Source organism: Labrus bergylta, chromosome 5 (assembly GCF_963930695.1).
Source record: "Labrus bergylta chromosome 5, fLabBer1.1, whole genome shotgun sequence".
NCBI classification, from domain to species: Eukaryota; Metazoa; Chordata; class Actinopteri; order Labriformes; family Labridae; genus Labrus; species Labrus bergylta.
Window position 1 is genome coordinate 6,852,341 of NC_089199.1, and position 60,948 is coordinate 6,913,288.

A 60,948-nucleotide genomic window follows, 5' to 3' on the forward strand; every position below is an offset into this window, starting at 1 on the left:
ATAACTGTGTAAGCAGAAGACTCGCATCTCTGGCTTTTGTGAACTGATGCGGCACTTTGAGCAACATAACCAACATCTTTTCCAAAATGACCTTTCTTTTGTTAATTATCATGTAATTGCCTTTGCGACATAATAAAAATAAAATTAAGCAATTTACTTGTGATGTTCTGCACTGCTAAGTGTGACTTCAACCTGCAAAATCCAATGAGAAGGTAATTGATTGGGGGGGGGGGTATATGAACTGCTGGAGTGGAGTTAGTTAAAGTTCCTCGACGTTCAGCTATAAACTTCACAGCATCTAAGACAGAGTAGCATCACTGCAAGGGCAGACATTGCCTGCTGCTTCCTCCTGAGACAGTGATGGACACAGACTGAAAGCCACATGACACTTAGATTTTCTTCTATACCTATTTCTTGGAAAACTCAGCCTGATATAAAGAGACTTAGTACGCCAACGTTTGTTCTAAATCAAAGTTTAATTTGAAAGCAGTGCCTATAGAAAACCCAATTAACAAGGTGAAAACGTTTCAGTCAGATTCAAGTTGTTCACAGTTTCTTTTTTTTTTCTCCAATGTTCTTATCACACAGTCCTTTTCTATTTCTTTGAGACTGAGTAAGACCTGCAAGTAAAGCTTTCCCTGTCGTCTTTCAAATACATTTTGTTTGGAATATAATTATGCATTCATTATTTTATTAAAGTAAGCTTATAAAGTATTAATTTAAATCTTCAGCTGTTTTCACACATACGCTCTACAAATTTTCTGGGAAATGGAAGCACAGTCTGACCCTTGAATCTCTTAAGAGTTTCTTATTTACATATCCCCAACAGAGGGAAATTGTCAGCTGTGTTTCATGAACTGGCGGATCGTAAGTGACAGGTCCTATAAATGTCATCACCCAGGCAAACTTGCAGTGAATTTTCCTGAATATTTCCTGCTGCATGCACACATGTGCTCACTCCAACGTCACGCAGAAATTTTACCAGGGGTCTGGCAGGAATAAATCGGGTTGTCGATGGAAAAGTTGTCCTGTTTATATTTACATGCGGCTCAATTTACAGACATTTTCAGGAATATTGTGCTTGAGTGAAAACACAAAAATCAAATAGGACTTAACTGAAAATAATTTATTTTGTTCTTTCAGCTATGACTCTAGACTATTAAGGCATAGCAGCTATCTCCCTGGGTTTATTTGTTCGTGTCCTTTGATTTGGATTCAGAGAAGGAAGCAAAAGGCCTGCCAGCTTATTTGTTGTAACAGGTAACTGAAGGGGAATCGCAAAATACTTTGCTATCCATATTACTCAAGGTAAACAGTAAGCACACACATTCAATGTTTGCCATTGTTCGCACCTTTTGTTCTAATATTAAAAGTGCAATGCTAAAAGAGCGCTTTGTAGCATTAGCTAGGGCCGTATTATTACAGAACTACCATCAATTTTTGATTGGTTTATGGAATTAAATGGGAAATGTTTTTAATAAATATCCAACCATCATCCAAATTCATATCTGACATCGGAAAAGTTTACAAAAATGTAAATGAGAAAGTGTAAAATGTATGCTATTTATTTCTATAACTTTTGAGTTGCTTACAAAGTTAGTTTACATTAGGCTCTATAAATTATATCATTATACTGTTGTACTGGATTTAGGTTTCAGGGGCTTCAAGATTAACACTGGACCAGTGTCTGAATTGGCAAAAAGTTAGGGGACATCTCCCCCTCAAGGCCAAATGGAACAAGAGGGGGCAAGAAGCAGGGAGAAAGATGAGAGAGTGTTAATCAGCAAGACAACTCTGTAGCCTAACAAACAGCCCTAATTACACAGGGATAAAGACTTGTTCATCACAGAGCTTACGAGACGCAAGTTAATTGCCTCTGCTTGCGGTTCCCTCCCTCCATCTGAAATCAGCTTGTTCCAAAGTCACTTGGAGCAAGTGCCGCTACTTTCATTTTCTGGTTTCCTCTAAGTCTTTGCCCTTATTGTTTTTCAGGGGTGGCTCCCACTTCTTACAGGAATTCTTTCTGAAGCTGTGCTATGATATGAAAAAGAGGGGGAAAAGCTTTGAATGTGTTGAATGTTTACCATTACATCTTGAGAGTTCAAACACAAGAGAAACAAATGCACATAGGACGTATGCACACTGCTTGAAATCTATACCCTACATAGCACTAGAGCTGCAGCCTCAAGCAGTAGAGTCTATTGCTCTCCTTTTGTAAGGTTATCACCGGTGATATGGATGCATACATACAGTAGAGGTCACAGAGCAATGATATTCAGTATGAAAGCAGAGAATTGAATTCATGTCCTTCTAGCATGTACAGCCAAAGTACTCCTTGACTGTGCCTTTGGCCGCTGAGCTGCATGGATCAATATGCTAAATATACTTGTGACTAATGTGTTCAAGATGGTACTTTAGATGTGTTTGTATGTAGTAGATCTGCAGTGAACTGTGCCTGTGTTTGTGTGGGTGATTACGGTGCCAAGGAGCGTTATCCTCAGCGCTATGGTAAACGTGATCAGAATAAAATGGGCAGCCAAGAAAAAGTAAAGAAATTTAAAGTCAAAAGTTTCAACAGTGAGCTTGTCATGCCTGCCGAAAGTCTAAAATGATCAAAGCACAGCAGAAAGCAACAAGTGTAAAGGGAGGAAACCACAGTTGTGAACCACACAAGCATCCCTTGACAGTTTTCCAACATTGAGTTTAAAAAAATCTACTCATCTACTTATGCGGAGATATTCATATCACATGAACTGTAAAATGATGAGGCAGAAAATTGCACCAGGGGCATTTACTCCATCATTTTATATTAACCACTTAGAAACAGCCCATCCATTATCTGTTACCTGGAAGGTGGATTCATATGATCCGAGATAAAACGTGCTCCTTCTCTGTGTCAACACGTTTCAAAAGATTGATGTTAAAGGTATATTTCATGTGGTCGTGTACGGTTTCATAAATACCGTGTCTTATGTGAAGTGTGGATTTCAGCTGACATGAACAGTAATGTCACTTCATTATTAAATAATAAACTGAATAAAAAACAGCTCTCTCTTTACTCCTTTTTTTCTAAATAACCTAAGGCGGAGGTCAGCAGGGTCAAATACACAGAGAGCCATAAAAAGGTTTTGCATGCTTTGGCCATGTCGTTTATCACGTCCCAGCGGCCTTACAGCAACAACCAGAGGGACAGGCGTTAAAACATTGCTTTGCACTTCCAAGTGACCTATATGACCCCCCCCCCGACATTTTAGACATTAAAACAGAAATCAAGGCCACTACAACCACAATGATATTTCATAGACGTTAAAGTCCTTAAGAACGGCGTAAATTTTAACTGTGAGGCCTAACAAGTAGAGTATTATCTCTACTTTCCCTTTGAGAATATTTAAAGGACGTTGGTGACTTTAGTCTGTTGTTTCAGGGATGAAGTGATTTACTGGCTCTTCATTAATTTTATTGGAAAAGTTAATTGTTCAATTTCCTGATAACTGCAGCAGAATGTGTACCCGCATTAAAAATGTACCGTTTCAGCCAAATGTTTAAATCTTCTGACTGTTATCTCCTGTTGTGCAGTGGACAGAATCAATTCCAGAATAAACAACTACTAAATCCTCACAGATGGGTCTCCCTGAGGCAAAACCTTATCATTCAGAGTGTGTGTGCGTTGAATAATCGTTTGGTTTATGCCAAAGAATAGAAAAAAAAAAACTCAGTTAAAAGTTAGGTGGAAATCTAAAATCAGTAAATGTCTCCTATAAAACCCCTGGGCATGCTTGCCTCTGGCCAACAGGTATAGACTTTAAAGCACAGGTAAAGTAAGTGGGAATCACACAAACACACACCTGCCGTTGAGCAGGGCAAGGAGCTCCCCAGCGTGGTACAGGTCGTTGCGTGTCACCCGGCTGAAGCGGAAGGAGTTGAGGTTGCAGAAGGTGACTGAGGGGAACACCATCTCAGGGGCCGCCACCTCGTCCAGCTTGGTGACATGCGGGTACTGGAAGTAGAGCTGCACCCTGTCCACACACACCATCATCAGCACACCCAGGGAACCTAGGAAGAACAAAATCCACAGGCTGCGCTTGATACACATTCGCTCATAAGTGAACATGTGCGAGATGCCGTGCAGCGTGGACCTGCTGGCAAAAACTTCAATGGGTGCCGGCTGCTTGTAGTCTATGTCCTCCGAGTCCGCTTTCAGATCCATTATGTCTCCGTGATGAGTTAAGCTGAATGAAGTGTATCAGGTTCAAAATCTGCCTTTATATACAAGATGGTTTTTTTTTTTTTTAATTGTAAGGAGGTTGCTGCCTGCAAGTTCACGCCCTTCTACGCATACATTCCTCATGCAGTCTGTGGGAGATGTTGCGTCACTGACAGCCGGCTAAACAACCCGATATACACCGCATTTTAACCAAGATATCCTCAAAATACCACCGTCCTTAACATGTGAAACAGTGAAGAAAGTAAAGATGTTGAAAGCACAAGTTGTACTTCTGCTGGGGGTCACAGTTCCATAATAATAAACAGCCCGGCGTGGATGCGCGCATGGAGCGATGCCAACGCTGTCCTCTCCTCGCACACTTCTTCTGTATTAATGACCGAGTTGACGCTTGGCTTTTCTCGTTCAAAACAAAACGCACTTAGCAGAGGGAAAGGGCAATGTGAGAATCCCAGTTCAGAGGAAGAAGAGGACAAATCACATCAACGCGGAAAGCAGCGAAATCAAGACAGAGAAAATCAAAGCGGTGTTGTATCCTCTCTGTGTGTGCACGGCAGGCAGAGTGCACTGCCTGTATGGCTCTCCATGCTCATCATATGCAATCCCAGCACGTGCAGAATAACAAATCGCAGCTGATTTGTCGCTCGTTAGCGTTTTAAAAAAGCAGTCCTCGGTGTGTCCGTGGGTTTTCTCAGCCGTATAGTAAACCGCTGCATCACAGAGGAGCTGGCTCTGTCAGGTATAGCTGCCTCGGTGCGCCTCTGCTCGCTCGCTCGCTTGTATCCATCCCCTCCTCCGGGCTGCCCCCACACAACAATGCAGGGATAATTACTCCGGCTTCATTTAGATTACAGCTGGTTTATCCTTCAATAAGAGAGTTATGAGAAAATATAATGAGTGCCCGGGCTAAAGAGGTATATACCACGCGAGGTGCTCAGCGTTGTGGATTCAGGGATTCCACCTCAGAGGCGGTCGCGCTTTGCCCGGATCAATTAAATTCGCCCCAAACAGGAGAGAGCAACGATAGGACGGTGTGTTTTACACCGGGTGACGAAGTCCAACGTAGGGGATACTTCGGCAAAGCCTGGGCGTTATCCAGAGGTGATCCAGTTTAAGTGTATTCAGCCGACAATTTCAGTTATTGCAATATGACATGATGACTCAAAACCTTCACCGCCGTCCAAACACCTTACACCTGAGTGAGACTGGCAGTCCTCCAGAACTTTCTTCGGCTAGGAGTTTTTAAGTTTTCATTTTAAAGGGCAACATTATGACATAATGTCAACTCATTATCAAAAGGGAAGTTGAATTGAGTTAACATACCTGGTTTATCTGCTAACAAAGCAGGCTAAAGTCAATGCCAAATCAATTACAATAGTTAAGGTGTCACCAAAACGAGGCGTTCGCTGACGGTCAGGATAAGTGTGAATCAGGCTTCAGCTACCGGGTGGTATGGTGGCCCTGAAGGGCAAAACAATATAACTTTCCTTCGAGAAACAAAAGTCAATTTAACAACTTTTCACAAAACAAACTTCAAGTGTTCACAGAGGGAAGTTCAACAAACAACATTTACTTATCTTTACACAGTTGCCATTTAATGCATGTATCACTAGGCTACATGTACAGTACAAAATATGTGCCCCAAAAAAATAATGACGGTGTTGTAGCTGCAGGTGTTCACACTTTGAGCTATAATACCATAAAACATTCAGATGAGGGACATGTTTACACATTACAGATTGACATAATACCTCCTAAACTTTCATCTAGAATACCGACTGTGTTTCATGTACAGTGTTTTTATTTATTGTAATTTCTGCTTCTGTTTAATTAGCATGTAGCCAAGGAAGGTTAGATGAGGTTTTAAAATTTTCTAATATAGCAGTTATCAAAAATGTGTCTGCCTACATGCGACATGGAGCATTTAAATGAATTTTATTCACTGCTGGTGGTGAACTTTTTAAAAATTGGCTTCTGACTGTTTATGTGTAATTTTCAAATGCGAAAAGTTTAAAAAGCTAGCATCTCAGCAACATACAGGCTTTCTTTTTTGTAAATTCAAAGAAATAACCACTGTGTCAGTGAAATTGCACTTAATCCAGTGAAAATGAAAAGATTGGAGAAGAGTTACAGTTAACTTTTTCCCTAATAGCTTACCAAAAAAGGATACCAACCAAAGAGACCATTGGCTCGCTTGAAGTGGAAGATTCCCATTAGTGTACAGACGAGATAATTAAATAAAGGCCTCCCAGAAGGCTACTTTAGCACTCAAAATTAAGAGGGGTAGAGGTCCTCATGAAGAACTAACAGCTTCCAGGCAGTGTAACTGAAAGACAGCATTACTTTGGTGTTAGATGTCAAAAACATCCGATATTTTATATCATATTTAGTTAAAGAAATTAGAAGAGAAGCAAAGTTTTTAAAGTTCACAAAGAAATAATGTTGCAGTATTCGGTTCATAACTTATCAGATGTCTAGTCATCGGTACTGCCGACAAACATTTGTATGAATAAATATTTTTAATGACACACCCGTTTATACTGCGGGCAGAAACCAAACACACACTGTAAATCTGTGGGATGAGTTGTACATTTCCTCTGTAAAGCAGTGATATGTTAAACAAATACAAACAAACATGCATATGAGCAAGCATCAGTTCGCAGGCAGTGCACACACATGCAGTACCGCACATACACATTCACCCATGTTTATACATGCGTGCACACACACAAAGTTGTATGTGGTGTCACACAAATCCTCGAACAAATCCATTTTCTCCCTTGACCAATTCTCTATAGTTGACTGAATGTAACATCCAAATATGTCAGAGTGAGTGAGCGAGCCAAACACAGGCGATAAGGCAGATGTGTCGCAAGACTGCTGGTGCCAAATCTATCATAGGCACCGTATTGCCAAGAGGCGAGGGGAGCTCACCCATGAAATTGTTCATAATTCGTCCATAATTGCCATTTGCCATAGTATTGACTGTGACAATGTGGCATCTCATATTGATCAGCAGTGCTGAGAAGATGAGCCATGCCTCTGTTACAGTGAGATGATGTGAATTCTGGGTAGTCATTGCACACCAGTGACACACATGGGTTTGATATTACAGTGGATATTAAATTACTGAAGAACACGTTGAAAGCAGATGCTGGGATTGAAGTAAACCCATATTTAGCTTTTACCATGGTCATCTGTTGTTACAGTGATGCAGTAGTATCTTACCCAGAGGATACTTTGAACCATTTACATGATACTTACTGGAGAATATGAAAGAGTAATTCTCCTCCAAGGTACCTTGGTTAATAGAACTCTCTGACAAAGTTGTTTTTTAAGGCAACTTTCTTAGGGAGCTCTTTGGTTCAGCTCTGCCGAAATTTCCTGCAGTCTCAGGCCTGCTGATGAATACATTCTCATTTATTTCCAACAAGAGACAGACACTTTATTTTATAAAGAAAATCTTGAAAGCTAAGAAGTTGAAAAGATAATCTCATTTATTAGCAGCAATTCTGTTAAAAAAAAGTACAGAAGTGGAACTAGCCACCATTGCCAAACTGGTTATAAGGTCTAACATTACCCCAACAAAGTCGGCTTTAGTGGAGTTGAAATTATGCCATAAAAGGGTTGTTTAAATAAGAAGTTTGTTTTAAAGCAGGACTAATGCAGGCCCTTTTTAATGCACTTGGACATAGAATTTAAAATAAAAAAGTAGTCACTGGGCCTTTTAATGCAAGTGAAGTGTTGTGAGGTAAAGGAGGGGGGAGGTTCACCAAGCAGAAAGCACTAAGAAGGGTTGGAAACAAAGGAAAACAAAATGCATTAACGACAGCCAGCCCTCAGTGTAGACCTCGACACAAATATAAAAGCATATATAAAAATGCTAAGGCAGTGTGTTCCATATGGTAGGTTTTTTTTTAAGCAATGACGTCAGCAATGGTGCAACAGCTTTTGTAAGGACTGCATTCCTTTAAAGGGCTTTTGTCAATGACTGCTCTTCATTTCTGAAAAATGAGTGGATTTTGAGAGTGAAAACTAAAATGACAAGATAAACAAGACAGCCCCCTTTTTTAGCATTGGTCTAAACTTTTACTCCTAATGGTTGTCCCTTAACAGTATAACTCAGCAACTGTACCCCGAGCACATCTTTTTTTAACTCTCCAAAGTCACAGGCCAAAAACCAAGAATGTAAGAAATTCACGTTTTAATTGCCTCTACTGTAAGCTGCAAATATTAGCCCACCTGGCTAATTAGCTTACTATATATAGAGTATGAATTATAACTAATACAACTAAAGATAGTGAAATAATAAAGCAACAATCTAATCCATGTATTATTTTTCTCCTTATTCCTTATGTTGCTTTTCAACTCAGCTAATGGCCTAATTGACAAGCAATATGTTTCAGCAAACAAAATAGTTGTTGCCAGCAAAATAATTGGGATAAATAAGATATGTGTGATTCCTAATAAAAAAGCTGAGCAGTTTTAAAAATCGTACCTCCTTTAAATAACCTTTGGACTAGCCATCTGGGTTTAGACTGGTTTGAAAAATACTTCCATTAATTGGAAAGAGCAAGCGATCAAACAAAAAACAAGGTTCTTACATATTTGAGGGCATAGTAATAGGCCTCTTTTATAGACCCAGCCCACACCTTCCCACAGATGCCACCTATTAGTCATCAGTGAGCTGCTCCTTGAATACATGACACAAACACACATGTAAGCAATAAGCCTACAATACCAAAACACAGAATAACTGCAACTATCATTTACATGACATAACAGAACTGGTTCATGTAAGACCATTCAGGAGAGGTTTGTCAACAAAACAGTTTGTGTGGTTGGATTTAATTTAATATTTAAAATCTTTGACACTGTTAGTGAAAGCAGTCTTTCACACAGATTATTCAACCCCTCCTCATTCATTTTCTTTCATCCCCCCTCTGTCTCTTGTGTCCTCCTTTCCTTTCAGCTCCCTCCATGCTGATTGGCTTTTAAGGCTACGTGCTGTGCCAACCAACTCAGTGGGAGCTGGCAGTGAATATGAATACACTCTGGGGTCCCATTGATAAGTCTCTTTACTTATCATTGGCACACGCAGGACACAAAGGGAGCAAGAGGCTCTTGACCCTGATGATTTGAGTCTGTTTCCAGCCCACACCTAGAACCTTCCTCCAAGCAACTGTTGCCTTGGCGCCGGTCCAGAGAGTGACATCTTCAGAAGGTGACGGACAAGGTCTTCATAGACAGATGGCCGTTAGATCTAATAATGAGTATCTGCAGATTCAAACCCAGATAAATGTGTACTACCCTAGAGAGCAATGATCATTATCACTCAAGGGCGCCTTTATAGGCAGCAGGGGAATCCATCACCGGGAAAGCTTCGATACCCACAATTGCAACACCTCTTTGGGATGCAGTTCACCAAGAAACCTTCTCTTTCAAGTAATCTTACACTGAATCATGTGTGACTGTAAAAGGGTAATGTCTCTCTTTCTCCCTAGCCTTCCCCTGTTATTATGTTCCTTCTAATAATAGCAAACCATACAAAGCTGTTGCTTCTGCAAAATGTTAACATGCCTCAATATACCAGTGTTTCATTTAAGCAATCAACCATTTTTCTTTTACAACATCCCTCTCTCTCTCGGGCAGACTCAAATACTTTAAAAAAGTTTTACATTTGTGTTCCAGGTTAAAGGTTTTATGAATAATGTACATCTGACCATTTTTTCATTCACTGCTTCGAGAATGAATGAGAAAGTGAAAAGACAGACGATAATTAGGGACATTGGACCTGTCTTCAATTTAAAACAGCTAATATTAGCATTCAAAACTTCCTAGCTAGCATTAGAATAGCAAAGATATGAATTTAACCCTGTCAGTATGTTAGGGATTTTTACTATTCCTTTTGTGTTGTGTAATAGCCTACTAAACAGTATAATAAGCTTTCAGACTCTGTAGGCCTAACTGAATGCTAACATTAGCTGTCGTTTGACTGTTCCTGGGTGAATACATTTATTTTATTTACTTTCTGGAATTCTTTCGGGATATGTAGGCTTTTATACTACTATTTATACTATATATCTTTTTTTAGTCGTGAATCAATCTAGAAGTGGTACAAATTTTAACAATTGTCACCCTAAATATATGAGTAACAATCAGGAACACAGCATAGGCTAATGCTCCTCTCCTTACTGTACCGTACATTTCATGATGTCTGTGCTCAGTAGGAAGCATGCTATGCTGATGCTAAGCACTAATATTTGCTCTTGTCTGATTTTTCCTGCGTTAACAATTATGTTGTTTTAACTCAAGACCTCCGTCTTATTTCAGTCGCTAATCTAAATGATCTGTAAGCAGTGAAAATATGAGGAAAGTCAGATAGATGTGTAGGATTCAAAATCTTCAGTTGGCTCTCCTCTCTTCCTTTGATGTTTGACATGGGCTTTAGTAGGAATTTGAAGCTATTGCTTAAAGGTCTAGCCATTATAGCCAAATAGCAGTGTCTGGCTGGTGCAGATGGAGCAATGTAATGTGTGGTTGAGGAGGTAGTGTCACCTTACCACTGCTGCTTCTTTCTCTCTTAGATCTGTGTCTCTGACTCAATACAGCATCAGGCCTCACTGCTGCAAGACTGATGATCCATCCATGGAACAAAAGTTTAAGAATCACCATCCACTAACCCTGTGCACTTACAGCCTGGGGCTTAATCCAAGGTGAGTGTTGTGAGTCATTTGGAGAGCTTGTAATGCCAGACCTTTACACTAATTTTACATTTACTGTTTTGACATTTTAACAAATGGAGACACCAGGCAAAACCAGTCAATGTACTTCTATTTTGGCCCGCAGGCAGATCCACTGTTACTGCTGACGTCTGGAACAGCACAACTAAATTGACATCTTGTGTTTTTGTATAGGTAGGCTAATGATCATGCTACTTCTTGATATCTTTGTGAGCAAAACATGGTGCTTAAAAGAGCTAATTTCTGCAGTAGAGTTTTGAATGATTGGCTATTGTCCACAGCTGAAGCCTCATTATGGGACAAGACGGTAGCTCCACCTCAGTCTTCCAGTCTCATAAGAAGTGCAAAAGAAAATTTGAATTAGCCTTAAGGAGGATTTAATCCCAATGACTTCTTTTCATTCACAACTAATTAAATATTCACATGCAGGCTTTCACTCTAGCCCCCCACACCCGGCATTTGTCTTGGTCTCTTATTTCTTTGGTGGTCTGCTGCACAGTATTTGCCTGTTCTTGAATTGTATTGTGCCAGTGCATGTATGAGATATGGGCTTAGCAAAAATGGGCACCTAGTCCATAATATGACATGAAAGGAATTAGTTTTCATTGAAGAGATAATTGAAAATTAAATCGCCCGCAATTACTTTTAATAACTGACCATGAAGACTGCTTATAGGCTTGTGAACTGTGAGCAAGTTCTCAATGACTTAAAAGTGCAAATGTTAAGAACCTTTTTCAATAAAAATCATTTTTTTTAATTTGGTTTTTGCTCTGGCAATTTCAGAGAGACATATGGAATGTTCTTGATATAGACATCCTGTGATTTCCTTTTTTATGATTTACCAAGAAGCTGGCTGGCCACATGGGGCCCAATCAATAGCTTTAACTCATACTGTTAGCTCTGTAGTGCAGAGTGAAATACAGAGGCAAGAGCTGAGTAAAGCCCCTTTCCTCTCCTAAGAATGGTTAGCCACCTTTTTTTTTCTGAAATCAAATGAAATATCTGAGTGTACTAGCCAAAGAGACCGGTATAAGAAATAATTTGCATCCTGCACCAACATGGAAATGTGACAGTGCAGGAACATACAATAGAGATGAACATACAATAAGTTAACAGAACGGGAGGCCATCTACGTGCACAATTCTGACTTAATTTCAAAATTACTAAGCTCAAAGTTAATTTTCTCCTCTCTAACTTCCGTTAACAGTCATGCATGAAAGTATTATTTCACAGACCAATGGAGCTCTAAGATTGCTCTCTCTGTCTCTGTATTTCCAATTGTCAGAGGTACGAGGTGATTGACAGACTACACAAAAGGTTTGGAAATCAAGGGTTTTCTAACTGTGTTGTTAAATTCACATTGTCTTCAGACATGAATTCTTCACTGTATCATATCTGACTTTTCTGTTACCCTCAAGGGTTTATCATATGGCAGAAAAGATCATTAATAAGGTGAAATAACTGAACATTTCATGCTGCAACAAATTCCACTTCAAATGAACAAGTTGCTGTAATCACAGCTCGCACACTCAAACTGTAGTGCTGTCTCTGTTTTACTGTGCTAATTGACATATAGTTATTTTCCCTTTTTTCCTCAGGGAATATTTATGATGACAACTAGCGACAAGTATAAATGTGTGGTGCTATAAAACCTGCTACACAAAACAGCTGCACAAGCTCTCCGTATGTGCTTTCTTTTAAATTAGATTATTGTGTAAAACTGATGTTACTGATGCTATTTACTGGCTGTAAGGGGGTTTTGTTAGGGGGTGGGGGCAACATTTGTCCTGTTCTTTACTGACTGAATCACTTCCTAAATGTAATATCAACAATTAAAGCTAATTTAATCTGTTTATGTCTCATTGGTTTGATAAGTGTTTGTTTTTTGGAGCATTTTGGTTTTAATTGGAAAGCTTGAAAATGAAGGTGCACACTGGAAATGAGTGGAAAGAGGGGTAAGACGCACACAAAGTCAATGGTTTAAAGTGAACGGGCTATGTTGCAGTAATTTGGCATGAGCTGTAACCAATATTAAGGCCCTCCAGTTGGGAATATTAATGAGCATTTCCAGTTAAAGTGTGAATATCTGCTCCCAAAGGCCCTCTAATGGCCCAACCACTATCCCACACCGTGTGACGAGGATGAAGCATCATGGTGTGCCAGTTTTTAATCACCTTCCTCTTCCCTCTATCACACAGCGAGTAAAGCTTGGAGCAGCAGACTTCTTTTCCACTCCAGTAGACCCCATCACTGCTGCAGCTGAGGGGCCAGGACCCAGCAGCAAGGCTGCAGCAGTGATGGAGTCTATAGCGGACCTGCCAGCACGGCTGCAGCTGAGACCAGGGCAGAGGGGGAACAGCGTCGAGGGAACAGGCGAGCAGATAGAGGTGAAAGAAGAAGCAGCAGCAGCCGCCGCAGGAGGACGGAGATGGATGAACAGTCCTCCACAGGATCAATCGGGTACTCGTAGCCACAGCAGATCATCTTTCTCCAGCAGCACGTAAGTTATCGTGCTGCAACACTGCCTCGTCCCTTCCCCCTCTAAACCACATCACCCCCACACTCTATAAGGAACCTCATTGGCACGTATAGAAAGAAAAGTGAAAAAGGAAACATGAGAGTGAAAGTGAGAGTGAGCTGGAGAGGAGGGCTACACGCAGAGGGTGAGTGGGGGTGTGGAAGCATGTATTGATTGTTTTCACTGTGGTATAATTGCAATTAAATGTTGCAAACAGGCCAGTGGATCAGTTTCTCTGCTGTCACCCAGCAGGACGGATGGCAGCACTGATACATCTACATACACATTTTCCTCAGCCAGCAGGGAAAAGTGCTAATACGCTGCCAGCCCCAGTAGACTATGGGGATCTGTGCCATGTTGTGCAGTAGTTCAGCACTGCAATTCTCTTCCACATAATGTATAAAAAGTTATTGAGTGGAAAATAAAACTACTGCCACAAACAGATGCAAGGTGATTTGTGTTAACCGTGGTAACTAATAGTCACACAGTGAAGTCAGGGAGCGATCAGGAAAGTGCATTGCAATGACTCTGCTTTTCCTTTTCACCTCCTAATGTCCTTTTTATCCTTATTTGGGTGTCCTTTTGTATTGATGTTGTATTTGTTGAAGGCTGCAACCTCCTCTCATATTGTCCGTGTGGTTTTGTTTGGTGAACCTCACAAATGATGATCAGGAAAAAGAAAGAGCTGTGAACAAAGAGACTTTTGTTAGATCTTTGAGTCTCTGTGGTTTTCTTAGAAAATCCAGAACTCTTTGGCAGTTGCAGCCCAAAGAGAAAGACAGCAACAAAACAGATTTATTTTCTTTAGGTTGGAACGAATAATATCAAAAGCCTTATGAGAAACAGCTGGCTCCATGAAAATGTCCATTGTCCAATTGCACTTAGGCCACTGTTTGAAGAAGCAAAGTTTATATTGAATCCGATATAAAAATTTCAAAAACTCTCTGAAGATGAAAGCTGCATTCATAAAGGTCTTTGTCTGCTCAGTTGTTCAAATGACTGCTTGCAACTAGATCGGGGTGTTTCTAAGAGATGAAACCACAGATATTTACCACCGGACACTGACGCTCAACTCTTCATCCTCAGTTCATTGTTTTGATCCTGACTCTACAGTTTTTCACCAACTAGTTGCTGACTAGCCTAGTAGAGCTAGCCTCAGCACTGAGGAGTTGATGACATGACACCAAAATCCATGTGATTGTCGGAACAGTTTTTCCACAAGTTTGCCATTCTGTATTTATAAAAAAAAGTTACTAATATATATTGCTGGTTGGACAAAGCCTTGTGAAGATTTGGGACCGTCTTACTATTTGTGCCATAAAAGAAAGTTTTAAACTCAGCAAACACTGGAGGCATGTAAACATATCGTAGCCCTCTTTTATTTTTTATGGAGAGATAGGACAGTGAATAGAGTTGTAAATCAGAGAGAGAGAGAGAGTGGGGAATGACATGCAGGAAGGAGCCACAGGTGGGACTCGAACATGGGCCGCCCACCTGGAAGACCTTAGCCTCCACACATGGGGCGAGCGCACTAACCGCTGCGCCACCAGCTCTTAATGATTAGCTGAAGCACCACTTCACTGATATTAAAAGTTTTAGTCAGATTTGAGAAATGAAAGTCAGAGAAGTAAACCTTTGTTTAGATTTAAGACTACAGTTAATTGAAACTATTTGTGATATTTTACAGTATAAATTTAACATTTTGTCATGTAGTTTTGATATTAAATAATTTTGCTGGCACAAAAAATTACTCAACCGTACTTCCTGGAGTAGTTGTATAAGAGCTTATGTGTGCCAATGTTTTTTTAACAACATGGTTAACCATTCAATAGTTCATTGTTATGATCTAATGCTTCAGAGACTTACAGTCCTCAAATTAGGTGATTACTTTAATTATTTTATTACTTGGTAATAGCTGGAACTGTTATATTGTGATCCTTCTTTCATGCTTCTTGCTTAGTATTGTAGTTATTTTCCTACTTACCTGTTTCACAAGCATGCTGATAACTCATTTTAGTTGTTTTACTCTCTTAACTGCTAAACTAAATGGAGCGCGCTCAAAGGGCTTGTGGCGTTTGAAGCTAAATCAGTCACATGAATTTCTATATTTCTAGTTCAGCTCTGACTCCTTGCATTGAACCAGTGCACTTCACCAGGGTGAAACATGCTTTCGGAGCGTCAGCCCCCCTTTATTAATATGTGAGACATTTGTAAACAGCTTGTTCTGCTGCCCCCAAGTGGCCAAAAAAATCTGTTAACGTTGATTAAAATGAGACTCCTCGCAGCAAGTCTGCAGTTGTCATGATTAAAGCGCAATATAGCAGCAGATGACAGGATATGCTTAAATTAATGTCTGGTAATTCACAGCAATGTTGTTTTCTGACTCTAATGGGAATTTAAATCGTTTAGCTCCACACTCTGACAACAGTTTGAGCTTAACAAATAGTGTCACATTGACATAATCAACAGTTACTCTATGATAACCCCGCCCGACTTTTCTATCAAGAACCCAATCAGTGCATCCCATTAATTTTTTTTCGGAACCTCAATTTCCTCCCCTCATTCGTGAGACATCTTTATGGGAACCAAATCGACTATTCATTAACGAGGGGAAGCTGTATCAAGAGCAAACATCTTTAATTAACACATCCCGAACACTTCCTGTCTTTGATCTCCCCATTTGATTTATGCCTCTGTGAGAAAACGTTGGTGTGGTGTAGGGGTGCACGAGGAGTTTGGAGGGGACTAGGACGTCTGTGAGAAAACACAAAAACGAGGGGCCCCTGTTGATCAACGAGTCTTACAGCATTAGGACCTTTTCCATGTGTGTCATGGGGCAAGCTCAATTACCAGCCAGCGTGGTTATCTTTTTAATAGCCTGATAAGCAATAATCCTAAATCCACAGTTTTAATGACTTTCTGTCTAATTAAAGCCAGTTTAATAAAAGACAGGCACATCAGAGGCCTTACTATTGTTTGGAAATCTATTGTTGGAAATATCAGCGTGACCAGCTAAGAACAAGAAAATGGCCTTTTTAAAGTATTAATGAATATATTTTACTAAGAGACTTATTATGCAGTAATCATCAAGCAGTGCATCTGTGATGTAGCTGTTCAATGTCAGAGAGGTCAGAGAGACACAGAGGAGAGAAAGCCTCCTTAGCTCAGTTCTCACACCGGATTGAAGTATTTTAGTTGGGAACGCTGATTTTGACTTTGCCTTGAAATGTTTTTTTTTTTTAAAAGCTTAATTTATAGACCAAAATCCAAATTTAAAATTGAACTAAATGTTTGGGCCTCGCAAAGAAAACCCCATGCTGAATGTCTTCTGTTTTCTGTGAAATACAGCTGAAATGCCTTTTCAATGTGCGTGTCCCTACATGGCACAAGTCTGTGTGATTTTTAGTCTTTAGCCCCATCTAGTGTTGGACTGTGATCTTGTGGTAAGTGCAGTCAAAAGTACTCTGTCTTTTCTCGTAATTAAACTGTACTTTAATGCTACAAAGAATGAATGAAATCAACTCAATGTTTAGCTTCTTGAAATAAAAAAAGAGCTGCATAAAGAGTCTCACTGATTTGATATAATTTCATACTTTCTTGGACAACAATTTGAGCCCAACGTTTTCTTTACATTTATCAACTTAAAATACAAACAGAATAACTGGTGTTTATGACTGTAAATTATGAATGTATTTAAGTTTGCATAATGTGCAAATCTTCATGGTCAGATTAAAAATTAATTATGTTTTCTTTATTACTTGTTGAGAGCAGCATTTTAATTTAAAAGTTTAAATATAAAAAAGTTTTAGTCTATTTATTGAAGTTTATTTTGAGTGAAGATGCGACATTAACCAAAAGAAACATGTACTGCACAGTTAAAAAGGCTATTTATATAAATATATATTTAAGTGCTTTTTCTTTGTTGTCTCTACGACAAATTGTAGTAAGATATATTGTAAATGTGTTAATTCTACATTGTCAATTTGCTTGAAATGTGGACTTCTTTGTCTCTATTTGGTTTTAGGAAACCACTTGGATTAAAGAGACCAAGAAACCTATTTTCCCAAACTTACTCCATAATTTATGCTGCTTCAAATGGAAACACAATGTTTATGTGATGTTAATATTCACAAGAACTTGCACTTTATTGCATGAGACAATTTATTTTGAGGTTGTTTTTTGGGGAGGAGGAACAGCAAAAATGCATTTTTTTTATTTTAAATACATTGGAAAACCATTTCTGAAGCCTTGGTTTAGAATAAAGGTAGAAATCCTTCTCTTTAAAGACTAAATGGTGAGAGTTCTCTTGCTACTAAATGGTTAATGCAGTCAGAAAGTCAACATTACACTCATCTCCCCAAGCCACATTTCGGTCAAGTATTTTTTTCAATCAGTGCGCTCCCAAAAGAGATGTGATGGGCTTTATAAAACCTGATATAAATGTAATTACCACTCCAGTCCATTGAATCTCTGTGACTCATGACACCCAGTGATCTCTCAGTCTACTGTACGTGTCTTTTCTACTGGTCAAAGCAGGAGGTGTGTGCCTAGAGACTGATAACATTGTGTGAGACAGACCGCAGGTGCATACTTGGCTTCTGTCACATTAGAATAACAGAAAACATCCCATTTTTTCATGCCAGCAAAGGTCGCGTTGAGGTATAAATGATGGAGGGAAGTTTTGGTTCCTTTGCAAAAACGTTCCAACACAGTGCAGACATGCTGAGGTTTCTTCTGTTGACAAGTCTAGCAGCCTTGGGTAAGAAAATAACCAAAAACAATTAATTATTGAACTCATTCTGTCTTTTTCTCTCTCTCCTACTTTTCATAAGTCAGTTGCTCTGTTATCCAGTCTGTCACTCAGTTTTTAGTTCAGTCAACACACTGGAGTTCCAGGGTGATATTCTGCTCTGCCAGTAAACTCTTGCACTCTGGCTGCACACTTTTCTTGTTTCCTTTTTTTTTTTTTTTTTTTTTTTTTTTTTTTTACAGGATGAGAGCAAATCACATTATGAGACTCCTGGGAGAGCATGATTCTAAGTTGAGCCCCTTGTTTCTTGTTTTTAACCAGTGCTGGCTGAGCTGGGGCCCCAGCCCAGGTACCTGGAGGACAACCTTGAAAGGGTTGTTGGAGGTGAGGTGGCCAGACCCAACTCCTGGCCCTGGCAGGTAACTCAACATTAAAGGATACAAACACAGTTTTGACAAAGTGACCTATCAATTCAAACCCCCCCTTATCTGAATCAGAAATAAACTAAACTATAGGCTCTTTTTCCACCCATTAGATCTCTCTTCAGTACAGATCTGGCAGCAGGTTCTACCACACATGCGGAGGAACCCTGATTCAGAGAGGCTGGGTTATGACTGCTGCTCACTGTGTGGACAGGTAATTATCTCAAGCACAGGCTCTGTTCCTTTTACCTATGTGAGTCATTTTTGATTATATGGCTTCAGTATCTGCAGCTCTGATTATGATATCCAGATATTTCAGTGTTTCAAAATGTCACGGGCATGAGGAAAGTTCTCACAGTATTATTTGTAACATACCAAGAGAGTTTATTTATGTGAATAGAGGTAAGAAAAGACTCAAAATGAAGGATTAAATAATAGCAGGGTATTGGTGCCTTTGGGTCTTAACTTGTTGCATCAGATTGCTCAATAAAAAAACATTAGTATGAGTTGCATCTATATCATGAATTATTACCATTTTTTGTTTTTCATTGCTTTTTTTAAATTGTATATTGCAGTAACAGGGAATGGCGCGTTGTTATCGGCGAACATGACCTCAACAGCAACAGTGGCATGGAGCAGATCAAGACTGTCAGCAGAGTTTATATCCATCAGGGATGGGACTCCAGCAACGTGGCTAATGGGTGAACATTCTCATTTTTATTTCCACATTCAAGACTTTTCAAGAATATTAAACGCACATGTGTCTGTTGAATGCAAGGTATCTGTTATAAAGAAAATGACTACTGTGCTGGCAAGCTAAGGTAGAGTCAGTGTATCACATTCTGCGGGGTTGATTTGGGGTTAATATCTGAATCTGGAACTCAAACAAACAACAAATTGTACAAAAAAAAAACTCTATCTCTGATTGGTATAGAGAGGAGGACGGGTCCAGAGGGGTGGCATGGGCACCTATTCAAATCTGATTGGCCAGTCCTGGCTGCTGCCAACCCAAAATCCCTAGCGATGATTTGGTTATTTTATCAGAAGCGAGACATATGCTGCATTCATGTGGTGTCGGACACATCGGAAAAACAAATTTCCGAGTTGTAAAATGCACATCAACACCTGCTCAAATCGGAAAAAAAACTTTGTTGTTGTTAAGGTTAAGATGTTATAAAAAGGAATATGACTTCTGTATGATACTTACATGTTAGTTTTTAATAAAGGTATAATTAGTGGTGTGGAGACAAAAGGGTAAACAGACACTGGTCATTCACGTGTGTGCGCACAAATACTTTGCGGTTGCGGTTGCAATTTTGCAATTGAGAATATTTAAAAGCTTTATTGTTCATACTTTTATTGTTTATATTTAGTTATTGGTCTGCTTGTATTTCATATAAATGTTGGAAATAAAGAAAGAAATCAAAAGAAAACGTTGTGTGATATAATATTTCTATGGTCACTCATTTCTCTCATTTGGCATTCATGTTAATCTATGGATCTCCTCCTCAGATTCGACATCGCCCTGCTGCGTTTGTCCTCTGACGCCACCCTGAACTCCAATGTCCAGCTGGGCTCTCTGCCTCCTTCTGGCCAGATTCTTCCCCACAACAACTTATGCTACATCACCGGATGGGGACGCACTTCCAGTGAGTTGGTTGAATGATCCCCTTAGGCTAACTGTGGGCTTTCACAGTGCCATGGTTTTTAGTCTTTTCTGCAATACATTTTACCTGTCTGATTTCCCCTTGTGCAGCTGGTGGCAGCCTCTCCTCTCAGCTGAAGCAAGCCTTCCTGCCTCTGGTCGGCCATGAGACCTGCAGCAGCGGCGACTGGTGGGGCAGTACTGTCCTGCCCATTATGGTGTGCGGTGGTGGTGGTGCTGAGGCTGGATGCAATGTGAGTCTTCTCTTATACATGAAAAAGTTTAATGCTCAATAGATAACAATTGCACTTAGTTTTAGAATCATTTTTTTAATTGTATGCCTTTGTGTTATCTGTGAGTTATTTGAATTTCATATCAACCACTAATCCTTGTTGCACGTTCCTTAAGTTGCTCTCATTTCTTGCAGGGTGACTCTGGTGGCCCCCTGAACTGCCTTGTTAATGGAAATTACTACGTCCATGGCATTGCCAGCTTTGTGTCTGGTTATGGATGTGACTATCCCAAGAAGCCCACCGTCTTCACCCGTGTCTCCGCCTACATCGGCTGGATGGATGCTGTCAGTATTTCAGATATGTATTATTAACATATGTAATAGAATGTAGCTAAATAAAACTATCATAATCAGCAAAGAAATGTGAGTTATGGTTTTGTAGATTATCATAACTCCTGTGAGTTTTTGTGGTTATCTGATGTTTAATCCCTTATTTGTGTTATTCCTGTTTTCCAGATCATGAACTAAACAGAGGAGTCATCCATCATGCAGCAAACAAAGACAGAGACCACATTTCCCCACCAATATTTCTGCTGTGCTTATTCCCTTGGCTGGTCTCACCCTTCAGAAAATAAACTTCATTAAACATTGACTGGTGACTCATGTCTTATCGAGGAGTTTATGCAACCACAGTTATTTTTGTCATTATGAAGGTTACAAGGTTCCTTCTGTCTAACAGTAGGCATTAAATTATCCTCCTACTCTGAGAAAGACGTGTTTAAAATACACTTAAGCATAACAAGAAATGGATCATTAAAAGTATTAAAACAGGCTGTGAAAATTATTGTTCTTGTTGGAAAGTAAATTCAGTGTTATGTGGCAACACGCTGTCACACACTATCACAAACTCTGATAATGTCTGAGAAGGACCACAGGTGCCACTCTGCCATGCTCAGCAGTGATCACATCAAATGAAGGTCAGCACAGAGAACAAGCAGAAAGAAACGTATTAAGCAATGTTAAGTTGCTGCAGACATGTTCATGTTTCTGCTTGTTCACTGTGCTCACAGCTGTGGGTAAGACATTTCAAGGCTGTAATTTAAATAGTCTACTGCTGTCCTGTCCAACATTTACATTCAATAAGCAGAATTGGGAATCCATGTTTAAATTGTCTTTTGATTAGTTACCTCTGTGCTCCAGTGCTGGCCGAGCCAGAGCTGCAGCCCAGCTACACAGAGGAGCAGCATTGTAGGAAGTGTTGCGGGAGGGGAAGAGATGATTTCACATAGCTTCAGGTAGTTGCCTTGGTAGGTGCAGTATTGCAAAGCAACATACCCAAAAAGAACTTGTTAAGTCAGTGGATAGAGTCAGAAACCAGGGAGAGATAGAGAGTGGGGAATGACTTGTGGGAAAGAAGCCACATGTCGGATTCAAACCTGGGCCGCCCGCTCTTGATGACCTTAGCCTCTGTTAAGGGGGCTCATGCACTAACTGCTAGGACACCAGGGCCCCTGATCACCTTTTTAACAAGCAAAATATACAAGCACCTCTTTTATATTTACAAAGTCAGTTGCACTTGTTTGTGTTACGCCTTGAACCCTGTAGGTTATTTCCCAATATCCTCTTGTTGAGCCTATTACTCTTTACATCAAAACTAACCCTGAAACTCTGATGAACAGCAAACAAAGTACTTTTTATGAGGCCTACTGCTTTTATAAATCCAAAAATGTCCTGTTTAGTGTGGCATATGAGCGTTGTCAGCACTCAGCAAGTTACCTCAATGACAGAAATGGGACAAATTCAGAGACGAATAGAGGGTACACAGAGGGGCCATAGCCTACCAGGGACAATTTAGTTATCTTGTTCTGAGTCCTGACATCAAACAATCCTGAGTGAATGCTGAATCATTTTCCAGCCTTCCTTCCCTTTTTGTTAATCTGCCTTTCTTTTTCTTTCTTAAATTCATCATTTGTTTTTCCCCCATCCCATGAAAAAAAGAAGAAGAGAAAAGGCCTGAATGGTGTTTCATAAACAGAATGCTTCTGTTACCCTTTCTGCTGCCTCTCTGGTGGATTTGTGACATTCTAAAGGAAAAACGGCTACAAGCACTGTGGGACTAATGGAGGGTACATAAGATGCATGATAAGGTGCGCTATATATAGTGGGAAGGGTCCATACATTGCTCAAGAATCACAATGGAAACATCTCAGGCAGATATAGTTATAACTGTCTGTATTTTAAGACAAAAAGCAGCACACTCTGTTGTATATCCCTTTCACTGGTTCTCCAGACTTCTCCTTCCCACATTGTTTTTTGTAAAATCTGCTAGATGTCAGTAAATGTTACAAATACATTTAAGAAACGTTTTTTTTTTTTTTTTTTTTAAGATTTATTTTTGGGCTTTTTTTGCCTTTAATTGAGAGATAGGACAGTGGATAGAGTCAGAAATCAGGGAGAGAGAGAGAGAGAGAAGGGGGAACGACATGCAGGAAAGGAGCCACAGGCTGGATTCGAACCTGGGCTGCCCGCTTGGAAGACTACAGCCTCCATACATGGGGCGTGACCAGCACCCCATAAACTTTTTACCTTAGAACACTGGAGTATCTTCCATAAATATGTTTAAATAACTCCCTTTGAGGAGTCTGTAACAATGATCCATGTGAATGTCTAAGTTAGATGCTCCCAGCTATAGTTTTATCAGGAATGCTGTTTGTGGATGTTTCCAGCAAGACTCTCAACATTGTCACAACACCACAGGTAAGTGAACCCAAAAGCACGACTCACGACGCAGTCTTTGATGGGGGAAAAAAACAGTCTTTACTTTTGAAGAAGATACAATCCAAAAAAGTGATCACAGGGGAAACAAAAGGCTTGAACGCTTCTCACAGGGGTCGAAGACGAACTGGCACAGAAGGAAGGGAAGCTACAGACTAAATAGTAGGGTGAGGGGGAAGAGAACGAGATGCAGCTGGGAACAATCAGGGCGGGGCAGACAATCACACAGGTGGGAAACACATGAGGGCGGGAAGTGACGGCTCTGAAACGAGAGGAGAAATTAGTGACCCAAAACAGAAAATAAAACAAGATAGAAATAAACACAACCTAAGACCCTGAGCTGGACATGACAAACATAAAGAGAATTTATTTTTCAATTAGTTGGTTTTGCTGATTGAATAAATGAAATATATCGTGTTAAGTATTGAGCTTAAGAGGTGCAGGTAGGTGGATTTTTCTACATTTTGACTATACACTTCACTGTATAAAATATGGATATCTTTAACCTTTTTTTGTCATACAACAGAGCTAATAGAAAATTGTGAATAAAAACAGATGTTATTTTAATACTTTGTGTTAAGTGCTTAAATTGAGATGAAGCCTGTGTTGATGCTGACATGCATGTTTATCTTTATAGGGGTGGTATGACCTGTCTGTAGGTCAGGTTTTGGTAAAAGGCGGATTTTGGGCTCATCCAGAAGACCATCCGTCGACAAGAGCATCCACCATAGAACTGTGAGCAGCTAACTGGATAGTGAGCTGAACCTTCGAGACCTCGAGAGGGATTAAGAAGACTGTTTCTTCTAAGGAAGAACTTTCTTCTCTGCTTCATAGAGCAGAAGCACAGATGAAACAGAAACACACACCTGGATTGAGCCCCAACGAAAAAGACTGGGCTTAGACACTTCAAATGTTTGTTTTATTTTATGTGCACACTAATTAATTTAGTTGTTAATTGCATTAGGAAATTGTGATCTTGACCTGCAATATTTGTGTTCCTAACATACAAGTTTGCTAATGTATTCCTGTGTACGTCTCTTGACTGGTATTCAGACTTTGGGCTCCAGGTGTCCTAGTCTTCTGATGTTTGTCCACCTTCAGCACTTTATTTACAGTAACATGGGTTAAAAACAACTATGCCTTTTCCCTGAATTTGATCAGATATGTTGGTAGCTATGACACACCAAATGTTTTCATAATTTAGTTTACAGTTAACGTTAAAGATAATACTTGTGTTTGTAGTAGCATATTTTTTCAAAAACTGTTTGAGTGGAAGTTTAATAGACCTCCTTTTTGTTTCTGTGTTTACTTGAAAGTTGGACCCTGTTCCCACTGAGCTGTTAATAAGTGCATAATAAAGTATTTATTAATCTTTATAAGAAATATTCCCACTTTTGATCCAATACATGCAGAGGAGCTTTATTAACTGTTAATATGTGCATAATAAAGTATTGATTCATCTTTATAAGCAGTGTTCCCACTTTAGATCCAGTACCTGCAGAGGAGCTTTATTAACTCTTAATAAGTGATAATAAAGTATTTATTAACCTTTATAAGTAGTGTTCCCACTTTAGATCCAGTACATACAGAGGAGCTTTATTAACTGTTAATACGTGCATAATAAAGTATTTATTCATCTTTATAAGACATTAATATGAACCTAATAGAGTCTTATCAATGTTAATAAACATCTTATGAATGTTGATAAGTGGTCTATAACAAGTTTCTTTGTGTTAATTAATATCTCACAAGCTAATTATAAATTAATTTATAGTTTAATTAACACACATGAAATCTTATTAATGTTAATAAACATCTTATGAATGTTTATGACAGTATATAAAGTGTTAATACGTTTTTAATAAAAGCCTATAAGTGTCTTATAAGACATAATAAATATGTTAATTATGCATATATTAACACTTATATAGTCTTTTTTGTGTTAATAAGAATCTAATAAGGTCTTATAAGTGACTTAAAACCTGTTATTAATGCTTGTTACAAGCACCTTAATATAAAGTGTTACCGCTGAAAGAGGAATATTGTAATGTAGCCTCAAGTTGTTACTGTGAATTTAACTTCTGATCTTAATCTGATATAAGAAACAACTTTCAACTTGTAGAACACATTATAATCTTTGAGCATCACCTCCTCTCTTCTTATTCCTCTCTACTCTTTGCAAAAATGCATTTCGTTTTAAAACATGGTTGTAGAAACAGACAATTATTGAGTTCAACTGACATATGGTTTATGTAACCAAACAAGCTTGAATCACATTATGCTGTGAGTGGTGTACTGTGCTGTGTAAACAATTTTTTTTTTTGACAAATCCCAGTATGTGGTCACCTTCAGTTGAATCTCCGGAAAAAAAAAAAACGAGTCGTGAAAGTTTAAAGTCTGAATTTTGCGAGATTGAAATGACTCTCAAGAGGGTTGTTAACTGCAGTCATGCAATTGAGAAATATTTCACAGTTAGAAGAAACATTTCCTTTGCTTACAAGTATAAACAGTCAAAAATGTCTGAAAGTGAAGGCCAATACAAGTGGGAAAATGAATTCAGACGCTGAGTCAGCTACTCCGTATATGAATCCCCTCTCCGTCCCCACTGTACTGATAACTGTGAGACAGAAACAGGTGGACATGTGCTGGTATTGAACAGGTTTCACACACACAGACACACTCAGGAGTGGTGGCCTGAGGGTATAAAAGAGTGGTGGGAGGTTAAGTCCACGCAGAAAGTTTCAGTAGACTGCAAACATGCTCAGGTTTCTTTTGTTGACCTCTCTCGCAGCCCTCGGTAAGAACTACCTGAGTCTTCCTCTCCTTTGACACTCAGCACACACACACACAACGACTCCTTACAAACTCATTCTCTTAATCGATTACTGACTGTGATACTTCCTGTGTCTCAGTGCTGGCCGAGCTGGAGCCCCAGCCCAGGTTCCTGGAGGATGACAGTGCTGAGGAGAGAGTTGTGGGAGGTGAAGTGGCCAGACCCAACTCCTGGCCCTGGCAGGTACAGTACATTATACACTAATAAAACCTCTACATGCAGCCTTACTGTCCCTGGTCTTGTGCATGCTGCAGATTCTGATTATCTAAGTAGATGAGGTCTACTTTTGAATCTTTTTTCTCCTGCAGCACAAGGTCTCTGAAAGAAAGATCTTTGCCCATGATTTGTGTTAAAGCCTAACATGACTTTAGCTGAGGATTAATTAAAAAAATCTGATTCTCAATACAAGGCTTGTGTTATCTTAACCTATGACCTTCAGGTAACAAGTCATGTCATCATGACAGATAAACTCACTTTGAGATCTATGCTTTTAATTTTTTACAACAGAAATATAGGCTACATTTTTCTGGATTTACATAAATAGTTTTACTGGAGCAAATAATTATTCGCCAATGTAACAATTTATTGTTTTATAAATGTATTGTTTGCCTCACACAAATGTCATGGGTGACCCATCCAAGTTGGTAGAACTTTTGTCCAAACTTAAAACTCTTAGTAAGATCAACAAGTGCATTCTGATGTTAAGAAAAGTTGTAAAAAACTTTTGCATAACTTTGCCTTGAGAACTTGAATTTCTCAACATGTTCATTTGTGTAGTACTTTGCTTGCCTCGAGCAATTACTTTATGAAGAAGTGTTTATTTTGTTTGTTGTTTAAGCAGCCAAACCTTAATGGGAGAAATCTTACAATCAAAATTCCACTTCAACCAAATAACACAAGAATACAAGCAAAATGTTTCAAGTATCAGATTACTCTTTATGCAGAATAGAGTCTGTACTCAAGGCCCATCTTGGGACAGATATTACAAATGAACTAAGGCTTTAAGTGTTGCGGTGTGTTGCAACAGTTTACTTGCTTCATTCTTGTCGCTACACAAATAAACATTTGATAAATAAATACTGTAACGTGTCAAATTATGTAGCCGTGAAGGTCCTTTAAGATATCTGGATTCTGCAGTTTAATTTTTACCATGTCCATCACATAGGTTTTTCTGCTAGTCTTGTTGCCAAAAAAGTTACTACTTCACCAACCTTATTGGCTCTTTCATTACTTATCATTATTACTGCATGTCTTAAGTCCTGCAGTACTCTTGTAAGTGCCTTACTGGACACTATTGTGGGTACACAAGGCCTAGAATCTACAGTATAATAATGCATCATATTTTATATCCTGGTTAAATGTTTTCAAGGAATAAATTGATAAGAGAGCAACTATATCTTAAAAATAAATTTAACAGCATACAAGACCAAAGACACTACCTCGGGAAATGGAGAGAAAAAAATTTAGCTGAATTGTGAATATTTAATTAAAGATTTGATCATTAAGAGGGAAGGTAAAATAACACTTGATCGACTTCTTTCCTCTAAAATGTAAATCAGGCCCCTGCAACATAAACTTCTCTGTAAACAAACATAAAGTTCATCAGTAGAACTCATGAGTGGGCTCTTGTCTGTCAAGATTAATTTTATGCTGGGAATGCTGCCAAAGACCCCTTAGCTAGAATATGCATATGTCAGTTTCTGATATTTGCAATGCTTTCTGTTCTCGTTTCATTAGATCTCTCTTCAGTACAAATCTGGCAGCAACTTCTACCACACCTGTGGAGGCACCCTGATCAGGAGGGGATGGGTCATGACCGCCGCTCACTGTGTCGACAGGTACGAGTTTCACGCTTCACAGAATAGCTGCTGAGCCTAACAGTAATAAGAGATATAGATGACAGAGCATGCAAGAGCTTGATATTAACATACCTGCATTTCATCACTTATGTCCTGGAGTTTCACAAGATAATCCATGTCAATTCAAGGTTGAAATCAGACTGCAGCGTTATTGTATTCCAGCCTGTTTTTAGTAAAAGCAACAACATAGTTTCCATGTTCAGTATTGATTTTCAGCAGCGATCCTAATCTTTCACAAGAGCATCAACTGAGGCTACGAGTGGAAAATGAATATTATCATTTATTGTTCATCCACAGTTCCAGGACTTGGCGTGTTGTTCTTGGAGATCACAACATCAACTCCCAAGAGGGCACTGAGCAGTACATGAGCGTGAGCCGCGTCTACATCCACCCCAACTGGAACTCCAACAACGTCGCCGGGGGGTGAGTGGTTCGTTGTCGGTCAAGGTTTTGACCCACTTCTGCATATATATATATATATATATATATATATATATATATATATATACATATACATCATATGATCCAAATGTGGAACGCATGTAGACATTTGTTGTAAGAAATGTGATGAAAAACGTCTGCAAGATTTCTGCAGTCATTTCATTTGTGATGCATCCTATGGTTGATCATACCCATTCATACATACTAACATAAGTACAGATAAAAACTAAGATATAAATCAATAACCAGCTTCTCCATAATCATCATTCTTAATGTAGAAGTTTGTAGCTTTCCTCTGTTTCAAAATACTACAAATTTAATCATCAGTTTCTTTATTGTTAGTTATTTTTGGAATCACTCTGTGCTTCGGGAAACTAACAATGCAACTAAAACATCCATCAAAGGAATATCATGCAGATGAATCAGTTATTTTTAGCAGCTCTGTACATAAAAGTTTAAAAACCACATAGAAAACAGCGGTCCACCTTTACACACAACCCTTAGGGTAAAGATGAATAACTCTGTGACTTTGGTGTATATTTTCCCAACCTTCAGATGGGATATTGCTCTCCTGCGTCTGTCCACTGATGCTTCTCTCAACAACAAAGTCCAGCTCGGTGCTCTGCCCCCCTCCGGTCAGGTCCTGCCCAACAATAACCTTTGCTACATCACCGGCTGGGGACGCACTCAGAGTGAGTCAACCCACAGAGTCCAACAGTTATATTACTTTTTATTTATTTCAATATTTATCTGCAATAAAACTACTCAATGGTAAATACATCTGAGCTTGCATCAGCACTGTTCTAGTTATTTTACACTGCAGGTCACACTGACCCATTCACTCCCATTCACACACTTCACAGAGGCTGCTATGTAAAGTGTCCATCAGGATTCATTTATCCCAACACAAACCACAAACCACCACCAAAGCAGCAAGTTTCACTGTCTTGCCAAAGGGCACATGGACATGTGGCTGCTATTGTCCTGCTCTAAACGTTGTATTCTAACACATGAATGATGATGTTTCTCCTGTTTTCCTCAGCTGGTGGTCAGCTGTCCGCTCAGCTGAAGCAGGCCTACCTCCCTGTTGTTGACCACAAAACCTGCACCAGCTACGGATGGTGGGGCAGCACAGTGAAGGACTCCATGGTTTGTGGTGGAGGCGGCAGCGAATCTGGTTGCCAGGTAAGATAGGCAGGAAAATAATGGCCCTTACATTGAGTATTTCTTTTAGAAAGAACAAAAGACTTTTCTTCTGATTTCATGTATTGTCAACATCATTTCTGATAAACCTGCAGTTTTCGGCTCTTATCTGAGGCATCTGATAAAGACTCAAGTGATGTCACTTGAGTCTTTATCAGATGGTTTTTCTTACACATACAGAGAGACTACAGACAGACTATCGTGCAAAATTAGTGGCGTTCACCTTTCATTGATCCCACAAATACAGAAAATGGCATACCTGGAGCTTTACCCACCGCACGAGGAAAATCTTGTCTAAATAAAGGGTGACAAATGAAGTGATTAATGATGATTTAAATGAAGCATAATAAATGAGTTATAAGCAATTAATCCGAAAAAAAACGTTGGGTTGCCAGGTTGTGAGTTCCCGTTGAGTAATTTGACTTTTCTGACATCTTTAGTGGGAATAAAAATACTAACACAATCTAGAGGTTCATTTATAAACAGCTCATTAAGCCTTTAGAATGGATAAGTAAATTTGACATTGTGATTTTACAGTGCAGTTCCTGGAGATTAAAAACAGCTTGTCATATTTTTTTTCCAACCTCCGGCCAAACGTGTGTTTGCAAAAGGCTCACGATGGATCTACAAAGCATTACAAACTGATGGATTTTGAAGCTATTAGTTACAACTATTAAAATCTTATTTAAAGGATGTCTGTTGTGGCATTGAAAATTCTTCTCAGCTCACATTTTTGTGACCCAGTTTCTGCACTTCTCTCCCAAACTTCAGTGTCACCCTGTGTTAAGAACAGCAGGACTGATGTTTAAGCACAAGCAGAGAGGGAGAAACACTGTAAAGTCAGAATTCAGTCCCACTCCACCATGACAAAGTGAAATTGAATGCCCCCCCACTCCCCACCCACCCATCTCCCTCTGAGCTGAGGTCTGACCCCGTCCTGTCAAGAAAAGATATTTTGGGGGACACATGTGGGATTACTTGCTGCATCAGCAGGGGCGTAAGTCAGTTACAATGAACCAGGCTTGTGCTTAAACTGCACAAAGTGTCAAAGTTTTAGAAGTTCCCATTGTGTCCAAACTTTCTTGAGGCTGTAATGGATCGGACAGCGATACGGAAAGCAAGTAGGAACAAATTAATTGCATTGGAAAATTAGGTATGTGTCCTAACTCTTCTAAAAGGTCATGATTGGTTGATACTGAGTATTTGTTTTGTGTTTTCTGTGAATTCAGGGTGACTCCGGCGGCCCTCTGAACTGCAGCGTCAACGGTCAGTGGGTGGTCCACGGTGTGACCAGCTTTGTGTCCTCCTCCGGCTGCAACGCCTACAGGAAGCCCACTGTCTTCACCCGTGTCTCCGCCTACATCAGCTGGATGAATGGAGTCAGTAAAACCAAAAATGCCTAAATGTTTAAGAAAAATCTTTAAAACATTAATGTTGGTTAGGCTATGCATGATTTGAGTCACATATTTTAGGCAGTAACTGAAGGATTGAATAATCTTGTTCATAAACTCCTTCACCCTTTACAAAAACACGTCTACTGTATTTGAGCAGCAATTAGACAGGATTTTTGAGGATAATCACATAATGACTCATGTGTCCTTGCTTTGACAGATCATGGGTTGAGAAGAAGGACGATCGCCATGGAGACGAGCGAAAACACTCATCTCAGTTTTCTGCCAAACTCCATCAGAATAAAATCCTCTTAAAATTTGCATTTGGACTCTTGCTCCTTTGTTTGAATGTTCTTACGTGTGGGAGACAGCAGACCTTCAGCTTCAGCTTCAGATATGTAAAAGCTTCAGATATGTAAAAGCACAAGTCACTTAATGCTTTATATGCAATTTTTTGATCCAGCAGATGTCGCCCTTGAGCACCAGCATGAAACAAAACTTCTCGCGGTGCATTCTTGTGTTAGCATGCCAATGCTAGCGATCTTTATTATGCTTGTATCTTCACACTGCATGTAAATTTACACGAAATGAGCGTGAACTAGAAACGCAGTTAAGCAGTGAGTACAGTATGTTATTCTTCTTTTCTCTAGTCCCTCAATTAAACAACTTTTATTTGCGAGGGGAGGAGTCAGCCACCGTCCCGGCGATGTAAACAAAGTGAAAATATGACTCAGATAACTCGGTAAACATCACAGACAGTGGGACTCGGGTGTTACACCCATTGTAGACAGTCATGACTCACAGAGATATTTTCAGAGGAGATACTTGATTTTCTATTATATTTAAGTGTGAAGAATCGCATATAAAGCCTTTAAGGTGAAAAGTGGTTTAGGCACTGGACGGCTTGCCAGAACAACCCCCTCCCCACCGGCTTGTTGATGGACGGCTTGCCAGAACAACCCCCTCCCTACCGGCTTGTTGATGGACGGCTTGCCTCCCCCAACCCCCTTGCTCCCTATCCCTCTTCCTGCATCTTATCCCATCTCTCCCCCTATCCCTTTCCAAGCCGGGGATCCGGCCGAAGATTTCTGCCTTTTAATTAGGCAGTTTTTTCTTACCACTGTGCTCATGATGGATAGGCCGGATCTTTGTAATATAGCAATAAGTAAGGTCTTTTACCTGCTTTTTGTAACATAACAATGAGTAAGGTCTTTTTACCTGCTCTTTTGTAATGTTAACAGACAAAGAGTAAGGTATTTTACCTGCTTTTTGTAAAGTGTCTCAAGATAGCACTTGTTATGAGTTGACGCTATACAAATAAAAATTGATTGATTGATTGATTGATTAAGTGTTTCTGCGAAAATAGAGCAAAGTATTCTCCTATTACGGTAAAAGGTCGTTTTTTTAAACCAGGTGTCAGTGTGAGGTGACCTTTAGAGCTTCAGTTGATTCAAACTAATGGTAACACTGTCTCAAACATGGATAACTCAGCTTTTCTTTCAGCGAAGTAGTGTACAATTTGTAAAACAGCTTTTTTTTTGCAAAAGGAGGAACAAAAAGAAGTGATTAGACTGCGATAAATCATTAAGAACTCAAAATGTGATGGAAATAGGCTCTACAGCTTCATCACTTCAAAACGCAACTGTCTAGACTCATTCGGATGTCACTCGTTACTGTAGAAATTCAGATGTCACCGCTCAGATGGATGACTTATTCTAAAAGGTATGACACAAATGTGTGACACAGTCTGTGAAATCACCTCCAAATCAGAGCGTCAGAAATCCCTCCAGGCTGTGTAAGAAAGTGCTTTTAAATCCATCTGAAGTCACAAAATGTGTCAACCCTCACCAGCCTCAGAGGGAGGGCATATCTGTCAAAACAAATAAACTGCACATCAGATGAAAAACAAAAAAAAATGTAAAAAGCATAAAAGACAGCACAAGTGTAAAAAGACATCATCATAAACCTTCACATGAGGAAACAGAAATATTAGAATCAATAAAATGTTTCAAACGGTATTTATAAACACTTTTTTTTTCATCTATTTGCCCTTTTTAGTCCAGATTTATTAAAGCTGTGTGTGTGTGTCTCTGCAGCAGTGTGGCCATATGGTGGCAATGATGGCTCTACATCCTGCAGTAATGGCTGTCATATCGTCTTGCTGTAACACAGACATCTGCTGTAAGTGGAACACAAACTGCATGTTAACAAGAGAGAGGAACATCAGAGCTTGTTTGAAACTCTTGTGTGTCAAACTTTAAACGCGAAAACACAACATAACAACACTGCCTTGTTATCATTAGTGTCCAAAAAAAAACAGCTTATAAGAAATATTTAAACATGTCAGCTTCTTCAGTAGCTTCAGGGGCACAGATTTTAAAGGGAACTCCACATGTTGAGACACTTTGACCTCCTTGGATTAACACTGGTATCTTTTACATGTATGTCAAACAAAAACCCTAAATAGCTACGTCTAAACTTGATCCAAAAGCAACTGGACTGGTTTTACATCTGGAAGAAGAACCCTGTGAGCCTCTTGAAGACGTTTCACCACTTAAACTCAAAAGCTCCTTCTGTGAGCGACTAGTGATGCCTTGCTGTTCTACTGAACGACTCAGAAGGTCCTTTTTTTGTTCCAGCGGCAGTCAGACGTTTTAATGAATATTTTGTGCTGTGGCTCTGATTCATGGCTGTAAATTATTATTACTTGTTGTGTATGGTGATTGTAATGTCTGTTTTGTGTATGAATTGACTGAGTGGAAAATTAGTTTCCCCTTTAGAAATAGTTTTCTAATCTAATCTAATTTTTTATTCATTATTGATTTTTTAGAGATATTCACAGAGATTCCATTCTGCTGTGTAGTCCTTGAGTCAGTAATAATAAATTCAGTTTAATATCAGGTCATCACTTCAGCACCTCCAGCTCTCTGTGCTTTGGGTCTTTATCAAGGTGTGTTATCATTACTTCATGTTTTAAAGGCTATAGAAGTTGGGAAAGTGTGTATCCATGTTGGAGACACATAGGAGATTCAGTGATCTGGCCAGGTGTGAACAGATGTGCTTAGAAATATAGGTATGATCAGACAGGACACATCTGTAATACCACATATTCACCGTCCCTATCTCTCTCTTGGGGAGGCCGTGGCTCAGTGGTAGAGTTGGTCGTCTCTCAACCTGAAGGTCGGGTTGATCCCCAGCTCCTGCAGCCACATGTCCGATGTGTCTTTGGGCAAGAAATTTAACCCCTAGTTGCTCATGCTGCTTCAATGGTATGGACATGTATGTATGGATTAGGTAATACCAATTGACACTTTACATAGCAGCCTCTTCCATCAGCGTGTGAATGAGTCTGAATGGGTAGGTCTGACCTGCCTTTGAGCGCGTTAAGTGGTCAGAAGACAAGAAAATCACTATGCAAGCTCAAGTCCATTTCTTGGTAGCATTGACGAGCTGTTGTCATACAGACACCATTAGCTCCAAAAAGTCTTAAAGTCTTAAAACACAACGCTCATGTAGGGTAACAGTATGGGGGGGGGGAATTGATGCAACCATGCTTTGAGTGCTTTGCAGTGTAGGCCTATAGGCTACGACAGTGGCAGCTTATATGAGAATTTAATTCTCCAAATTTAGAAATCTAGCACAGTATGTTTTTTTATACAACACACAAATTATAGATAAAGTACAGCCTTATCCAATCAGGTTGACATGTCTGAATATGTGGGGTTCCCTTTAAACAAAACAGAAAAGTCCACTTCATATACTGTCGACAGCTTAAAAGGGTTGGTGGTGAAGTCTGAAATGGATGAACAGTAGAGGAAGTTTGAACTGGAACAGAGCAGCACAATGTCTTTCTAAATATTTAATAACCACAGCACATAATGTTGAGATATCCAGCAGAGATTGCAAAACTAATCACTGATTGTTCCACGAGTTAATCAGCACAAAATTAATGACTAACAACATTTTTCACAACTTTCTGAGCTGATGAAACTAAATCAAGATGTTAATGCATCTGTAATATCTTTGTGAGGACGTGAGTGTCTTGACTTTAATGAGAAACTGTTCACTTGTAGGACTAATTGCAACTCATGTATCATGTTTCTGCCTGATTAATTATATTCCAGTTGTGATGAAAAGTGTTCATCTTTTATCGTAGCACCCTGTCAGCACTGAGAGTATAAATTCCAGTGGTGCTATTGTCATACTGTTACTGCACCTTTGAGTGTTTTCTGTTTGAATTTTCAGGTTTGTCTTTTTTTGGTACCAACTTCCACTCCTTCGACAGTCGGGCTCACGGCCAACTGACCTCAACCTGTACCACGAGACCCTTCTCTGAATCACTACACACCTCCAGTTTGCTAAATAAAACACACCATTGTCAGGAAGAGAAAACAGCTGGAACCACCACAAAGCTCCTTTATAACATTTGGGCGATGTCTTAAAGTCTTCAAATTTCTCTGAAGAAAAAAACATGCTTTAGATTGTCTTCATGTGTATTATTGTCAATATTAGCAGGAATGTCTACACCAAGTCCAGCTGAGGATGAAAGGAAAGTCACAGTTGTATCAGGTACTTGATGATTAACAGAGATTGGGCAGATTCTTTTGACATGATTATGTTTTCAGAGGAAATAGCTTGGGTGAATTATTGAACTTACAAGAGGTCAAACTTTTGGAGGACATGACTGTATCTTCATTATTTCATGGTAAGCCACAATTTGCAATGTTAAGACGACTGAAAGAAACTATATTTCACTTTCTTTCAAAGTGCTCTGGTCTGCTAAGCAGCAGAAGGAGCACCTGACTGTGGAGGAGTGTGTAGGATGTGTCAGGACCACCTGGCTCTGTGCAGGTGGCAGCAGCCTCTCTCTCTCTCTCTGGATGTCAGGTCAGTCTTACATAAGCTCTTATCTACTCCATGATGTTCTTTCTTTCCTGGAGAAAAAAAACCGAGCTGCTCTGTTGTGTCCACACATACCGATTCTGTGCATCCACTAGGTGAGATTACAGAAAATGTGTTCAGAATGAGAGGCCACTGCCATCTGCTGGATGCAAAGAACTGCAGCACACGTGGACTGAGGCTGCAGCAGCAACATAAAGCATGTCAGTAATGGGACGGTCTGTCATTTCTGATTAAGTCTACATCTATTAATAAAGATGAGTCCCTTAAAATGAGCAGGCAATAATTCAGCGTACATTATTCATCATTTAAAGCCACAGCTGAAAGTCTCTCTCTCTCTTACATTATGATGCTCTCTTTTGTATTTCAAAGATATAACATGCAAATTCTTATAATTACATTTAAAACACTTCAGCTATCTCAACTCTCCCCTGCTGCTTCTTCATCATGTATCACTACAGTCAACTGATTGAGAACAAGCTGCTTATTATTTAATGACTAAAAGCTGACAGCATGAAACATTGACTAGCATTGGGAAACCAAAACAAATAAAACCATGGGTTGCAGATATATAAAACATGTTTAATAGATGCCTTTCAAGTCAAAATATTTTAAAAAAATACATCCCTTGTTTTCGTGACATAGCGTATAATCATATTTATCCGTTATTGGGAATCAAAGGTCCTTATTTACAGCTAAAGAACATCATATATACAACATACCAAACATTTTGTTTCATGGCTGTATATAACGTTATTTCCATTTTTTTTACATTCAAAATGATCTGGGATATGGTATGCAAACATTTCAGTTAATTTAACATCTTCAAAAATGTTTCAACAAGGCACGATAGAGTGATAATAACAGACAGAGGTAAATATATACTGTTCATAACACACCTCTTTTTACCAGAGGAGTTTTTTTCAAATCCCTTTAAAAAAATATGCTGAGAGCCTTTGCTACATAAGAACCTGCCTTAATCTTGAAAAGGGAACATTTTGTCCAGAGTAATGATGTTCTCCAGCAGATCTTCTTTAAATTGTTTCTTGTTTCATTTTTTTTTTAGCTTTTTTTTTTGTTGCCTTCATTAAAAGGACAGCTGAAGAGAGACAGGAAATGCTGCCAAGACAGAGTGGGGGATGACATGCAGTAAAGAGCCCAGGTCAGATTTGAACCCATGGATGCTGCAACAAGGTCTACACCCTCTGCACATGCGGCACACAACATAACTGCTAGGCTATCTGGCGCCCCCATGTGTCTGATTATTTAAGCAGCAGATTTTATAACAGAATCTCTTGGTTTGGTTTGGTTTGATGTATTGACATTTTGTAAGTTACTGCTGTCTTAACATCGTATTTAAATATAATACTGAATTCACAGATGAATGGTATCCATTACTGCAGTTTGCATACTTATTTAATGCTTTACAAGTCATATTCTGCTCTGTTACGTGCTACAAATGGACCCTCACATTTCAAACATGACAGATTGCACAAATGCCCTGAAGTGTTACAGTTTGAGGACTCTATTCTATTCTATTAAAAAAAAAAAAAAAGACATCACACCATTCCCTCGATGGTGTCCAGCTTCGGGGTATGCTCAGCCTCAGTGCGCTGTATTTCCTGCTGACTGAAGGTCTGCTGGTAGTCTTTCAGCACCTTCACCACCTCGTCATGACCAAACTGCAGGGCGTCATCGATGGGAAGGTTCCCCCACCTGCTCAACAAGGAATGAAACAAAAAGAGCAGAGAAAAGAGATTATGGAAGGTAATTGTCAGAAGGTTTAAGGTGTCAGTCAAGGGTTTACAATATGAGGATTTTTAAACTTTGACCCTGAGAAAGCCAGCAAGTTTTCTGAATCAAGAGGTAAATGACGATACAATAGGGTTTGACTAGAGTCACAAAAAGTCTCATTAATAGGAAATATTTTTAAAACCTTTAAAACAGTTCACAACAAGTGCTGTGACAAACAAGGCAAAAGCAGTATGATCATACATGCACAAGATTAAGTATACAAGGTTTTTTTAAGATACTTATTCTGTGTTCGGTGTTACTTAGAAGAAGAAAAATGTTCCAACTACTGTATGGGCTGCTTTCAGCAAGAAGATAGTTCAATTATTTCATTTTGATAAAAGGCTCAACAGTCAGAGCATGGAAGAAATTCAAGGTCATAGAATAAAAAAAAGCCTTTTTGTAAATTAAAGGAACCAATGATCTCACCTGTCTTTAACAAACGGATCAACTTTGCAGGTTTCAGTAAGAAACTTCATCACATCCACGTGACCTGAGGATAAACAGAAGATGACAGTTTATAGTTTTCCAACTAAGAAGCACACTTTGGGGTGAAAAGGTTAGCCATGATATAAAATACATACTGTGGTTGGAGATAAAAAGCTCCTACAAATATAATCAGCACAGAAAAAGTCAGCTGACGTTTTATTATTCCCTCCTCCTTTGTCTATTTCAACCAACAGAATATTCCCCTCCTGTTTTTTAGTCTTTTAAATAAATGGCTTGCTCACTGGCCCCTTCTTGAAAAATGTAACAGTTAAATAAGCTGCAGCAGAGCGTTAAATCTGTGCCGGGAATCAACATAGATAACAACAGAGGACAAATAATGGACCATATGGTTCTCTGTGAGGGTTTGTCGGGAGCTGATTCATTAGTGGTTCAGTGGAAAGTGAGCCAAAAGGTAGCGCGCCTGCCTCTACAGTTAATCATGAAAACAAATGAAGTGAGTGTTAAGTTGGCACTCATTACAGCTGTGAGTGTCAAAACAAATCATTTAACAAGTGTAAGAGTTTTTGTGCCTGGGTTATGGATAAACACAAAATCTTTTATCGCTGTCACAGACGACAGATAAACATTTAGCCAGAAGACAAAAAAACTGTGTTTGGCACAGAACTGTTTGATTTAAAGAACAGTCAAATATGCAAGTGTAAACAAAAAAAAGAAAAGCATCACACATGGGTAAGAGTCATTTTCTGTGATTGTCTTATGGTTTAATGGAGGTCATATTTTCTCCTTTTTTATGCCTTCTTTGACCTTTAAGAGCTGAAGATTTTGTGCTAGATTGATGATCTTTCCTTGGTGGTCATACACATATATCAGCTGACTGCTTTATAGTGTGCCTGATTCAGGGACTGACGAAGTGAGTTGCCTGTACAACAAATATTACAACGGATTGTGACGACCCTGCTGGTTGTTTTTGTTTGCTTGTTTGTCTGGTTGTGCTGTCTCTGTGTGTCAGGTGCCAGGATGTGTGGCTGGGTCATCATGGATTAAGAACACCAGGAGCCTAAACAACGAAGCGAGTTCAACATACCCAGGGTATCTTTGGGTTATCTTCCTTCACTAACCTCAACAAAAGTGACCGTGCTTAACAGTCATACGAAGCTGGTTATCAACCTGACGCCTACTAGAAAGCAGGATTTAAGGTTAGCGAGGTAACTTCAGGGTTAACCCTGGGTTTTCAGTCCTACGAAGGTTGTTCTTGTTACCTGGCTATATCGCCACGGTAACTTGTGAATCACACCTAACCTGATTTGAAGCAGGTTATGGTCGAGATATGACATCAAGCAGTGAAAATCTCCGCCCACTGACCAATCAGATCTTTTGATCGTGGAGCTCCCGGAGCTGATCGAGAGGACACTTCATGAAGACTGAAAACCCAGGGTTAACCCTGAAGTTACCTCGCTAACTCCAAATCCTGTTTCGTAGTACAGACCCCTGTGTTACCAATCCATAAGAGCAGGCCCCACTTCCTCATTGTGGGGGGCGGTGGGCTAGCCACTCTTAAGTGTTGTTTGATTTTCCACACAACACATAACTCATCATATCTTCATTCAGGCATAATTACCACTACCTACACAACTGATTCACTGATTTCCACATCTCATAATGTTTGTTAAATTGACTTATGAACTGAAGTGTAAATAAGTGCACCATATTTTTGAGATTTCCATTATTTGTCTCTGGCTTTGAGCCGGCCATGACAGGACAAACACATGGTGTGGAGCTCACCCTCTGCTGCAGCGATATGCAGCGCTGTTCGAGAATCATAGTCTTTCAGGTCCATGTCCATGGATGAGAGAGCAAACCTGAAGGAATAAATCAAAGTTCACCATTTATTACCTCTTCAAAAATATGAAATCAAAAAGATGGTCCGCTGCTAATGTACCTTCTCAGAGCAGACACGTCTCCACTGTAGGCTGCAAACATCAAATTGACAACAGACTTGTTCTGCAAATACAGAGAAGCAACATAAAAACAGTGGCAGGAAACATCCCAAACTTTACAAAACACAAAGGACAACAAAAACAAACGTATTAAGCAATAAACAAACCCTCTCCTCTCCATCCTGTTTGCGAGGGTCCTGCTTCTTCACAAAGTGCCTCAAGTTGTCGTAGTTGTGGAAATTGAAGAGCGATACAAGCTCCTGAGGATGATAATATAAAGTATAATTCATAATGAAAGAGAGCAATGGTATATGTCTACATCTGTTTCAAGAGAAGAAAAACTAACATGAGAAAAACCATGTCTTCTTTCAGATCAAGAAGAAAAGGGGCTAATACAAATGCTAAACTTTTAAGTCACTTGGATGTCAAATCTAAAGCAGATTAAAAAAAACTCAGCTCAAGTGATTTTTGTCAACATTTTTTAAATCATATTTTTGCCTAATGACCCAATTTTTTTAAGTTTCTGCTTTTGTTAGGAAGACATTTTCCAACAAGCTTCAATTGATTTGAATAGATTTGAACTAAGCAGGTCACCATTGTAGCTTCATTGCTTCCCTCAGCAACTAATGCTAATATGTTTAAATATGTCAAACAGGTTTGGCGCTATCTGGTAGCAACATAAAAAATGTACCCTTTATCCAAAAGAGTCAAAAATCTTAGGTACCAAAGTAAATATATGCGGCCCTTTGGTCTTGCCTGACAGAAATGTATTCCTCTGACACTGTTTCCGACTCTGTCCAGCGGAGGAGACCAACACATCACTCCCATGACGTTGGGGATCACCAGCAGTATTGCACCGGACACCCCGGATTTAGCCGGCAAGCCCACCTGAGAAAAGATGTGGGATTTGTTTCAGGCCAAAAATGTACAATATTTCTCTCACAGAGAAATCAAACTGAAGACAGTAGACCATAGATCATCCTTTAGAAAATGAGGTTTCTGTTGTGTCAGTGGGGTATTTTTCCTTTCTAGGGTTACTCACATGAAAAGCCATCTGTCCAGAGAAGTCATACATGCCACATGAGTGCATCAGACTCAAGGTATTTCGCACTGCCTCAGCGCTCAGCACACGCTCGCCTGTGATTGGACAGATCCCTCCGTTGGCCAGAGTGGCAGCCATGATGCTCCCTGACTCGCAGGTCACCTCGATGGAGCAAAGCTGAGACAGAAAAGGGATCATCAGCTCATGGTCAAAGCTACTGTAAGGGAACTATTTGTACTTCAGATAAATCAATACCAGTCCACAAGAGAAACACGACAAAAATATGTTAAATGATCCTTCATTCATGGCAGAGCTGTTTACCTGGAAGTAGAAGTCCAGGGCATCGATCATTTCAACACCCGGGGGGAAACACTGAGGATCGAAACATGATCATCAGGACTGATTTGAACACACACTGATTTGCTCAACACATTTGAACACTAAACTCTCAGTTGGAGTCAAATGTGTAAAAATTCAGCTTTACCTCAAGCAGCTTTCCAGCATTTTTCTACTGACCTTCTTCTCTTTCATGTAGTATCCGATGGCAAAGTTTCTGTTGCCGGTTTCTTTTTCTGACTGAAACCTGAGACACAGAGGGAGGAGGGCTCAATATTGGGACATCATCAATAATGCAACATGGCAGTGGACATGCAAGCCAATCGGTCTTATACTGTCTTTCAACTTAGAGGTATTCCAAACAAAGATTTATTATCACAAAAAAACACCTGAAATGTATTGAACAGGACACTCACATGGCATTGCTGAATCCCACAAACTCCTGACCCGCCATCTTTTTCACAAAGTCCATAACCTTAGGAGGAATAAGACAAGATATGTAAATGTGCGCGGTTACTGCAGCAAAGCGCTGATCACTGAGATATGAGTTTAATATGTATGGTCTTACAAAAAGAAGAGGAACTATACTCACATAGTCAAACTTCTCGGCCTTATTTGAAAGAGGCTGGAAACAAAGAGAAAGTTATTTGTGTGATGATATGACAGCTGGAGGGCCCATTCACTTGGTATTTCAGGGGCCCAGCCATTTCTGTGGGCGGGCCTGTCAACATGTATCGATTTAAAGGAAAGATAGGCAGTGAATCATGAACGACAGAGCTCATGAGGAGTTCAGGGAATATCTCATAAAATAGGACAATTTAACAAGAGCGTTGTTAAATTAAACGATTTATCCTGTTCTGTTTTCTGGTCTCACTCCATTAGATAAGTCTCTACATACAATGTGTGTACTCAATATTGCATAAAAATATCAATAACTTGCTGCTGTTGCTTTGTGACATTTCCCCAGGCTTTATCCTGAAGAGCATCATCATATCAACAGAATCATCTTTACAACCTGCAGGCTCTGAACTAGAACACACTGAGCATGACACGGGGCAAATGTGTCAATTATTCATAAATACATACAGAGAGTACACGGCTGCAGCAGAGCAGCTTCAAGTGGCAACTGTAAAGTTTCATTGAGCAAAACATCCTCCACAGATTTTTCTGTGAAAGGAGTAAAATCCTGGACCTCGCTACCTGATCACTTGAAGCTTACTGCAAACTTTACCACTTTTAAGAGAGCCCCCAAGTCCTACTTAGTTCAGCAACAGACGTGTACTCATGTTACATTTTTTATAGGTATATCACAGCGAAATGTGTGTCTCACTGTATCTCTCTGTACCCAGTCTACTCTCTCTTTTTTAACTGTTTTAATCTTTTATTTACACAAACGCAAACGCTATAAACACGATGATACTTGCATTGGATTGCTGTTTTCAGTTTGTCTATGTACAGTATATTGTATCTGTCCCTATCACAGAAATCATAAAGACAATTCTATCAGTCAAAACTATGCCCAGAAACATTTTAAAAAGTATTCTAGTTTAAAAAAAAAAATTCTGAAATGTACCAAGGAATGTGTCTATTGAAGTCTGAAATGACAAAATAATCAACTTTCATGCAATATAATTCTGGTGCACCAATTTACTGAAGACATTTCAGTACATACACATGGTCATCCAAAATGATTCTATCTGCCTTTCTATTACACAAACTGAATGACTAGTCCTGTTGTTTTGTGCATAAAGAAAAAAATAGCAACATAAAGGAATCACTCGTAAATGTGAAGCAATTGACTTTACTGTACAGTTTGTGCTGAGTCAGCTTTCACACACACACTAGTTCAAACAAGTCCAATAGCTTACCTTGATAAGAGAGCTGATCACTATGGCTCCAGCGTTCACCATGGGGTTGTGGGGCTTATCTGTGAGAAAAGACAACAAGATAAGATGCAAAAGGAAAGCTTTTTGTCGAGGCACTTTGATAACTCGTGAGCACGAACCTAGTTCATTACCTTTATTTATTATTATATTTATAATATATATTATATATATTATATATCTTTTTACTGCATATGTGATCAACTGCTTTTTTTTCTTTTTTTTTTACATTATCTTGTTCAATGTCAAAATGTTTTTAAAAACTGATTTAGTGAAAAATGCTCATTGTTAATTTGCAGAATTCATGGGACACAACCAAAAGCTGAATATTTACACACCTTCATCATCCAGTGAGAGCATGTTGAACTTGAATCCACTGGGCTCCATGCCGACATAGCGATGAACTTGTTCTGTCCCCGCTTCGTGGGCGGCGATGGCGTACTGCAGCGGCTTCACACACGACTGCAGGCAGAACGGCTGCTTGGTGTCGCCCACTGAGTGTCTGCGGGAGATCAGTGAAAACACATCAACACAAAAAAAAACCTGGATGTTTCCAGTCACACTGAGCAGATTCACTTTGACAACCACACCTGGAAGGGGTTCAAAACAGTCTGGCAACACTAACATGTTCATACTGGCTAATCGGGTGAAACAGTGGCTCAGTTAAAGGCGACTTTTTAAATGTTTTTTTTTTATGAATATGGGAAAGAGTGAGCTAAACAGATGAATCTTCCTTCACCTCAAGTTTAAAAACGCTCATATATTAAATCTCACTCTGCCATAAGCTGGAATCAGGAGGAAAACAAGTTCAGTCTTTATTTTAGAAACTGCAGTTGACAAAGCAACAACACCACAAGGTTGTTAAGTAGCACTTGTCAATAAAATCAGGCAGTCTTCCTCAGCATCAGTCAAATAAAAACAATCTCCGTTTTCAAAGGAAGAAGAATGATAAGTCTGTAAAATTATATGGTTTGATGATTTCATTGTATATGGACTTGAACTTGCATAGAACTTTTCTAGTCTTCTGGCTACTTAAATTTGCCGCCAATGAAGCAGCAGTTTCTTGCCCTAAGACATATCGGTCATCTGGCTGTCAGAGATGGGGATTGAACCCCCAACCTTCTGGTTGAGAGACGACCGACTCTACCAACTGAGCCACATCCGCCCAAATTGTAAAATCACATATTTTAGGAAGACCATGTTTTACAATCAAAAGCTTCACAATAGCTACTGAAAGGCATTCAGTGTGAGATAGTTTTGTCAAGCATCTTAGAATCTGTAAGTCTTACCTCTGGCCGTCCACTGTACACAGAGACACGCCCCACAGTCTTGGGCTAAACTTGGCCAGCTGGGGGATGTAGTCTGCAACCTAAAATTAGACACAGAACCACAGTGACAGAGTTTAATGAGCGTAACATGAGGCAATAAGTGTCACAGACGACGTATGAGTGTAAAATTTCTCTGTATGGTAATCATTTTTTTTGTTTATCTCAAACACAGCCAGTGTTTAATTTGATGAATGCAAATATCGGTTTGGTAGTATTCATTTACAGAGAGCCATAACATTCTGTAAATACAACTTGTTCTTCATTGTATGTACATAAATATATATGTACCTTCCCATCACTGTGGCTTTGCACAGCGTGGTAGATTTCATTTATTTTCTGTGCAAACACATCAAACTCAGGGATAATGAATTTCTTTCTGAAGGCCTGGATCAGCAGGATGACATTTCCACCAACACACCTGAAGAAAAAAAGAAAAAAAAAAACATAAACAGAGTTGTATGTGTGTGCGCGCCTGTATGTGTGTGTGTGTGTGCATGTGTGTGTGGCTGGTGACAGATGAGAGCAGCAGCTGTCTGCAATCAGTCTGAGCAACAGGCCTTTGCTTTGCTCAACATGACATGGAATAAATCTGACACGTCCTGTCAAATGCCACACAACACTCACGACATAACCTCAAGGAATTGCATAATGTAATGCAACCTTTAAGTCAATCAGATTTTAACATTCACAAACAATTGTATTTAACCTTTGAATGTGAATATGTTGGCTGTTTAAGCCTCCTGTAGTCCCGGAGTCTACAAGTTACCACGCTGTACCTAAAATCATAAATGCCTCAAAATTAGTCATGTTAAGTCGGTTGTTAAGAACAAAGGGAGAGAGGGAGACGTAGAGACAAGCAGCCGTCCACTTACAACAAATCCTGCATTAAAATGGATTCTTGTTGGAAGGTCAGACTAAAAATAGTTTGGTCTCATGCCTGCACGTGTTGGTAAATGGAAAACAAACAGCATGAGAACGTCAGCGTTGAGATACAAGTCTGTTATGACACAGGCAACAAAATAAGACCTGAAAAAAACAAAACATTGTTATATTTTCTGTCTATGTTCAGTTCATGATTGTCTGGAACACTTCTCAACTCAACTTAATGTATACAGCACCTTTAATACATAAAAGCCTGCAGCCCAAAGTGCTGTTGCTTATTAAAAGTGCCTGAAAGTTTCCTGTCTCTGTCTGAGTTGCTGATCTGCTGTATTGGCATACTTGCACAAAGTAAGGCTTTAGAGAAGGTGAAAAAAAGGAAAATCACAGTCACATCAGTAGGTCGGATTTTACAGCTTTACACTGTCATCAAAGCGGCAGTTCAAAACACTGGTGTATCCATCATCAATGGATTGATACCAAGTTGCAGTTCCAAATAAATTGGGACAATTAGTTAAGTAATCACTGTCTTTGTCCTCCATAAAGAGCCCCCAAGGATGGCCTACCAGTGGAGAAAAATGTGATGTCCTTCAGGAAACTCTCCAAGTGGAGAGAAAATGATCAATGCACTCTAGGAGTAACTTTTTAATTGCGAAAACGTAATAATGTGCCTTACATGTTCCTCTCTTAGTGAATAAAATATGCTAAATTGCCCTCTGGGATGGCCTTTGATATGTGATCAACTTTACTCCAGGTGTGTTTAACTCCATGTTAATAACTAGATAAAATGCTAGGTTGCAAATCAGTAGGAGAAAACCTCATTGCATTTCCCTTAACACAATGGGATGCCCTTCAGAAGACAATTCCAGCAGTAAACACTTGATCAGAATGTCTCTCCAGGGCTAAAAGTACAGTAAAGGCTGCCCATGCCAGGAGATGTTCTGCGAGCTGATGTCCCAACACATACAACTGGTGCCAATTTTCCATTTTTCCCTCCCTCCTCTCAGACAGTCGACCACTACTTCAATTACATATTAGTTCTGAATCCAACAGTGAACAAGTGTTTACAGCTTTTATGAATCACAGTGTGAAGCTTATAATGTGTTGTATGGGGTCAAACTACTCCTTCAAATCTGCCTGTTCATACTTCAAGTCTACAACTGTCAGCGTTGGTTGTTATCAGTTGATTATTTATGGAGCGGCTCACCTGTGGAAAAGGTCTCTGTCCATCATCACCTCACCATCTGATTCATTCACAGCCTTTTGAAGCTTCTCCATGCAGTCCTTTAGACGAGGGTCAGATGGGTGAAGGCCAGTTCTCTTCAGGGCCTACAGACAACAAACTAATTCATCATTACACTGAATGGCTATTAAGACTACGAGGACAGCTGTAGATAAAATGTGGTTGGCGGGCGTTTCTTAAGCTACTTACTGATGTAAAGTATGACAGAGGCACTTGATCTTTTCCCTCTGTGATTGTGTAGAAGAGCATGTCCTCCACTCCAGAGCTGGGGGGCTTTGAGTTTACATTCCTGATAAAGTGAAGAATAAGCAGACCTTCTGAATTTTCTTTCTCACATATGGGTATGTATTACATGGATAAAATGATACCTTCCCATTCAATTGAAACTTATTTATATAAAAAAAAAAAAACAGTTGTTATCATGTAAAGTAGGCTATCTTTAAGTTAGCCTAACTGATATAAGACAGATAACAATAACACAACAGTTACCTTACATATAATAAGATAAGATAACATTTACTGTACAGACGCCACACACAAAAAACAATGCACTCATTTTTTGTGTTAAGGTTTTGAGTTCTGATTCTCTTGGTAAAATCCAAGCATCTAAGCAAATTGTATAGCTCTCTTTAATGTTTTGTTTGCTGCAGATCAAACTATTTCAATGATTTGGCAATAAGACTTTAAAGATCTTTCGACAGGAAATGTATCGGCAGCTATTTGGAGAATATTTTCATTCAGTCCTTGTCAAAATATTTATTAATCTATTATTTATTTATTTAAAGACTTTTTTTTTCCAACCATAAGGAGCATTTTAAGTGCTAGTCTAGTACTTTATTACTCTAGGCTGCATTTCCATTATTTTCCCTATTAAGTAAGAATTTCAATGCAGGACTTTCCCTTTTATGATGTGAGTAGGCTATTCTTAGAGTGTGGTCATATTACTTTAAAAGAGCAAATGAATACTTTCCCCATTACTACAAGTGTCTAAAGTCTAATATACTGTAGCCTTCGTGACAATAGGAATAGATTGCGTCTGTATCACAGCAGCATCAAGCTGTTGACACTCAGCTTATCAGACTCACATTTTGACAGGGACATGATCCAGGTGCGTCGCAGCTCGTTGCTGGGACGACGACGTTGACTTCGTGCAGTGACAACATGCCGGCTGGATGATGAAAACTTTCTTCAGAGCGTCTGTGTTTTTGACGAAGAGGTGCGCAGAGGTCGACAGCCGCAGAGCTTTAAAACAGTGCATGGTTGCTACAAAAATACAGCCCAGAAGAAAGTGTGACTGAGGTCGAGGAGTACAGTAGATCTCACCAGCAGTCGGTAGGCCTATTTTACAACTGTTTACCGGTCGCTCCTGTGGGGCCACTTGCTTTGGAGTTTTGATGCCTTCAGGTGCAGTGGGGAATTTTGCACTTTCAACTTACAGTGGCCTGTCTTTCAACCCCGTCAAATTAAACTGAAAAGACGTGCCTTGTTTTAATCAGTGACTGAAGATGAAGGCTTGACTCATCTCATAGTCTACTTAAGTAAATAAAAAGAAGAATAAAAGTCAAAATACAGAATAAGTTTTAGCGTAAAAAATAGATGTTACTTCATGTACCAAAAGAGGGCAATGGACAATAAATTACGATGTAAACAAAACACCAGAACAACTTATTTACATTTAAATATATAGTCTATTTATGATACTAATCATCTGCAACATCACTAGTCCCTAATGGTATCATTAAATGGTACTGGTATAACAATTAATAGTGCAGATGAATTTAATAAAAAACAAGTGCACCTACCTTAAAATGTTTTTCAAGTAGGCTACATAAAGGTCTTACTACTTTAAATTATTATTATTAAATTTTTGAAAAGCATATTGAGAACATTAACACTAAAATATGAATAAAGTATATCATTGCTGTAAGCCGTGCACACGTGCGCCATATGCTGTCCCTGTTGAAGACATAATACAATATTACGAGGAGCACTTGAAAGCAGCAGGGGGTTTGTACTATAAATAAGTCACTGCTTGCACACCACCTCCGGGGGTAACCATAGACTGTAAATATTGGTGGTAACTTCATTGACTGACAGATACATTAGCCAATAAGAGGCCAGGAGTGTGTTTTGAGAGCGAAGGCCTGCCACGAGGACTGAGTGGGTGTGACTCAATATTGATACATAAATCTTTGATAACTTAGAATTCATTATCATTATGAATGAAACTGTCCAAGGGCATCCTAGTGGTGAGAAAACTCACTATTATTATATTATTTAAAAAATATGTTGCTGCCTTTTCACTTTCAGGCCTTATTTACTGAACTGATGGCTTATACGAACTGTTGACAAAAGGCTCTTAGTCTAATCTAAGTAAAGTGAATTCAATGTGAGATAACTTTGAACTTTTTAAAAATGTTTTAACAAACATTTAAAAAACTCTAATCGGAAATGATTGTATACTGTCTGTTCAGTTTGGAGGTTCATTTTATATATTACACATTTCCCTTTTTGTTATTGACATATGTGGAAATATAATTAGAATAATGCATAGGCGTGAATGACTTTCTCGTGTGAAGTAATAACACCACCTAGTAGGATTTTCAACTTGTGAATTTCAAATTTAAATCATTTAAAAAGCCAACATGTTTCGACCATAGAGGTCTACCTCAGAGCTGACAAACCTTTGTCTTATGGCCTCCCCTTTGTTAACTACAGCTAATGGTAGGCAGTCTCATGAATCAAAGAAAGAGAGGACAGGTGGAGTCTTCAACAAGGCTTATCAATTAACAATTAGGCCTCAACCAATCAACTACAGCCAATAAGAACCAGTCACATGAACCAGAGAAAGACAAGACAGGTGAAGCAAGCTGAGTCAGTCAGCCCCCCCCCCCCCCCCCCCCGATTGTGTTATAGTTTCTGACTAAGATATTGTGATGACATTTCAGAATACTCCATACTGTAGTACTGTACGGTGAATTTGGGAATTTTTAATTCATCAAAAGTCTACAAATAACAATGGCGCATCTCTTTATAAAAAAAACTGAAACTACTTACCTGTAAAGGTATTTAATCGATGCATCTTTGTTCTCATTGAACCAAGCTGTTTTGAAACCATCGTGCTGTGACTGCCTTGCTGTAACCCATGGCATTTTTTTCATGGCCGAGCTTTCACCAATTTTTTTTGTATTGTCTTTAACATTAAGTTGATCATGGAATTCTGTAAAACACTCCTGCTTGATAGTAAACTTCTGTTTATTCAGCCTCTGGTGGTTAGCAGCCTCCATATCGAGAAACATAAATAACAGCATCAACAGGCACAGCAGAGCGTTAACAAACAAACAAACATAAAATATACAATTAAGCAATGCAGTTTCATTATTTTCTTCCATATTTTCCAACTGTTTCAAGCAGACATCAGAAAGTGATTTTTTCACATGGCAGATTGTGCACATATAAAAATAGAAAATAAAATGCATCATCTGATCACTGCATGGCCAGTGTAGATAAGGAATATGGGCATATTGAAAGGCAAAAAAAAATCCTTTGAGCCAACACCAAGTACTGCATCAGACTGACATAAAAAGACTCATAACTTTGAAGACAGTGTGAGTTACACGCTCTTTAAAGGACGAGGCAGAACCAGCCTCAGCCCGATATCAACCACACATGAAGGCATGTAAGACAGCGGGATCCAGAGCAGCTTGGCGTCCCAGCCGGCGCTGTATCTGGTGCGAGGGTATGCAGAGGTCAGAGCGTGCTCCATGCAGTTGGTCACCTTGCTGAGGTCGGTGTCGCAGATAGCGTTCATGATCAAACGCTGGACCTTGATGTCTGAGAATGACAGTTCAACAAAAAGGAACTCAAAACATACATTTATTTTTACCTCATGTTCTAGGATAAACTGCATGCTAAATGATATTCATGGTCTTTGATAGTCACAAACAACCTTCATTTTGACACGGTCTTGCAACCTTAATAGTATGGGATTCCTAATGTACTTATTCTTTAAGAACACTATCTATTGTGAGACAGGATTTTGATAGATATTGATCTGATGCCTTTGTATGCAGACTAGCTTTTCGTCAGTAAATGCATTGTTGTTGTTTTTTAAATCTGGAACTATAAATAATGTTTCTTCTTGAGGGGCGGCTGTGGCTCAGCGGTAGTATCGGTTGTTTAGAGGTTCCATCCCTGGATTGTGCAGTCACATGACAGAGTGTCCTTGTTCAAGACACTGAACCCCATCAGTGTGTGAATGTCAGAAGACTAGAAGACTAGAAAAGAGCTATGCAAGCTCTAGTACATTTACCATTTTACAATGAACCAATCCTGAACAATTGCTTTTATTTTACAAGCACACAAGCCCATTGCATAGTGAAGTTTCATCTGTACTAAAATGTTTCCTGATTGAAAAAAATGTTTTAACCGTTTCTTTGGCTTCTCTGGGAAAAGAGATTGTGAAAGTGATCCAAATCAGACAAGAAAACAGAATCTTTAAGTCACATTTCAAGTAAACAAGAGAAATTATGCTCAGTTCAAATATAGATTCTACTCACATTTATCCAGGTACTTGTCTCCATAGCTGGCTTGCACCTCAGGGCTGAGCTGGTTCCAGAGGCGATGCAGCTCCCGCTCAAGGGGATCCAGGCTCGTCACCGCTGTCTTGAAAAACCCTGGCTCAATGATGCACACGTTGATTCCAAAGTAGTTTATATCTCTCCTGGAAACATAAATTCGATGTAGTGTGACACCTATATTATTTTTTTAAATCAACAATGGAGCTTAAAACACATGTATTACCAGTTTTCCTACCATCTAAATGTTGCTGGTAGGATTTTCCCCCAGTTCAACAAAAAGAGATATTACTCAGGTGCTTGCGTCCCTGTGCTCCCTTCCTGTCCATTTTTGCATTGGTTGAAAAATAGTATTGTTGCCTGTAATGTAACTTTTAGTGTAGTGTAACCTTTTCTGACTTAAACTTCACACAAGGCTCAAGGCAAACCAACCAACCATATAATCACTGATGTAAACCTCTCTGTATGGAACCTTCCAGATGAGATTGAATGGAATTTAGTTTTGTAATATGCCCTTTTTATGTGATATGTGATATGCTCTCTGTGGGGTTCGTGTTGTTTTTGGGTTATTAGTTTTACTGCTTTTAATTTTTTGTATTGCAAAAATTGTAAAATTCCAACCCAGGGACCAGGGACAATTAGCCATACAGCTAACTCTGACCCAACAGTTGTGTTGTACTTGGCCTCTGTCAAATAAACTAATGAAGTACATCAAAGATCAAGTAACTACCTATAAGACTTGCGTCCTTCTAAGGTGGGATGGTAAAGGTTTACTGTTTGTTCCAAAACCCAACTGTTCAGTCTTATGGGGATTTAGCAACTCTGGCTCCCAAACTCTGCGCCACCCTACCTGCTGAAATCTGATTCATGAGATTTTATGCATGCTCTTAAATCTTTTCTTCAAACATTCTAAAAGCTTCTATGTTTGTGTGACTATTTTTAGAATCATTTTAAAGGGATGGCCAAAGTAATAAAGGCTAGCATTATTAAATAATGCGATGTTGAAGACTCTGTGTAAGTCTTACCTAAGGCAGTCAGAGAAAGACTCCACTGCAAACTTAGAGATGCAGTATCCGCCCCCGTTTGCAGCCACCCTCCCAAGCACTGAGGCCACATTCACAATACGTCCGCGAGCCTTTTTGATGAGCGGCAGGAAGATCATCGTCATGGCAATCACTCCGTTCATGTTGACTTTCAGTGTGCTGTGGAAATCCTCCACTTTCATCCACTCTGAAGGGCCCATGGGTAATGCACGTCCAGCATTGTTCACAATACCCCAAAGTCCTAAAAGGAAATAAAGACAAAGGGTGGAAGAACATTTTTGTTGTTAGAGAATTTCCTTGTTAAATAAGAGATTAAATAATCAAACGTAATCATCTCTCACCCTTTTCGCCGACCTCCTTCTTGGTCCACTCCATGGCTTTCTCGATGCTGTCCTGATTGGTCACATCCAGCAGAACGGTCTTTAAATGAGGCCCCGCCACCCTCTTCAGGTCATCAGCTCCCTTTTCTGTGAGGCAGCCGGCAAGCACTTTGAAACCTTTGCGATCCAGCTTCTTACAAAGCAGATTTCCAAACCCGGAGTCGCAGCCGGTTACAAAGACGTACTTTTCAGAGATTTTGTCGATCTCAATGCTGTCTCTGTAGAGCCAAATGACAATCCACAACACCACGAAGGTACCACTGATGTACAACCAGGCATTTTCCCTAAAAAGAGAACAGACAGGAACATTTGGAGATTAAATGGTGAGATTACAGCAGACAAATCATTCACAAAAAATGTGGTGGGGCGTATGAATTTCTTACCCTAAAAGGTCGTAGACAACCTGCATATCCATGCTGCTTCGAGGATTAGAGTTTGGTTTTGATCACCTGGAGGACTTGATGAAAAAACTCCACAATGAGGGTCTGTGAGAAGATCCTACATTAGAAAACTAATGTGTTTCGGGATTGGAAAGTAGAGTAGAAATACTGTACACAGACTTATTTCAGGAATCCTGATAAGCAAAGCCCTTCTCAATTTAAAAAAAATAGTTTTCCCTGAGTCATTGTCCTCTGTCAGCAATGGGACACAATGAGTTTGTTCGTGAAGGACCTGGAACAGAGGTGGCTGTATTACAACACTGCTGAGGGCACATGAGAAATCTTTGGATAATACTCTTATGGAAGAAAGAACGGCATCTGACCCCCAAGGGAGGGAGGGGTGCATTGTGCATAAATTTAATGCCTGTGACTGAGCTGCTTAAGCTGCTCATTGCTCAAAACCAATTAGTTTTCCAGCTTATTAGGGAGAGAAAACAAAAAGGAAAGATACAAAGGATAATAATAACATCCATGATATTAAATTGCTTGCAGACTTCAGTCAGATACAGCACCCTTACTTATGCTGCTGGGATGAGAACATTAAGACTGAAAGATCCTGTAGAATTACAACTCAGGTCAAGATAATTTAATTTAGTTTCAAAGCACTATTCTGCTAAATTCTGAAGGAAAACATCAGAATAATTGAAATATTCAATAAATAGTCCAAATAATTTAATAAGGTACAGAATATCAAACTAAGTTTTTACCCATATTTATTCTAGGGCTGTCAGCATTAACTAGTTAATTAATGCATTAATTTTCCTTAAAACACAATCAGTTGCATGCTTTTTTGTCCGTTTAGGCGCACCGTGGATAAGCCTGCAGTTTCTCCCTGTAGTCACAGTGATGGAAAAGAACTACACTGCTGCAAGTCACATTTCACTTTAAAAAACTCTTAGACAGCTCAGCTGAAGAGTCCCCCCCCAAGAGCTGAATGTCCCCCTTATGACATCAAACACTTTTTTACTGTTCCTATGAGCTGTTTTACTTTAGTTATAGATCCGTAACCAGTTCCTCTTCCTGTGGTTAAGTTAATGTCATAACCTTCCATCTACTAGTGGGTCCTTACTTAATTTCAAAATAAAAGCAGGGTTGAGTTTAAACAGAAAGTAAAGTACTCTCAGACAGTACAAAAATTCAAAATAAAAGCCTCACAATTTTTATTTTTTAATGCAAAATTATAGAGCTTCAAACATGCAATTTAAAATGTGATTAATTGCAATCAACAATAAAAAATTTGTGATTAATCGCAATTTAACATTTTAATTGTTGACAGCCCTAATTTATACTAACTCTTTAATGAATTAAATTGCCCACAGATGTATTTGAAACAGAAAAGTAGACCAACACAAGTATAACAAGGTAAATCAGTTAGAAAGACAATCAAACATGCATGAAAGACAGAGTATTTAAACATAAATGAATAGGTATGGAGATCTTAACTCAAAGAAAAATTCATCCTACCTTTTCCTCTTTTTTTTTTCTTATAGAAGTGATCAATCTCCAGAAGTTTTTGGTCCTCTTCCCTTTCCCTCTCTAGTTATTCCTCTGTGTTAACTCAGAGGGAATGGTCAGAGAGAGGCTTTATCCCTGCAGTTTATCCCTTAAGACAAGTCGGCAATTGGTAATCCCCAATCCGTAACCACTTGTTTTTTTAAACATGTGTATGCGTTTGAGAAGTGAAAAGAGGTGGGAATTATGAACAGAAAAAAAACAGAGAATTTTCTGTACACAATGTCAGCTTAGATTTCAAAGAGCTATTTTTAGAAACTCCAAATTCTCACGTGTTATATACTTTCATATTACATCAGGGTCTTTAATTATTGGACTAGAAACTTCGTCCATTCATTTTCAGAACCTGGTGGTTCCCAGAGTGAACAGGCATAATACATGCTTTATGTTGTAAGACTGTTAAAAAAGTAACCTCACATGTTGAGGCTTTGTTCCAGTACTTATAAAACGTATGTGAATGTATGTAATCTCAAAGGCTCAGGCAGTTTACTTACTTATATTAGCTCTCAAAGCATTAACACTATATACAGTATACGGTATGCTATACAACAGCATACTATGCACCTGTATGTATATACTGCTGTTCCATTTCTTTATAATAGTCTGCTCATACTGCAGTCATGTTGACAGTAAACAAGAAGCGACACTTCCACAATTTCCCAGTTTGGGATAAATAAAGTAATTCTATTCTATTCCCTTTATTGTGGCTCATCCATGTTTTACTACAACAAAAGGGAACATATTTTGTATCAACATGACTTGCTCCACAGTTAACTTTATTGTATTTGAACGATCTCAATCCTGTCAAAAGATTGTACTGATTGATTGATAGATATATTTATCTCCAGTGATATTATGAGGCTCGAGAACGACGAAGTAAACAGAGCATACTCCTATATCCACTATATTTGAGGTGCACATGGAAGGATCAGGTGTGTCATTGATTTTTACTTCCTAATAGTGCACAGTGAATTGGCCGCGTAATTGGTTACCAAATACACGTTCCTTCACATGAGAGACCTCAGTAGCCTCGTGCAACGTGACATAACTTCCCCTCACGTCACACATTCTCTGAATCGTCCAATTACTTCAGCCGAGCAAATATTTATCCAGTTGCGGTATTTAGTAGCTTTGTTGCAAAATTGTATCCCCTAATTAAGACCTGTAGAGGTCCAACTGTATAAGTCAGGGCACTCATTAACCAGATGCAAATCATGAGCAAGATATAGTCTAGAAATAAAGTTTTGTATGAGAAGTGCAGTTCTTCAAGTCAGGACTCTGAGTTTATGTGGTTAAGTTTAGCATTTAATTTATGCCTTGAGAAACTATTTTTCTTTTAAATTACATGTCCTTGATATTCTTCTTAATTTATTTAGTAAATCTTCTGTAGTGAGCCTTTATGTATTACATATTTACATTTTATAAAAACAAATAAGTCACAGATTTAATATTTTTTGACCCTATCTCATCAGAAAAAAATAAAACACTTGTGATTTTTCCACACTTTATTTTAAATCATGTTCCAACACGTAACTTAAGGTCAACCAAATGTAAAGTGAAATTGTCTTACAAAAACAGTTCAGTCCCCACTCTACATATAACATAATATATAAACATAGACATATCAGGTACCAAGTGAGTAGAAGAAGTCTTTGTCTTCGGCCCCTTAAGCCTACAACAAGCATGTGAGCTAGGTTTTACATGTGATGTCTTCAGATATAAACGGCACCAGACTTCAGACATGTCTCTGAATAAAAGTAACCTTCAGCATTCGCCCAATCAAGAAGGTATACAGACAAACAAAATCAACAGGATTTCAGGTTTTTTTCCAGTGTGTTTTCCTGTCTGCATCCCACCGTGTAGTTTATGAGGCTGCTGTCTGAAGTTGACCCTTGTGTACATACTCCAGAGCTGTGGCGATGGTCCTCATGTCCATCTCGATACTGCGGGCCCAGTTCTCCACATCGCCGATTTCCTTTCAAAATAGAGTACCAGAAACAGAATTAAACCAACTCTGTGTACTTCTACAAATGTGACCTGTCATCAGGACCAGCATATAGCAAGTTTTTACTACTTTAAGGTATTCTTTCACCCTGGTTCTCCCTGTGAAGATGACATACGATGGATAATAGTAGAGGGACAGGAGGCTCTTTATGAATTTTACCACCTGTCAAATCTGCTCAGATCCTGGACCTGTGTCATTGCCCTTTAATAAAACTAATGTGATTACTAGTATATCTGATAGGTCCAGATTCCATTTTGATGGTTAAGGAGTCATTCCAATGATAAAACATTTTAAGATACAATTTGTAAATTAGGACTATAAAAACAGCAAATGAGATGTAAGAGGGTTAGTGCTAAACTCAATCATAAACACATGACATTCAATTTGCTTAAATGTTGGCAAGTGCGGCTATGAGGTCTACAATAACATGGATCTCATATTTATTATAAAATCAGACTTTCCACATCACAATACAGACATATTAAAGAGCCTGTGAGGAGGTTTTAGATGATAATGAAACAGACATAATTTAATATTGACGCCTCATCATGAGCTTAAAAAGCTAACGAGATCATCAGCATAAATAAGGATCAACTCTGAATTGCTATTATAAATGCCTGAAATCACTGCAGGGGGGTAGGTGTTAGATAAAGTGGTTCACAGAAAGCTAGAGCTTTTTTAATTTGAATATTTTTCTCATCAGAGATTCTTGATGAGGGACAAATTTGACTGTTAAAAGAACGCAGGATGAGATTTTTTTAGTTAACCCTACCAACACATGTAGAGGACAAAATCAGCAAAGAAACTAGATTAATTCATTTGTGCACAGGGGGCATCAAAACAGACACAAACAGAAAGTTACCCACAATAGCTTTAATCATAATAATAATAATAATAATAAAAATAAAGGATGAAATTATAAAGTGCTTTCAATCAAAGTGCTGTAAACATATATTTTAAGTATAAAAAATGACTGACTAAAAATCTAGAATAGAAACTATATAAAAACATTTAAAAACACACCCAACACTCTGACAGGACATGTTAAAACAACCACAGGACTCATACAAAAGAGGAAACAAGTGGGTCTTTGCTTAATAAAACCTCAACATCACATGCTTGTCTAATGTCTAGAGGTAGACTGTTCCATTATGTCGGTGCCCTGAATGAAAGGGACACTCAAAAGACCCCTAGGAGCCCAGTGCCTGTGCAGGTATATATGGGTTCATCATGTCAGTCCAGTACAACGGTGAACTGCCATTAACTATTCTAATAGTTAGCAGACAGTCTGCTCTAAGGTGACAAGGTAGCCAATGAGGAGAGGCCGTCACCAGAGTATTATGCTCACATTTACATGACCCGGTCAAAACATCAGGTTCTGCATTCTGTACCGTCTGCAGACCTTGAAAACTCTTCTTTGGCAAACCTGACAGATGGACATTACAATAATCCAATCTAGATGACACAAAGGCAAAGATAAGTTCATCAGTGTCCTTAAATGACAGGATTGTCCTAATCCGTGAAATGTTTCTAAGGTAAAATAAGGCGACTCGTGTCACCTCCCGTCACATGTGAACCAAACGAAAAGCACAACACGATGTCACAGCAATAATGGGATAAGTTGCAAGAAGCTTAATGACAACCAGCCCCCAACAGCAGCTGAACAGGCCCCTTGGCTAACTCACTTCCTTAGCTTTTTGATTTGACAGCTGTAGGCTCAAAACATATTACCAAGTGAACATCACATATAAGCCAAATACAGGACAAAAAGCCCCTTTTAAGGTATTTGTATGTTGGATATACATTGTATCTTACCTTTAGGGCCTGATTGAAACCCTCCACCATACTGATCCACTGTGCAGTTTGTTTGGAGAATTGGCTCGCCTGCACTTGGAGAGTCTTCACCTCATGGTCCAGTTTACGCTGATTTACATACGCCTGGGCAACTCTAAACATAAGGGACAAACAATTAAAAGCAGTTATACAGTTACCCCATTAAATGAAAACAGAGTATTATGTATTGATGTCAACTCATGCATGATAGAATAGTTTTTTTATGTCCCAGTTTGAGTCCTACATTTCTCTGAAACATACTTTTGTGTAATATATTCACATTATGCAAGACATTTTTTTTGCATCCTATTTTTGTTCTTATAGCTGATTGTTTTGGTTTTTATCACAGCATTCACTGAGTTTATATTGCGTATTTCGAGTTTTGAAAGTCCTGTTAGACAATGTGCTGTTTTAGCCCTGCCATGAATGGACTTATTTGTTTGTAGGCTTGAAATAAACGTTGGTGGGAAACCCGGATGTGTTAGCTTACATCTCCAGCCTGTAAGGAAACACAGTAACTAAGGAATCTAAACACTTCCTGCAGTGTAGTGTTTATCTGACAATGACCTGATGGAATATGTTTCTAATGCAGAAACATAATTTGTACATAGGCCTTGTAGCAGAAGATGGATTATGGTAAAAATAATTTTCCATAAACTCTGCAAAATGTCACATTACCTATTATCATAGACAATACTTTAATCACAAAATACTTGATGACTGACTTGTAAAATGTCTGAAAAAATACTTAACATTTTTGACACCTGTAGCTTAAGATAACAGGCCATTTGATGGATCACAATTTGTCTGAGGTCTTGTCATCTCAAGCTTTAAATACTCAAAAAGATTTCCGTTCTGTTTTCTGATGTTTTAAACACCATTTTATAAATCAGGGAAATAATTTGTAGATTCATCAATAGTCAATATATTCATTATTTGCAGGCCTTAATCACCACGGATAAAAGCTACTTGTATGATTCGTCTCTCAGCTGGTGTACGGCTACACTGAAACTAAATGAGTAAACTTGTGAGTCAGTCATTTTAGATTTGAGAGGAAAAGTTTGAAGGATTCTGATGTGAGTGTCTTCAACTCGCACATAGCTTTCTAATTGAGGATACCCCGATGTCTATCAATCAATCAAACTTTACTTATACAGCACCTTTCAGACAAATTAAATTGCAGTTCAAAGTGCTAAACAGGAGTGCAGAAAAGTTATTGACAAAAACGTAGTTTATAAAATCATTGAGAGACTAATGCACACCAATAAGAATTAAAAAATATGTATAAAAAAAGAAAAAAATTAAAAGCATAAAAGCAACAAGATATTAGAATAAACACATAAGAGAAAAATATTTAAAATTGTAGTAGGATAAAAAAAAAAAAAGACAATTCAGTAATGTTAAGATTTGAATTGATATAAAGCAGTATATAAAAGCAGAATATGTGTACCCAACATTGAGGTGGTCGACCAGGGCTTCTGTCAGGCAGGTAGCTGCTGTAATAGCTTCACGCCTGCGTCTCTCTGTGAACATAAATAAAACACATCGACACCGTAGACTTAAACATTTTGGCACAGATAAAGAAAAATCACCAAATTGATATGAAAAAGCGAGGCCAAAACAACATTCTCATCCAGCTTTGTTTTTAGCATCTGTTAGCACGTAAGCTAAGCAGGCAGGTCTCTCTCACCCTGCTGCTCCTTCCGGTCACTCTGCTTCGCCTGGTGCTCCTTCAGTAGACGAGACAACATCTTAGGTGGCCTATGAGGTTTTATTCACACGCAAATAAACCTTTTTGTTGAAGCTATCTCAACAACATGGCTATTATCCGCGAGGCAGTCGGAGAAGCGAACAGGTGACTAGTGTGTCACGAGACCGAGCTCGAGAGCGAACAGGAGTGGGCGTGTCCAAAATGGCGATTCTTCATTTATCATCAGTTTAACATTTTAATGACAGCGTTGTGAATGAACACAAAGTGGGATACTCTGGTCAGCTTGTGGGGTGCGTGGTTCACACACTGCTTAAAGACACCGGAGTGCAGCTTTTTATTAGATCATTTATTTGGGATATTTGTTTAATGGTGATGTCAGTGTCAATTTCAACGTATTTCCGTCTGAGCCTTCAAAATAAAAGCCGATACTGTCACCACCACGTCTGTTGAATTACATCTCCATCACATTAATTTTGATTATGCCATGGGTAAAATTATGATATGTCATTAAAACAAGGATTTTGCGTCTCTTTTGGACATTTCTTTAAATAAAAAAGATCAAACTGAACAGAAAGTATTCTTATATGTCTCCTCTGTGTGATAGATGTCAAACAACAGCTGGCAG

At 39.0% G+C, this 60,948-nt stretch overlaps 6 protein-coding genes across 9 annotated transcripts in view; 2 read left to right on the plus strand and 4 right to left on the minus strand.

Annotated features, from left to right (window-relative positions):
* asic1b (acid-sensing (proton-gated) ion channel 1b) overlaps nucleotides 1-5,200 on the minus strand; it is a 173,471-nt gene extending 168,271 nt beyond the window's left edge. The window contains exon 1 of the mRNA XM_020629372.3: nucleotides 3,846-5,200. Within this exon, the coding sequence (XP_020485028.1) occupies nucleotides 3,846-4,207 (362 nt within the window). The 5' untranslated portion in view covers nucleotides 4,208-5,200. The remainder of the gene's footprint in view (nucleotides 1-3,845) is intronic.
* Nucleotides 5,201-18,086: 12,886 nt separating this feature from the next.
* On the plus strand, nucleotides 18,087-21,184 carry LOC109980845 (elastase-1). The gene is made up of 8 exons (XM_020629390.3): nucleotides 18,087-18,242; nucleotides 18,555-18,652; nucleotides 18,769-18,869; nucleotides 19,231-19,356; nucleotides 20,168-20,304; nucleotides 20,412-20,554; nucleotides 20,728-20,877; nucleotides 21,049-21,184. Exons 1-8 carry the CDS (start codon nucleotides 18,149-18,151, stop codon nucleotides 21,058-21,060), a joined length of 861 nt encoding a protein of 286 aa, XP_020485046.2. The 5' UTR covers nucleotides 18,087-18,148; the 3' UTR covers nucleotides 21,061-21,184.
* Nucleotides 21,185-25,946: 4,762 nt separating this feature from the next.
* On the plus strand, nucleotides 25,947-31,357 carry LOC109980844 (elastase-1-like). Its single transcript, XM_020629389.3, has 8 exons — nucleotides 25,947-26,104; nucleotides 26,220-26,323; nucleotides 27,878-27,978; nucleotides 28,297-28,422; nucleotides 28,996-29,132; nucleotides 29,483-29,625; nucleotides 30,873-31,022; nucleotides 31,255-31,357. Exons 1-8 carry the CDS (start codon nucleotides 26,065-26,067, stop codon nucleotides 31,264-31,266), a joined length of 813 nt encoding a protein of 270 aa, XP_020485045.2. The 5' UTR covers nucleotides 25,947-26,064; the 3' UTR covers nucleotides 31,267-31,357.
* A 5,137-nt stretch (nucleotides 31,358-36,494) lies between these two features.
* On the minus strand, nucleotides 36,495-48,748 carry gls2b (glutaminase 2b (liver, mitochondrial)). The gene is made up of 18 exons (XM_020629403.3): nucleotides 47,908-48,748; nucleotides 47,012-47,111; nucleotides 46,787-46,908; nucleotides 44,989-45,118; nucleotides 44,662-44,741; nucleotides 43,711-43,874; nucleotides 43,358-43,416; nucleotides 42,082-42,114; nucleotides 41,906-41,964; nucleotides 41,670-41,736; nucleotides 41,475-41,525; nucleotides 41,154-41,330; nucleotides 40,868-40,999; nucleotides 40,279-40,371; nucleotides 40,114-40,175; nucleotides 39,957-40,033; nucleotides 38,154-38,217; nucleotides 36,495-37,649 (listed from the first exon to the last, which is right to left on the minus strand). Exons 1-18 carry the CDS (start codon nucleotides 48,078-48,080, stop codon nucleotides 37,493-37,495), a joined length of 1,800 nt encoding a protein of 599 aa, XP_020485059.2. The 5' UTR covers nucleotides 48,081-48,748; the 3' UTR covers nucleotides 36,495-37,492.
* Nucleotides 48,749-50,059: 1,311 nt separating this feature from the next.
* Nucleotides 50,060-55,048, minus strand: rdh5 (retinol dehydrogenase 5 (11-cis/9-cis)). Of its 4 annotated transcripts, none has more exons than XM_029276538.2 (6): nucleotides 54,727-55,048; nucleotides 53,206-53,279; nucleotides 52,784-53,106; nucleotides 52,425-52,683; nucleotides 51,382-51,545; nucleotides 50,060-50,656 (listed from the first exon to the last, which is right to left on the minus strand). In XM_029276538.2, exons 2-6 carry the CDS (start codon nucleotides 53,235-53,237, stop codon nucleotides 50,436-50,438), a joined length of 999 nt encoding a protein of 332 aa, XP_029132371.1. In that variant the 5' UTR covers nucleotides 53,238-53,279; nucleotides 54,727-55,048; the 3' UTR covers nucleotides 50,060-50,435. The 4 variants fall into 4 exon arrangements, with proteins under 4 accessions (XP_029132371.1, XP_065810720.1, XP_065810722.1 ...); XM_065954648.1 differs by having other exon boundaries at nucleotides 53,206-53,307; nucleotides 54,727-55,047; XM_065954650.1 differs by having other exon boundaries at nucleotides 53,206-53,320; nucleotides 54,727-55,047.
* Nucleotides 55,049-56,261: 1,213 nt separating this feature from the next.
* On the minus strand, nucleotides 56,262-60,505 carry bloc1s1 (biogenesis of lysosomal organelles complex-1, subunit 1). Its single transcript, XM_020629336.3, has 4 exons — nucleotides 60,303-60,505; nucleotides 60,063-60,135; nucleotides 58,595-58,727; nucleotides 56,262-56,749 (listed from the first exon to the last, which is right to left on the minus strand). Exons 1-4 carry the CDS (start codon nucleotides 60,361-60,363, stop codon nucleotides 56,639-56,641), a joined length of 378 nt encoding a protein of 125 aa, XP_020484992.1. The 5' UTR covers nucleotides 60,364-60,505; the 3' UTR covers nucleotides 56,262-56,638.
* Between the last annotated feature and the right edge of the window lie 443 nt (nucleotides 60,506-60,948).

Coding starts and splice junctions, on each gene's coding strand:
- bloc1s1 (XM_020629336.3), bottom strand. CDS start 60,363: ATGTTGTCTCGTCTACTGAAGGAGCACCAGGCGAAGCAGAGTGACCGG. Junction 60,136..60,302: donor TGACCGGAAGGAGCAGCAGG/GTGAGAGAGACC, acceptor TTATGTTCACAG/AGAGACGCAGGCGTGAAGCT. Junction 56,750..58,594: donor GTTTCAATCAGGCCCTAAAG/GTAAGATACAAT, acceptor CTATTTTGAAAG/GAAATCGGCGATGTGGAGAA.
- LOC109980844 (XM_020629389.3), top strand. CDS start 26,065: ATGCTCAGGTTTCTTTTGTTGACCTCTCTCGCAGCCCTCG. Junction 29,133..29,482: donor CGGCTGGGGACGCACTCAGA/GTGAGTCAACCC, acceptor TGTTTTCCTCAG/CTGGTGGTCAGCTGTCCGCT. Junction 29,626..30,872: donor GCAGCGAATCTGGTTGCCAG/GTAAGATAGGCA, acceptor CTGTGAATTCAG/GGTGACTCCGGCGGCCCTCT.
- rdh5 (XM_029276538.2), bottom strand. CDS start 53,237: ATGGATATGCAGGTTGTCTACGACCTTTTAGG. Junction 52,684..52,783: donor GAAGGAGGTCGGCGAAAAGG/GTGAGAGATGAT, acceptor ATTTCCTTTTAG/GACTTTGGGGTATTGTGAAC. Junction 50,657..51,381: donor AGACAAGTACCTGGATAAAT/GTGAGTAGAATC, acceptor TGTCATTCTCAG/ACATCAAGGTCCAGCGTTTG.
- gls2b (XM_020629403.3), bottom strand. CDS start 48,080: ATGCACTGTTTTAAAGCTCTGCGGCTGTCGACCTCTGCGCACCTCTTC. Junction 43,417..43,710: donor GCTCTCACTGGATGATGAAG/GTGTGTAAATAT, acceptor CTTTTCTCACAG/ATAAGCCCCACAACCCCATG. Junction 41,000..41,153: donor CTGGACAGATGGCTTTTCAT/GTGAGTAACCCT, acceptor ATCTTTTCTCAG/GTGGGCTTGCCGGCTAAATC.
- LOC109980845 (XM_020629390.3), top strand. CDS start 18,149: ATGATGGAGGGAAGTTTTGGTTCCTTTGCAAAAACGTTCCAACACAGT. Junction 18,243..18,554: donor GACAAGTCTAGCAGCCTTGG/GTAAGAAAATAA, acceptor GTTTTTAACCAG/TGCTGGCTGAGCTGGGGCCC. Junction 18,653..18,768: donor CCAACTCCTGGCCCTGGCAG/GTAACTCAACAT, acceptor TCCACCCATTAG/ATCTCTCTTCAGTACAGATC.